The sequence below is a fragment of the Felis catus genome, chromosome D2 (genome assembly GCF_018350175.1).
Source record: "Felis catus isolate Fca126 chromosome D2, F.catus_Fca126_mat1.0, whole genome shotgun sequence".
Classification (NCBI taxonomy): Eukaryota; Metazoa; Chordata; class Mammalia; order Carnivora; family Felidae; genus Felis; species Felis catus.
The window spans coordinates 30,521,458-30,591,799 of record NC_058378.1 but is presented as its reverse complement, the minus strand read 5'-3'; the positions used below and the strand labels follow the sequence as shown (position 1 = coordinate 30,591,799).

The 70,342-nt window shown below is 52.3% G+C and overlaps 1 protein-coding gene and 2 long non-coding RNA genes across 4 annotated transcripts; 1 reads left to right on the top strand and 2 right to left on the bottom strand.

Moving 5' to 3' along the window:
- Nucleotides 1–15,394: 15,394 nt before the first annotated feature.
- On the bottom strand, nucleotides 15,395–16,703 carry LOC111556946. The gene is made up of 2 exons (XR_002736644.2): nucleotides 16,331–16,703; nucleotides 15,395–15,810 (listed from the first exon to the last, which is right to left on the bottom strand). It is a non-coding gene; the product is annotated as an uncharacterized LOC111556946 (long non-coding RNA).
- Nucleotides 16,704–17,458: 755 nt separating this feature from the next.
- On the bottom strand, nucleotides 17,459–67,546 carry TSPAN15 (tetraspanin 15). Of its 2 annotated transcripts, none has more exons than XM_045040071.1 (8): nucleotides 67,298–67,546; nucleotides 39,548–39,733; nucleotides 38,201–38,275; nucleotides 27,521–27,616; nucleotides 25,208–25,324; nucleotides 20,300–20,347; nucleotides 18,814–18,957; nucleotides 17,459–18,290 (listed from the first exon to the last, which is right to left on the bottom strand). In XM_045040071.1, the coding sequence occupies exons 1-8, from the start codon at nucleotides 67,391–67,393 to the stop codon at nucleotides 18,141–18,143; spliced, it is 912 nt and encodes a 303-aa protein (XP_044896006.1). In that variant the 5' UTR covers nucleotides 67,394–67,546; the 3' UTR covers nucleotides 17,459–18,140. The 2 variants fall into 2 exon arrangements, with proteins under 2 accessions (XP_044896006.1, XP_003994053.4); XM_003994004.6 differs by having other exon boundaries at nucleotides 18,814–18,930; nucleotides 67,298–67,545.
- Nucleotides 55,755–57,685, top strand: LOC123380794. The gene is made up of 2 exons (XR_006586979.1): nucleotides 55,755–55,968; nucleotides 57,271–57,685. It is a non-coding gene; the product is annotated as an uncharacterized LOC123380794 (long non-coding RNA).
- Nucleotides 67,547–70,342: the final 2,796 nt, after the last annotated feature.

Genomic DNA, 70,342 nt, shown 5'->3' with positions numbered 1-70,342 from the left:
TCTGGCTGGGCTAGAGGAACCAAATGCTAATGTCTTCCAGAAGGAGGGTCTGCTTTCCTTTCTCCCTAGTCCAAAGGGGAGGGAGACGGGGAGGACTTTCTCCGGGAAGACGTTCTCGCTGCCCTGGGACCAACATCATCCTCCACAACCCCAGGCTCCTCACACCCTCTGAGACCCCAGTGAGCACCGAAAGCGGTTCTATCTCGTATGTAGTAGCCCCGCTTTGCCCCTATTTCCAGCTCAGCAGTTGGGCAAAGGAAGGTTCGGGGCAGCCAGGCTGAAGCCACCACAGCCTAGCCACTGGGGAGAGAGGAGTTCTTTTTCAGTCCTTTTGACCCTCCTGGATTAGGCCCAGGAGAAGTCTGGGATTGTTGCAAACACTCGCTCACACCCGCCCCCAGAGAGCCTGGGGGTTTCTAGCTCCAAAGCCCTGGGCTGCCCTAGCTGAGGTGCTAACAACATCGGGATATTTGAATGCCGTTTCTTCTTAGAATTAACTTCTTTCTCTGTTTGCAGTTAGGATATAAACTTTTCCTTTTATGTGCTTTAAGTAACATTAAAGAGAAAGGATTAAAAGTTTAGGTGGACGCGGTGAAGGCAAAAAGTGTGCAGTGGGCCCGTGATAACTGCATTCGGGGAGCCCCCGGAGTGAGGGGCAGAGAATGGGGTTCAGAGAGGCTGGGGCTTCCCCGGAAGGAGCTGGGCGGGGGTGGGGGGGGGGGGTCTCTTGCACCACCCACACAGCTACAAAATGGAGGCCTAGCTGCGCAGTGACACCAGGGACCTGAAGCTTCCGAGGCAGATCCCCTGGCGGATCGGAATCACTTAAAAGCCCCCAGTTCCACTTTCCTGCCTGCTTGCCCCTATACCCCATGCCTCCTAGGGCTGAGGGCTTTGTTTCTTCCAGGCTTGGATGGGAGCCTCCCTACACACACACACACACACACACACACACACACCCTCTCCCCATCTTCCCCTCCCCTTCTCTCCCTAGGCTGTGAGGCCCCTCCGGGAGCCCCTTTGTAAGGTAATTGGATTTCTCCCCTTGTTAGTTTGCAATGAAAATGTCATCTATTCCAGGCCACCGCCGCCGCCGAGGAGGGGCCAAGCCACCATTCAGCTAGCCTGGCTGAGCTGTGAAGCTATTCAGGAACTCCCTGCCTCCCAGTCGGGCAGCTGGCTGCTTTCCTGACAATGCCCCCCTTCCCCTCCACCCCTACCAGTGTACCCAGCCCACCAGGGAGTGGCCTTGACAGGGCCAGGGCTTGGGACGCTAGTCTGAGGTTCCTAGGTCACCACCACCCACTTCCAGCAAGTAGGCGCTGGAGGAATTTGATTTTAAGAGTATTCCCCACCCTTAAGTGTGGGCACTTGGGAGGGGGCAAGAGAGAGGGAAGGGGCTAGGGGGAAAATTCCAGAAGTTCGACAGACCAGGCCAGAGCCGACCAATCCAAAGGCCACCGTGGAGCTACCTGACCTCAACTGGAAGTTCCTCGGACACAGCGCTCACTCCTCGCCCTCAGGGCTCCTAGTTGGAAACACAAGCAGGGGAAATGGCTCACACCCCATCCAGGCACCTGCCAGTCCTTCCCCCAGAGCTTGCGGACAAAGTGAAAAACCAAACGGAAATGAGATGCAAAGGCAGTCATATGAATCTGTAACCTGTTCCCCCAAAGGAAGAGAGATAAATCCCCCACCCTCACCGTCACTGTTAAGTGTGGAAACCGAGGTCCATACTGCCTGAGTAACGTGTGCTCAAAAGGGCACAGAAGACAAATGGCAGAGAGGGGTTCAAACCTGCATCTGTCCCATTTTTAAGCCTACTGTTTAAAAAGCAAACCCAATTTTGGATGGCATTGACCTTCCCTTCCCCATCCCAGGAGCCACACTGCCCCTTTCATCAGGTCATGCCGGGACTATTGTTGGGGGGAGGGGTGGCAACAATAGAGACCTGACCGGTCACCCTCCTGCTTCAAAAGCCATCAGTGGTTCCCATCACCCTCCAGTGCAAATTCCGAGGAGTGACCTAGCCCTGCGTCCTGCTCCAGCCTGTCCACTGTCGCCCCTGCCTTCCATCCTATGCCTCAACCACCCACAAACTCTGAATATGTTCTAGTATTTCTTTTTTTTAATTTTTTTTAATGTTTATCTATTTTTGAGAGAAAGACAGAGTGTGAAAATGGGGGAGGGGCAGAGAGACAGGGAGACACAGAATCCGAAGCAGGCTCCAGGCTCCGAGCTGTCAGCACAGAGCCTGACGCGGGTCTTGAACCCACAAACCATGAGATCATGACCTGAGCTGAAGTCGGATGCTCACCGACTGAGCCACCCAGACTCCCCTGTCCTGGTATTTCTCACTGTCTGCTGTGCTGGAGTGTTCCTTCTCTGCCCAGCCCACTCGTTCTCCTGAAAGATGCCTGCTCAGTGGTCTAGTGAAACTCTCCCAGACTCCCTTCTCTGTCCAAGCAGTGACCTTGGAAGTTATCTGCAGCTCTGACACTTGCTAACTGTGGCTCAGGCAGTTTATTTTCCCTTTCTCTATGTCTCAGTCTCCTCATCCGTAAAGTGGGGCTAACAATAGCTGTTACCTCAAAGGGATTGTTGGAGGATCCAATGAGTTGATGGTAGCTGGTCTCCCAAGATAGCTGCCGATGATCCATGTTCTAGGCAGTCTCCCCCAACATTGAACCTGGGCTGGCCTGGGACTAACAGAACATGGAAGGAGTGTTTCTGTGCCAGTTCTGAGCCTAGTCTTCAAGGTAACTAGCAGCCCCTGCTTTTTCCTTCTTGTAAGGTGTGGCTGTGAGCTGCCACAGAAGAGGTCTAGATGTCCTGATGGAGCAGAGGCCACCTGACCAGGTCATTGAGAAGAAGTCCTAAGACTTCATGGAGAAGGAGTGAGGACCAGCCATGCCAACATTCAAGAGCTGCACTCCAAACGACCTCAGGTCCAACTGTCACTTGATAGCACCTGCATGAGACACTCCAAGGAAGACCAGAAGGAGAACTGTCCAGCTGAGCCCGCTCATCCCATGGAACTGTGAAGGATCATTAAGCCACTAAATTCTCAGATGGTTTGTCACACAGCTGAAAAGAACCAAAGCAGAGTTAAGCAAGTAGTCTGCTGAGAACGGCATCTGGCCCACAGTAAGCACTGAATGTGTTGGTTCATTGCCACTTATCCTAGAATCCTCATGGCTGTCATCTACACCATGGGTGCTCTTGGGGACAGGTGCAAGAAGCCAAAAGAAGAGAAATGTGGAATCGGAAAATGTACCCTGGTGAAGGTGGTTCTCTTGATATGGGTTTGGCTGGAGAGTTGATGCCTTGATGCTAGATGCCAAACAGCTGGAGTTATCTTCTTCCAAAGTGGAAGCTGGTTTCAAGGTCATTCCCACCCTCACTGGCTACCACGATGCCCTGAGCTTCCCATAATTTCCCTTACTGAGCCCAGTCCACCATACTCACGTAAGCTCAAGACTTTCTCCTCTGGGGACCATATGCTGGGTATCTCTAGGCCTGTGGACCTGTGGGACATGTGCCATGCCAGACTCATGGGGAAAATAGAAGCCCTTACATCATACCAGATATTCTATTTTATCGGCTGGAGTAAGTTTAGAAAGCAATAGTTCCTTTCATTTATTATTTGGTTACTCCATGGTAGTATTCGTATAAGAAAATTGCTATAAATGCTTGATTGTTTCCATTGATTGATCAGGCTTTAAGACAGTGAATTGCTTTTCTGTCATCCTTCAAAAGAAACCAATTAATTGTGTGGGCTTTGTTGTTGTTGTTGTTGTTGTTGTTCAGTATCATTATGAACTCATGGGTCAAACATCCAATAGATCACAATCCATTATCATTATCAACTTCATTGAAACTCAGATTGTCCCATTTTGGCCAGTGGAGGCCTCTCTTAGCTGGCTCTTGGGTCCCTTTGACATAACCTCAGCAGCTTGATAAATTTCTCTCTATCTAATATAGCAAGATGTTCCAGACTCATCTGAGCCGCTTCCTGTCCCAAACTAGGAATCTTCTATTTCTCCAAAACCCTGGTTTCTTTTCATGGGAAGTAGGAAAGATAGTGTAATCTGGGCCCTAGGAATAGTCATTGCTGCTGGGTTAGCCATTGTTCCCAGATGTTTTCAGTGGACAGAGATAGAAAATGTAAATGAGAAATACATAAATACTTTAAGATCAAATACTGCAACCGTTTCATACTGGGTCTTCCAAATCCAAATCCAATATTACACAGCTGTTATTTTAGCCTCTACTGTATTATACCTGTGTCTCCTCTTTCCATATCAAGATTCCTAGTTCCCGAAGAATTAGAATATCCCATAAACATTTGCTTTACCACACTCTCATATGCAACAGTATCAGAATAGTGATATTTATGTTACCACCACCCATATGATTATTGAAAGTGGTTTAAAATATCTCTGCATATGCACTCATATTTCTCCTCCTGCCCCATAATCTGTGGTGGATGGTGGAGACACAGGATGGAAGGGACATGCAACTTCAAGTTCCAGTGGGAGGCAGCCACCCACCAATGAGGGGCATCTGTTGGGGTCTCCATGTGAGTAAAACATAGACTCCTATTGCATTCAGCCCCTGGGATTTAAGGAGGGAGGTTACAACAGGTAGTATTGCTTTTAATCTTGTAGTTAACAGTCAAATTATCTTTTTTTAAGTTTTACCTTTTTAAATTTATTTTTAGAGAGAGAGAGCACAAGCGAGGGAGGGGCGGAGAATGGGGGAGAGAGAATCCCAAGCAGGCTTCGTGCTGTCAGCGCAGAGCCCGACGCAAGGCTTAAACTCACCAATCAGGAGATCGTGACCTGAGCCAAAATCAGGAGTCCGATGCTCAACCGACGGAGCCACTCAGGTGCCCCTGGCTTCTTTCATTTAATGTGATGCTTTAAAGGTTTATCCATACTGTAGCCTGCGCCAGAATTTCATTATGTTTTATGGCCAAATAACATTCTATCGCATGGCTGTAATGCATTTTATTCATCCATTCATCCACTGATGGGCATTTGGGGTGTTTCCACCTGTTGGCCATTAGGAATAGCGCTGCCGTAAATATTCGTGTACAAGTTTTTGCGCAGACATATGTTTTCATTTCTCTTGGGTTCATGCGCGGAGTAGCATTGCTGGGTCATATGGTAACTCTGTGTTTAATCATGCGAGGGGAGCTGCCACACTATTTTCCAAAGTGGCCGAAGCATTTTACACCCCCACCAGGAGTGCGTACATGTTCCAGTTTCTCCATATCCTCGCCAACACTGAGCCACCCAGGTGTCCCTTGGCCATTTTTATTTAGATGATTTATCTTTTTATTATTGAGTTGTGCTAAGTCATAGATCTTCATGACCTTTTAATCTTGCGTATTGTTATTGTCTATTTAATTTGCGAGAGGGGATGAGTTGGGTGATTTATCTTCTAAAAAGCTATGCGTTTCTCTAGTTCTTTAAATTTATTGCCATACAGTTGTGGATCATACTCACTTGTAATTCTTTTCGTCTCTTTCATGTGTGTGGCTCTATCACCTTTCTTGCTCCTAATATGCATTTTAGCTTCTCCCCCAATCTGAGTCAGGCTTGTTAGAGGTTAGCTTTTTTATCTTTGTTAAAAGCTAAAGTTTTGTTTCATTAATTGTTTACTGTTTTTCTTCTTACTTATTTATTCCCTCTTGACTTTGTAGATATCCCCAATACTGCCTTTCTATTTTATTTCTTTTATGGTTATGTATCTTGTTTTAAGTCTTTTATTCTGAAAAACAAAAATGTGAAGGCTATGCCTTTTCTCTTGTGAAGAGTCTTGAATGTGTCTAGTAAGTTTTATATAATTTGTTAATAATTTAAATTTTGAGTTTTGATTTCGTCTTTGACACAGTGTTTGTTTTTTTTTTTTTTTTAATTTTTTTTTCAACGTTTATTTATTTTGGGGACAGAGAGAGACAGAGCATGAACAGGGGAGGGGCAGAGAGAGAGGGAGACACAGAATCGGAAGCAGGCTGCAGGCTCTGAGCCATCCGCCCAGAGCCTGACGCAGGGCTCGAACTCCCAGAACGCGAGATCGTGACCTGGCTGAAGTCGGACGCTTAACCGACTGCGCCACCCAGGCGCCCCGACACAGTGTTTGTTTTAAAAGTGATTGGGAGCATCTAGGTGGCTTGGTCAGTTGGGTCTCTGACTCCTGATTTCAGCTCAGGTCGTGATCCCAGGGTCGTGAGACTGAGCCCCACATCAGGGTCTGTGCTGAGCATAAAGCCTGTTTAAGATTCTCTCTCTCTCTCTCTCTCTCTCTCTCTCTTTCTCTCTCTCTCCCTCCCTCTCTCTCTCTCTCTCTCTCTCTCTCTCTCCCTCCCTCCCTCCCTTTCTTTCTCCCTCGCCTTCTCTCTGGGGGCGCCTGGGTGGTTCAGTCAGTTGAGCCTCTGACTTCAGCTCAGGTCATGGTCATGATCTCACAGTTGGTGAGTTTCAGCCCCGGATTGGGCTCGTTGCTGTCAGGCACAGCCCGCTTCGGATCCCCTGTGCCCCTCTCTCTACCCCCTCTACCCGCTCATGCTCTCTCAAAAATGAATAAACATTTAAAAAAATTACAATAATCTTTCCGTTTTTGAGACACCTGGCTGACTCAGTGGAGCATATGACTCTTGATCTCAGGGTTGCGAGTTCAAGCCCCACACTGGATGTGAAAATTACTTCTTAAAAATTCTTAAAAACATTTTTTAATAAAAATAATCTTTTCATCGTTTAATCATCATCCAAACGAATTTAGATCACATGAATTTGGCCTATAAAATCTCTACTTTCGGAAATTTATTGTGTATCTTTGTGACCAAGTAAGGAATACATTTTTGTTAGTGTTTCGTATAGTTTTACGCGAGACACAATAATGCGAGATGCATATATATGTACATATAAGGTGCATTTATATATGATCTTGGTGTTTTAATTATTCAGTCCCTCCACGTCCTTGCCTAGTTGTGTCTACTGAATTGTCCAATTCCAAAAGCTTTGTATTTGGATCACCAGCGTGACTGTGGGGCCTTGTCAGTTCCTTATTTTTCAGTTCTGTTTGTATCTCTAGAAGTTTTGGCTGTGCTTATTTAACTGCTGTGTGGTTCAGCACATAAAGGTTTCCAACTGTTTTACGTTCTTCATGAGAAAGGAATTTCTCTTTTAGAAGCGCGTGTTGAATTTGATCTGCTGACACGTGGGAACGGAATCTCCTAACACCGGACCGTCAAGTGAAGCCATCTTGAACCCTGATACATGAGCTTTGGTTCCTTCCTGTTGAGTGCCCTGTGGTATATATCCCACAGCAGGAAGACATCATCAGGTGTCCTCTCCCTGTCTCGTGGTGGACACCTAGGAGTTTTCCCATTGTCACTATTACAAACCGTGCTGCAAGGAATATCCTTGTAACCACTCCCAGAGCACCTATGTGAGTGTCTCCAGGGCTCTCCCGTGTGTTGTGAGCAGACCACTGGCCTTTGAGATTCTGGTGCCCGAAGCCAGCACCTGGGTGTCCTTACTCTTTACTCAGGAAACTCATAAATATTATCACTATTAATATTGAAGAAGAAACACTGAAGAAAATTGGGAAGAATTGTCATAAGGCTTACACATTTGTTTTAACTATTTATTTTCGAGAGAGAGAGAGAGAGCACCAGTGGGAGAAGGGCAGAGAGACGGGAGGAGAGGGGGGACAGAGAATCCCAAGCAGGCTCCGCACTGTCAGCATGGAGCCCGATGAGGGGCGCAAGCTCACAAACCGTGAGATGGTGACCTGAGCCGAAGTCCGGCGCTTAACTTCCTAAGCCACCCAGGTGCCCCAAGGCTTACACATTTTTAACTCTATTGGATTTTTTCTCTTTTCAATCAAGAGTTTACTTCTTTCATAACTTTACTGCCTATCTCCTTTTCCCAACTGTGTGTGCGCGCATGCATGTGTTACGTGTGTGTGTGTGCGTGTGTGCATCTGGTGGAAGGCAGGGAATGCCCGTCACACGGGTGAGCCTTCTGTGGCCCTCAGCTTGTCTGTTCTCAGTGAAGCTGCTGCCCTTAGCTTTTCCTTTGCATCCTGGAAATGTTTCTCCATTTGTATCTTTCAGGGGAAATTTACACTTTCCGTTCAACTCTCTATTGCCTCCGAGGGGCAATAGAGCCACTGTATTTTTTGTTCATCGCTGTCTCTTACCATGAAATTGCCCTTCTTTCATAGAAGCAATGTGTAGTAGGAACCTACTATGTGTTTGTGAGGTGCTACAGCGACGGTGATCACGAGATGCGGCCCTCACTCTCGTGTCCTCCTTCCCCCTTTGCTGCACTGTTCCCCACTGGCCCATACTTTTCTCCCGAGGACCCCTCCTCTCATGAAGAGTTCCTTCTCTGGCCCTTTGTCGGATGCACGGATTGCCACAGCGTCCGCATAGAACCCTCAGCTCCGATGGAATCTTCCTCACAGATCTAAGGTGGAAGACGTTGGGGTATGTGGTACTCGGCCAGGCCCTGGCCAATATTCTTCACATGCTGGCTCCCCTTCTGGGTGTGAGACCCTGTGCTAATCCTCCAGGCAACGGGGGCCATGGGCTGTTGGGTGGGATCTGTCTCCTGCTCCTACCGCCCCCCTCTCTGACTGGGCAGCTCTCCTCGTTGGAGTTCTGAGACCCACGTTTGCTGCCACAGGGTCCACATGGGCCTGAAGGGACCTCTCCTGCCTTGCTCCGGAGGCCCCCCGGCATCGCCCAGGTCAGCGTCAGGAGGACAGCCAAGCCAGTCATAGAACCCCATCCAGGACGCCCAGCCCCCACCCACCCCTCACCAACAGCATCTTAGTCTGAGCCCTTGCTAGAAGCTGCCGCAAGATCTGCCCCGACACAGGCTTGGTCTCTGAAGCTGATACAGATACTGTTCTTATTTGCGGCAAACCCAGGTTTTTCATGAGATATGGGGAAGGGGAGAGGCAGCCGTGACACGTTTACTTTAGAGACAGAGGAAGGGATACAGGAGCGGGGAGTGTCCGGGGACAGCGCGGCCATTGGCAGGGTGACCGGTGGTGTTAAAGAGCATGCTTACATCTGGCATGGCTGCTCCCCGAGCCACCAATGTGGAAACCCTTAGGATGTTCCCTCTGGAGAGGAGAGAGAAGCCCTAAGGGGGACATGGCTTTGACCAGGCTGACAGCCCTTGGCCCTTTGGGGCTCGCGGGTGGAATGCCATGCGCCCACTGAGTCCCAGGGGAGCTCCTGGCCATTTCCATCCCCTCAGTCAGCACCTCCTAGGGAGCACCCACCAGGACCAGGCACCATTAGCTTAGCACTGGGGGCGACAGAAGCGCATGAAGCCAAGTCAGACGAGGAGACTGAAAACACTCAGATCCGTAAATGAGGCAATACGCTCAGTGACCGCTATGTTCCGATCGTTGCTTGTTAGCATGGCCTGCTAGGTGCAAGGGGCAGGGGGTGGGGTGGGGTGGGGTGTTGAGCCCTCACAGGACCATGGCTCTACACAGTGGTCTCAGTCACCCCCCACCCCCACCCAGGGACCTGGCCAGCTGAGGGTGCTTGTCCTTTTTTCACAGACCAAGAAACTGCCCTCCAGAGCCCAGGTGCCCGCACTGTCTCATTCTGACAGGGAAGTCCCCGCCACCCTCCCCTGGCTCATTCCAGGCCCCTCCGTGGCCGTGGAAAGGTGGAGGCTTTGCAGTTGCTGGATGCCGTGGGTGCTAAGGCCTCGCCGCCCGAGCGGGGGAGGGGCTCTTCACCCGGGGTCCCGTTTGGGGTGGGGGAGGGGAGGCACCGGAACTAACTGGCGACCCTGTTCAGACGCAGGCCGCTCCAAGCCCAGGGTCTTCCCTTCATTCCTCTAACTGGCCTCTCCAAGCCCCAGCGTCCTCACCTGCAAAACGCGCATAATGGAGCACCTGCCTCATTGCTCAAGTGACAGCTAAACAGGATGGAGAAGAAAATACACTAAGCACGGTGGATAGCAATAGTGTTGGCATCTGGCCTCAGCTTCCTAGTCTATAAAGTCGGGTCGGAAAGTCTCGCCTACGCCAGCTTCATAGAATGGTCACTGGTTTAAGGACCATTTATTGAGCGCCTACATATGCAGGCATTTATGGTGTTTTGGGCTCCCTCACTCTGTGTCTCACTCCTAGGGGGTAGGGGGTGGGAGGCTCACTGCAACTGCAGCCCCAGCACGCCAGACGCGGGGGGGGGGGGGGTTGGGGGGGGAGGGGGCAGGCTCGGAGGGGAGGAGAGGGTGGAGGTTGCGTGCTGGACTCCAATCAGCGGTCCACAGCGCCACCTAGTGGCGACAGGCAGCCATGCGAGAAGACTTGTGCCTTCTGTCTTTCCGGGCTCTCAAAGACGACAACCAGGCTCCCTTCAAGGGCTCACAGGCTGTGGGGAGCCAGGACTCGGTGCCAGAGCCAGCGACCCCATAATATTTCTGGGCGCTTCCCAGGCTCCAGGAGGGTGGCAGGCAGAGCAGGGGCTTGGAAGGAGCCAGGCTCTGGGGTTGCTGGCAGGGCTTCTTGGCATACAACTTACCAACTAGTCTGGTCTTGGTTTCCTTCCTCTGCGAAATGCGTGATAGTAAAATACGTCCCTCCACACCCAGAATGGAAGCGAGGCCAGGAGGAGATGGGAAAGGGAAACGTGGAAGAGTTGGCTAGATCTTACTCCTGAGATGATGGGTAGTACCGTGTGAGCTAGGAATGAACTGGGTAAGTCCAGGGACCTACTGACTGAACCAGGGTCCAGGGGTGAGGTTGGAGCGGTCGATAGGCCTTCCAGGGCCAGGCTGGCACAATGTGTGGGAGCAGGGGCTGCTTGGGGCTGATTTCCCCACAGAGCGTATCTCCCCAGCTCATCCTTTCTTGCCCTTCATTCAACCAGTCTGAGCTGCTCCTGTGTGTCAGGCACTGGGCTGGGTGCTGGGAACACAGAGGGGACCAGACACCTCTACGCTGCATTCTGTCCAGGACTGCCTTACCTCCAGCCTGCCCTGGGCTCCTCTGAGGCCGAGGGTCTGAAATGCCTGTTTTTGAAACAGCCATAAAAAGCGGGGGGGCACCTGTCTGGCTCATTCAGTAGAGCGTGGCAACTCTTGATTTAGAGTTGTGAGTTTGAGCCCCACATTGGGTGGGGTTTTTTATTAAAAAAAATAAAATAAAAACTTTAGAAAAGGGGGGCGTGCCTCTGGGTGGCTCAGTCGGTTAAGCGTTCAACTTTTGATTTGGGGTCAGGTCAGGATCTCATGGTTGGGATCTCAAGGTGGGATTGAGCCCCACGTTGGGCTTCTCGCCGAGTGTGGAGCCTGCTTGAGATTCTCTCTCTCCTTCCTTCTCTCTCCTCCTCCCCCGCTCCTAAGAATGTCTCTCAATAAATAGATAAACATTTTTTAAAAAGACACAGAGAACAGATTGGTGGTTGGCCAAGGGGAAGGTGGGAGTGGGCAAAATGAGTGCAGAGGATCAAAAGGTATAAACTCCAGTTAAAACGAGTAAGTCCTAGGGACGTCCTGTAGAGCACAGTGACGACAGTTAACGGTACTGTATTGCATATTTGAAAGTTGCTAAGGGGCGCCTGGGTGGCGCAGTCGGTTGAGCGTCCGACTTCAGCCAGGTCACGATCTCGCGGTCCGTGAGTTCGAGCCCCGCGTCGGGCTCTGGGCTGATGGCTCAGAGCCTGGAGCCTGTTTCCGATTGTGTGTCTCCCTCTCTCTCTGCCCCTCCCCCGTTCATGCTCTGTCTCTCTCTGTCCCAAAAATAAATAAACGTTGAAAAAAAATTAAAAAAAAAAAGTTGCTAAGAGAGTAGATCTTAAAAGTTCTCATTACAAGAAAAAAAAACGTAACTACGTGTTGTGATGGATGTTAACTGGACTTACTGAGGTGATCATTTTGCGATACGTACAAATAGCGAATCGTCTTGTACCTCTGAAAATAATGTTGTGTGCTGCTATTTGTATACACGGAATAAATGTTATGTGCCAATTATATCTCATTTTCGAAAAAAGATAAGTAAGTGGTGATGGACGTGTTAATGAACTCAACGGTGGGGATCCTTTCACAGTGTGTATCGTCACATTGTACACTTCAAACACATAATTTTGTCAGTAAAGTTGGGAAGTGAAGTTATTAATAGAATGAAAAAATAAATATTAAGTGAATCTGAAAAGAAAGAGTGAATCAGAGGAGAGGAATCAGAGAGAGTATGGACACTCTTTCAAAATGGTTGCAGTGGAAAGAAGGCAAGATATCGGGTGGGGGGCAGGAGGCTATGGAGAAAGTAGGATCAAGAGAGGAACGCTTGTTTGTTTCCAGATAGGAAGAGCAAAGCTTGTTTGTATCCTCATGAGAATGACCCAGCTGGTTCTTTGAAGGGATCAATACAGTTGCTAACCCCCTGGCCAGACTCAGTAGCAAAAATAGAGAAAAGTCAAATTACCAATATCAGGAATAAGAAAAATGTGATCAGTACACATTCTGCAGCTATTAAAAGGATTATAAGAGAAAGTTCTGGGCAATTTTGTGCCCATAAATTTGACATCTTACATGAAATGGGCAAATGCCTTGCAGGATTAAGCTGCCAAGCTCTCAAGAAGAAAGAGCCTGATTAGCCTAATATTCAGTAAAGAAATTGGAATTATTGGGCAAAATCTTCCTACAAAGAAACCTCCAAGTCCAAGTAGCTCCACTGGTGAATCCTATCAAACTTTTAGGGAAGAAATTACAACTCCACACAAACTCTCCCAGAAAATTGAAAAGGAAGGAATACTTCCCAATGAATTCTATGAAGCCAGCGTTACTTTGACACCAAAACCAGACAAAGACATTACAAGAAAACTACAGCCCCAAATCCCTCCTGAACATTAGTGCAAAAATTCTAAACAAAATTCTAGCAAATCAAACCCAACAAATTATTGTTAAAAAAAAAAAAAAGTGAGGGGCACTTGGATGGCTCTGTCAGTTGAGTGTCCAACTCTTGATTTCAGCTCAGGTCATGGTCCCAGGGCTGTGAGGTGGAGCCCCATGTCAGGCATCATGTCAGGCTTGAGATTCTCCCTCTCTCTCCCCCTGTCCCTCTGCCCCTCTCCCCTGCTACACGCATGCTCTCTCTCTCTCAAAAATAAAAACAAAATGAGTGGAGCTTATTTGAGGAACGTGAGGTTGACTTAACACTTGAAAATCAATCAATGTAATTAGCCATGTTTAGAAATTTTAAAAGATGTAGAGAAAGCATTTAACAAAACCCAACATCCATTCTTGATAAAATTCTCAGTTAAGTAGAAACACAACAGAACTTCCTCAAACTGATAAAGGACATCAATGAAAAACGCACATCTAACATTATATTTAAGGATGAAAGACTGAATGCTTTCCACACGAGATCAGAAGTAAGCCAAGGACAAGGTGCCTGGGTGGCTCAGTCAGTTAGGGATCCAACTTCAGCTCAGGTCATGATCTTGCGGTTTGTGAGTTCGAGCCCCATATCGGGCTCTGTGCTGACAGCCCAGAGTCTGGAGCCTACTTTGGAATCTGTGTCTCCCTCTCTCTGTCTGCCCCTCCCCTGCTCATGCTCTGTCTCTCTCTTTCTCTCAATAATAAATAAATGTTAAATTTTTTTTTAAAAAAGAAGTAAGCCAAAGGCATCTATTCTCACACTTTCTGTTCAACATTGAATGAAACAGAATAGAAAATCCAGAATAAACTCACACGTATGTGAACAACTGATTTTCAGCAAAGGTGCAAAGGCAAGTTGGTGGAGAAAGAGCTGTCTCTCAACAAATGATGCAAGTGCAACTGGATATTCATTTACAAAATAACCGAATTTCGATCCCTACCTCACACCATACAAAAATTAACTCAAAATGGGCCATTGCCCTAAATGGAAAAGCCTTACATCATTATAAAGCTTCAAAAAGAAAATAAAAGAGAAACCCTTGCAGCCCAAGGGTTTCTTAAATGGGATACCAAAAACACAACGCACAAAAGAAAAAAAGTGATAAACCGGATTTCGAGTTAAAATCTTCTGCTTTGTGAAAAACACTGGTGAGAGAATGGAAAGACAAGCCATAGATGGGGAGAAAAGACTTGGAAATCCGATATGTGATAAAGGACTCATATCTAGACTATGGGAAGAATTCTCAAGCCTCAGTAAGAAAATGAGCAAGACAATTTTTTGAGAAAGATTTGAACAGATACTTCACAGAAATTAGTGCGTGGTGAACACAGCCATGAAAAGGTATCCAACGTGGTTAATTATGGAGGAAGTGCAAAGTAAAACCACGATGAGGTATCACCACACACCCACACCAAATCCTGGCAAGGACATGGAAGAACGTGGCGGACCCTACATGGCTGGTGGGGGTGTAGAATCATGCAACCACTTGGGAAAATACGCTGGCAGTTTCTTATAAAGCTGAACATACACTTACAGCTTTCCACCCCCGAGTATTTGCCCAGGAGAAATGCAAGTGTGTGTCCATATGAAGGCATGTACATGAATGTTCATAGCGGCTTTGTTTGTAATAACAACAACAGAAACCTGGAAGTAAGACGAGCGCCCGTCAGTAGGTGAATGGATAAGTAAGCTATGGTATATCCATTCAGAGGAATATCGCTGAGCAGTAAAAAGGAACGTGCTACTGATACATGCTACAAAATGAGCAAACCTCAAATTAATCATGTTGAATGAAAGCAGCCCAACAAAAAGAAGAGCACATGCTGTATAAACCCACGGGTATAAAATGTTAGAAAATACAAAGTCATGTATAGAAATGGACAGCAGATTCACGGTTGCCTGGAGATGGAGCAGGGGTGTGGCGGGGAGGCCGGTAAAGAAGGGATTCCCAAGGCAGGGCGCCTGGGTGGCTCAGTGGGTTAAGCGGCTGACTTCAGCTCAGGTCATGATCTCGCGGTTCACGGGTTTGAGCCCCGCGTTGGGCTCTGTGCTGATGGCTCAGAGCCTGGAGTCTGCTTCAGATTCTGTGTCTCTGTCTCTTCTCTGCCCCTCCCCTGTTCACACTCTGTCTCTCTCTCAAAAATACATTTAAAAAAAACATTAAGGAGGGATTCCCAAGGGGCAAGAGGAAATTTTTTCTTAGCATGATGGAAATGTTCATTATCCTGATTGTGGTGATGGTTTCCTTAGTGATGTTTGTCACTTTAAGTAGGTGTGAGCCCCCCACCCCCACCCCGGGTGGCTCAGTCTGTTAAGCGTCTGACTCTTGATTTCCACTCAGGTCCTGACCTCACAGCTCATGAAACTGAGCCCCATGTCGGGCTCTGCCCTGACAGCACGGAGCCTGCTTGGGACTCTCTCTCCCCCCTCTCTCTGCCCCTTCCTCTCCCTCTCAAAATAAACAAACTTAAAAAACATGTGGTTTATTTTACCTCAAGTACACCTCAATAAACTGTTAAAAAATAAGTTTGGCGCATATCGTATTTGGAATTTGTATTCCAAGTCAGTCTTCTGGGACACGTGATTGTTTTGTTTCTCTTGGAATTATAGAACAACAACAAAAAAGCCCAACATTAAAGCCTACACACCTCTCCCCGTTCCGCAGCTATTGCGGGCTGCGCTAACAAGGTCATTTTCTGTATGTGCCACGGTGAGGCAACAGGATTAGTCTTGAAGGTCATGCTTCCATTCTTGGGAGATGAGGGGCCGAGAGGATGTTGTCGCTTTGAGCACCAAAAGAGGGCAAGAGCAGAAGCATCCCAACCTCAGGACTGAAAAAGTCCCCTCCTTGTGTCCCGTTTTGCTTTCTAGAGACGTGAGAGGCTGCGGTTTGGAAGGAAAAGAAGAGTGAAGTGTCAGCTGGAGCTCAGCCCTCTGGGGCCACCCACCCCGCCCCCTGGTCCCCGTAGGCGGCAGTGTCCCGTGGAGGGGCGTCTTTGTGCCTGCGCGTGGTGGCAGAGAGAAGGAAGACAAGGTGACCAGAGGTTTTCAGGTTACAGGGTACTATGACTTTGGATAGACACACTCAGGGGGAGTCCCAAACTCGCTCAGTGCCTCTGCCGTCTTGCTGCCCCAAAGACAGCTGCCTCCCACTCAGCACAGAGAGAATCCTCAGAGAATAGCCAGAGCCAGGAGGCCACCAGCCAGATGCAGGGGGTGACCTGGCCTTGCACGCCTAGGTCAAGATGGGGACCGGGCGGAGGTTCCAGCAACAGCTGCTGTGACCACCCCTTGGGGACAGCTGCAGTATCGGCCATCCGTGCTTTGCACACCCAGGACCATGCAAGCGTCCACACCGCGGGGGAGATTATACCTGGCCTCACATCACGGCTGGGTCACTTACCAGCCCTGTGCTTTGGGCAAGTTACTTGACATGCCCCAGTCTCTCCATCAATAAAATGGAAACACAGTTGCAAGACTTAAAGGAGCTAGTAGCTGCCCAAGGTCTAGACGGGCTCCCGACACAGGGCATGCTTGCTGACGCGTTTGCTATTGTTGCGTTATTTTATCTTTTTACACACCCCTCTCCTGCCCTTTTCTACACCCATCGGAACTCAGGCCCGTGTACGTGGCCGACCAAACATCCGACCGCTTCACTTCTGGGTGTGGCGGGCAGTTCCCTAACACACTTAGACCGAGTTCTTCAGGTCTGGGGCTCTTGCTGTTTATATCTACCGCTCTAGCTACTAAGAACGGCACAGGAAACCTGGAACCCACGTCTTGGGGCAGGGAGGCCTGGGCGGGCTGATCCGTGCAGGTCCTGCCATCTCCAGCAGGGGGCGATCGGCACCAAGCTTTGCTGGGCATCCAGCGGGGGGGGGGGGGGGGGGGGGGGGGGGGGGGGGGGGGGGGGGGGGGGGGGGGGGGGGGGGGGGGGGGGGGGGGGGGGGCGGGGGGCGGGGGGGGGACCGGGAACCAATCGCTGCTTTCTGTTGGAGGGAGAGCGGCTCAGGTTCGAAAGCTGCAGGTGGATTTGAGGGCACAGCACCTCCCCAGACCCCTGGCTTTCCTAACTCCCATCTGTCCCCGCTTTCTGGAGGAGGAGCCTCTTGCCATAGGTGGCTTTGCCTCAGTTTCCCAGTGTGTAAAACAGGGGTGTAAAACAGCCTCCTCCGAGGTTTCCCGCAGGTGAATGAATCGCTAGCAGGAAGGGCAGGTCCGGGAGGCTCCGGGGCCAGCCCACAAACACAGCTGGGAAAAGCCAATTCCGTAAGAAGCAACACCAGAGAATGGGAGAGGCTGTCCCAAACCCGGAGCAGGCGGCCTCCAGCCAGCTGCTGATGCACCAGCTGCAGTGTCCCCAACTGTCCCAGATCTTGGCCCCATAGTGCCCTGCCCTTCCCCGCGCGCCCCACCCCCACCCCCCTCCCCCACGTCAATCCTTGCACCAAGGAGGGGCTTCTAAGCCCGGGTTGAGGACTTCCCCACCCCCTCCTGATCCAAACAGCATAAATGAAACACCAAAAAAAAAAAAAAAAAAAAATCAAATTTTATTGTTTGATTAATAAACTGGATTGGAGGGGCAAAAGTGGGGTGTGTGGGGACACACCCAGCTTTGATTAGTCAGAAACTCCTGTTAACTGTGTACAAAATGTTACAAAAATCACGTAAAAAAGAGGGTCAGCAAAGCAGCAGCCTTAGGGAGGGCTCAAGGTTCCTGGGAGGCTGAGAAATGGGCCCAGCCTGGCCTCCGGGGTGTGGCCGTGGGACTGGGGGCGCCTGGGGGCCACACGCCCTCTCCACCACCAGGCACCCATGCTCTCCTCCCTCCTCGCGTACAAATTGCTACGAAATCACCTTCAAATGGGCATAAACACCACAGGCCAAGGCACTGCCAGAAATGCCACGGGCCCTGAGCTGGGCGCTGGGTACCCCCTTGCCCGGTGGCCCAGGCCTGGAGAAGGGACGCTCTTGTTGTCCGCCCCTAGAGTGCGGGCAGGCACGGGACCCCAGGGCTGGGGAGGGGCTCCGCTCCCCAGAGAGGCAGCGGCCGTGGGAGGTCCGAACAGGCCACCAGAGCAAAACACAGCCGGGGCTTTGGACAGTGCCAAGTCTGCGGAGAGGACCCACGGTCCTGTCCGGCCACCATGGTGTGGCCTGAGTGGTGCTGTCGCGGCACGGTCCTGAGGGAGCTGCTGCCCCAGGCTGGGGCACTAGTTGGGGTAGCACATGCAGCATCCTGTGCCTGCCGCCTCCACGCTGGCCTTGGCACCAGGTCCCAAGAGCCCGTCGGTGACAGAGTGCTCCATGATGATGTCCTCTACCCGGGTGATGTACAGGACTGTCAGCAGCACCCCCAGGAACTGAAGAGAAAGGGCAGGGTGGGCGAGAGCATGCGGGGGATCTGTATGGCCCTCTCTGGCAGCCCCCAACCCGGACCCTCCTCTCCCCCTCCCAGGAAATCCCAGAGACCCTCTGTGTGCCCCATCAGCAGAGGCCCCTCCGCTCTGGGACCCCTGTCTCCACCCCGGCCATGCCACTCACTATCCAGGGGACCTCGGGCAAGTCACTCAACCTTGCCAAGCCTCAGTTTCCTCCTCTGTAAAGTGGGCATGATAACAGCATCTACCTCACAGAAGTGAAGGCAGTGTCGGCGAAGCACTTGGAAGAGCTTTATAAGCAGAGCTACTGCCATTCGCCCTCCCTTCCAGCCCTTTCCGCCCTCCAGGTGAGCCCAGACTGATGGTACAAGAGCGTTCTTCACCCCACCCCGTTGTACCTTTTCTGCTCTCTGTCACCACCAAGCCATGCTTTCTCCGAACCGACACCTTGCCCGCCACCCTACTTCCAGCTCCCCTCCCTGGGTTGGAGGGGGGACCAGCCCACCTGGGGGAGCAGGATGCCCAGCAGGAGGCCCGCCATGATGGTGTAGTTGTCCATGAACCAGATGATCACGGCGTTGGTGCAGCCTCGCACGTAGATGACATCCTGCACGCTGAGGCGCTGCACAGGGAGGAGCCTGGCTGACACCTGACCCGGCAGAGCCCCAGCCCCCACTCTGCTGCTCACTCGACGTCCTGGCAAGTCCCTCCACCTCGGTGAGCCTCAGTTTCTCACATGCACTACGAGCAGGTGGCTCTAACCGGCGGGTCTCAGTGGGCAGCAGTGTTCCTTAGAGAGCACCGAGGACATTCTGGTGGCACTTCTGGGTGTCACGGCAGCTGGGGTTGGGGGCCGAGGGACTACGGAGCTAAGGGCGATCCTATCCCTGTCTACCTGCCTCTCAGAAGTCCCCCAGGGGCATCTAGACGGCTGGAAACCCATCCATAATTATCTGAGCCAAAAGCCCAACTTCAGGTACTTATAAAAACCACAGTGTTTTCTGTGTGGTTTTACTGTGCACAAATACATAGTATACACACACACACACACACACACACACACACACACACACGTATGCTATATATAACTTTGCAGAAATACTACTGTGTAAATTACAGAATGATCATACGGTATTTTGTCTGGAATCTTATCAAGAATTGTTCGCCATATTGGAAAAATAATGCCTGTGGTATACACGTTCCCGCTCGCCCTGCCGGGGGTGTCAGCTGCCCCTGTGGTACAAACCCGTGACTGCTTTTTTTGCGTCTTCTGTTGTATCTAATGCCTGAGCATTTCCATGTGAAGTATGCTATAGGAGTGTAAGTTGTTCTATTTCTCCTTTTATCTCGGATCCATCCCTCGTTCTGAAATTGGGTGTGTCGGTAGATTATATTATCTGTGGATTTCACTTCGAGATAATAACAAGGGCATTCCCACCTGATTTTATAATACCTGGGCATCGGGTCTGATGGTTTGAGAACCTCTGCTAGTCTATGGCTCTCCAGCTGAAATGTGTGTCAAGCACCTGCTGGGCTCTGCCCCAGGAATGTGTGTTTCTGGCAAGTTCCCAAGGCTGCTGTCACTGCTGGCCCAGGGAACTCACTCCTCACAGGCACCTCAAGCCATCATGATTTTTAGCTCCCTCCCAACACCACCCCAGGGTCTCTCTTAGTCCCCGGAGTTGCAAGGCAGACCGGTGCTGAGCACGGCTGGGCACACGGGCGTGCGGGGGGCACTGGCAAAGGCACGCTGACCTCACACCGAAAACCCACAGTAGGTGCTCAGTAAACACAGGCAGGCAGCCCCTCCCAGCCTGGGGGGGTTCTTGGCTCCCTGAGTCCTTCTGTATCTGGGCACAGGTGGAAAATCCTGGCAGCACCTGACTCCTATTCACAGCCAGGAGCCCCACCCCCAGGAACCCTTCCAGTCACCCCGCGGAGGGTCCGGGAAGAGCAACCTTTCTCAAGGAAAGAGATCCCAAAGACATTACCTCCTTGTCAATAGTTCTGTAGCCGCACATGGTGTTGACAACTTCTGTCTGAAACAGAAATGTGTATTAGCTGACACATAATGCTTACTGTACAAGACGCTATCAGTCTCCCCTTTTACTGATGGAAGGACGGAGGCACAGAGTCCGTATGAATGGAGCTGAGATTCCCTCCCAGGCCATCTGGCTAGAGTCTGCATCCTCGCCTCCCCACCCCCCCACCCCGCGCCCGCCAAGAGATGCCCAGGAGGAGGGACAGGAAGGTTAGTTCTGCAGCATGTGGGGAAGAGGACGACTCCTCCACCAGGGGCAGCCCAGGAACCGGGAGAAAAGCGTGCTGTCCCAGGCTCCCTTGCCGCCCCAGGGCCACGGCTTTGTGACATGGCCATACTCGGTCTCAGAGATGAGGGCTGGGCTGTTCTTGCTCCGCGGACTCTTAGGAGGCAAAACCTCAGATGGCAGCCAGGACCCTGGCCAGCTGTGGTTTACCTGAGGACAAGGCTGAGGCCGCCGACCACACTTCCCTGCCCCTGCAGACCGCCAACCCACCAGCCAAGGCGCCACCCGGGTGTTCTTCCGGGAAGAGACTTGCTCTCAGGACAGGGAAAGCTGGGGTTGGCCCTGGACCCCCTCAAGCCCCTTCTCAGCGTCAGGACTGGCAGGGGCACATTCCAGCACTGTCTATGCCCCGTGCGGCCTCCTTCTCATTCTACAAAGTGACAGAAAGCTAGATGCCCCGGCCCCACCCTGTGACATCCAACTGAGAGCTGCTGTCGCTCAGGGCACTGCAGGTGGCACCAGTGAGAGCAGGAGAGTGGCCTGGGCAGCCTCTGGCATCATGCTACCTGGTCCGGGTCTTGCTCTGCTACTTATGAGCTCTGTGACCCGTCTTAGATGGCGCTCAATCAGTATTTGTTGGATGAATGAATGAATGAGATTCCTTGGTGTCTTCGATGAAGCAATGGTGATCAGTAAACCCACCTCATGGGTCTGTTTTGACCATAAGTGAGGTACACCCGTCAACGGCTTATCTCAGGGCCAGCCACGTGGAAGAACAAAGGGATGCTGGCTGGAGCGACTTTGGACATGATCCCAGCCCCTGGAAGGCAAGGAAGGCTGTCAACTCCCCTTCCAAAAGAGCAGGTTGGACCGCAGGCCTCATCTCAGATGTCAGGACCTGGTTTGTGGGCAAAATAACCTCCCTCAGTCTAGACTGTACCCCAGGCGCCCTCTGATCCCAAACTGGCCAGCATCCACTTAACACAGGTCAGCATTTGTGGCTCCTCCAGGGGGTGAACATGACCCCCATGGAGAGGGTCAGGCCTGGGAAGCAGGTGCATGATAGAATGACGGGAATGATAGAAAATGGTAGAAAACACCTTACTTGTTCATTCATTCACTGAACAAATATTAACTGAGCACCTATTATGTACCAATCACTGGTCTAGGTGTTGGGAATGTAGAAAAACAAAGGAAAGTCCTTGCCTTCATGGAACTTATACTCTAGAAAGGGGGACCCACAATGAACATAATAAGTAGGTCATCTGCATGGTATATGGAAGGCAACAAGATTAACCACTTTGCACGGTGCTCCCAGCCCTGGAGGCATCGCCCCTGCCCTCAGGGAGCAGACATGCACCTGGCAAGGCCTCCTTTGCACCCACAGCCCCGACCCCTCCTCTGGACACGCCTCCCCTGCCAGGAGAGCCCCCTCCCCCGAGGGGTGGGGGGTAAGAGGCTTCCATGGCTCTTTCCAAAGGTAAAGCCTGTCTAGGTTTGAGCACAGAACCAGTATTCTCCAGAGCCTCTGCTGAAGGTTCGCAGGCCCTGAGACCAGTACTTGGTGGCCTTTTCCATCTGGCACAGGGCCACAGACAGGAGGTCACGAAGGGGGCTTCTGAGCAGCCCGAAAATGAACGCAGCAAAGTTCACAAGGGTTCTTCCCAAGTGCCGCCTCTCAGTCTGGCACAGGGCTGATGAGCTGGGGTACCTGGGGTCTGAGAGGCCAGGGGGAAGGGGGAGAGAGGCCTTGGGGGGACAGGCCCCCTAAGGGTAGCCAAAACTGAGAGGGTGAAGAAGCAGCTTGCTTTCCTCCGCTGAACATAACAATGTATATTATGTTCACGTCTCCCCTTTTCCTTTGGCTGCCAGGAAGCTCTCAACCACCAAGCATAAGGCTCTGGCTTCTGATTATTTTGTGTATTTTTGTGTATTTTTGTATTTTGTGTATTTTTGTATTTTGTGTATTTCCTGTATTTGTGTATTTGTGTATTTTGTGTATTTTGTGTATTTTGTGTATTCTGTGTATTTCCTGTGTGTCCATTCAGACCCGTGGCTAAATGAAATAGGGTAAAATAGAAAGATCCATACACGACTTCACACGCAGATTCTAGGAAGGAAGGAAACACCCTCTTTTCTATCGCGAGAGGAAGATCACGTGGGAGACACAAGGTGAGCCCACCAGTGGTTCTGTAAGACAGGACAGAGATAGCCCAGCTGGGTGAGTGTCACCTCCCCACCTCACTGTTCCCGTCCAGATGCGGACTTGACACTTCGCTTCTCTGCAGGGTCCGTGTTGATATGCCCAGCCTGGACTTTTCCCCACACTCCAGACGCCTATATCCACCTGCCTCTTGGACATTCCTCCTGGAATGTCACCCAGCTCCCAAGCTCCGCCTGTCACACTGAACCCCTGATCCCCCAAACCTGCCTCGCTGCTGTCCTCCCCTCTCAGGCAACAGTAGCCCCGTCTTTCGTGTGGCTCAAACCAAAACCCGGGAGTCCTCCTTATTTCTCCCTTTCCCCCACCTCCCATGTCTGAACTGTCGGCAAGTCTTGTGCAATTACGTGCAAAGCAAAGCCAGAAGCTGACCAGGTTTTATCACCTCCGCTACCATCGCCTGACTCTGAGCCTCTGTCTTCTCCCACCTGGTGGGGTGGGTGCTTCCCGGAACCCCTGAAACACTGGGAGCACAATCGGCAGGAGCCTTAGCTGTCAGCCCTTGTGATGATTGTTACGTGTCGTTAATTTCATGTGTCAACTTGACCGGGCCCGGGGTGGGGTGCCCAGATATTTAGTCAAACATTATTCTGGGTGTTTCTCTGAGGGTGTTTTCCAGGGAGATTAATATTTAAATCAGTACATGGAATAAGGCAGATTGCTTTCCCTAATGTGGGTGGGCCTCATCCGATCAGTGGAAGGCCTGCACAGAACAAAAAGGCTGCCCTCCCCCAAGAAACCGAGAATTCCTCCTGCCCGACGAACTGCCCACCTGAACTGAGACACTGGCTCTTCCTGGCTCTTGAGCCTCCAGCCCTCGGACAGGAACTACCCCGTCAGCTCTCCCGCTTCTCAGGCTGTTGGACTCAGACTGGAGCTAAACCCTTGGCTCTCCTGGATACTCAGCTTGCTGACTCGTCCTGCAGACCTTGCTCTCGCCAACCAGCATCTCAGAGCCTGCTTCCCGGACAGCCTGACCTGTGACACACGGACCGCCCCTAATCAGACTCCCCATGTTCACCTCTGCCCTCCCAGCAGTCAGCGTGATCCTAGTAAACCTGAAGTCAGATCTGCCACTTAGCCACTCAAGCCCTCCATTTGACTCCTTGTCCCTCCAGGGAAAACCAAAGTCCTGACCGTGGTCTTCAGGGCACCCATGACCTCCCCAACTTGATCTGCTACTGTTGTCCCCCACGCTCACTCTGCTCCAGCCACAGTGGTTTCTGTGCTGTTTCTCAAATGCACCGGGGCAATTCCCACCCCAGGGCCTTTGCATGTGCACTTCTCTGCCAGGAAGTGCATCCTCCAGATACGCATGGCTTACTCCTTCACTTCCTTCAGGGTGTTATGAGAACTACCTTCGCAGTATCTAAAATCACAATCTTTCACGCCCCTGCTTTATTTTTCTCCTTAGCGTTTACCACCTTTGAGGGTACAATCTGGCCCATGCTTTGTTGGTCTAGGACGTCAGTACCGTGCAGGCAGAGTTCTCCATGTGTCTACAGACCCCCAGGACCTCGAATCACATCTGGCACGTAGCGGGTCCTCAACAAATATATGCTGAATGAATGAACACACGTAGGGCTTCCAGAGCTTGATGTGGACATTCAGGTGCCACTGCCCTATGTGACGAAGTTCAGGATCACCGCCCCCCCCCCCCACATACACACACAAACACAGGCTTCTCTGAAAATGCTGGGCTCTTCTCCAGTGCTCCCCCTTCCCAGAAAGCTACCCTAAAACGGCAGCTAAAATTTCCAAACAAACCTTCTCTCCTGGTCCAGGCTCTTTTTAGGGCCGATGCACTTGGCACTGACTCCCTGACTCAAGGGTGAGGCCCCCCCCCACCCCGCCCCCCCACGCCCACTGGCAGCTGCTTGGTTTACAGAATCCAGCAGTGGGCACAGAATGGTAGAGATGTTCGAAAAGACATTTTCCATGACTGTTCAGGCATGAGTAATTGCAAAGCTCCCCACCTCGTTCCAATCCAGAAACCCAGCAGTTGGGGGACACGTTAGTCAAACACAGGATTGAAGAAGCCCTTCGTTTATAAGTGGCGACTACACAGGACAGCCTCCCACGAAGGCAGGCCCCTGATGTTTGGGTGCCTCAATTTCTTCATCTGTACAGTGGGTAAAATAACAGGACCCACCCCAAGGTGTTGTGGAAAGGGCTGAATAATCCAAGAGAGCCTAGGACGGGCCTGCACGTGAGAAGTGTTCACTAGCTGCTCACGACCGCTGCTCTTAAAGACCAGCCTTCCACGCCCCCACCCCCAGAGGCACCCCTGTCAGTGGCCCTGGGGACTCGGGAAGCCGTGGCAACGACCACCACCTCCTGCCCCACCCCCACCCCCTTCCTGAAAGACGAGAGGCGCCTGGCCAGCCCGGGAGGCCAGGAGCAGCGGGTACCGTGTTTCTGACGCAGCAGGTGTAAGGCACCCCGCAGGCCAGGGGTCCGGGGGCGTCGCAGGCGTGGTACTGGTTTTTGCTCCAATCCCGGTAGTCTTCCCCGCCGCAGCACTTAAACTGAGAGAGAGGCGAGCAGAGGGGTGCCGTGTCACCGCCGAGGCCCCAGGCACGGACCAGGAAGGGGCCCTGCCGGGAGACCCTGTGGCTTTTGATGGGTCTCCTGGTAGGGGGAGCACCCGGGGCCATGGTCGGTAGGTCGTCCTGTGCTCTCCCGGGAGGCAGTGAGCACCCCATCGCCGGAGGGGCACGCAGGCCAAGGCTGGGCAGCCTCCCAGGGTGGGTATGGGGAGGGTACCAAACACTGGAGGGAAAGTTCTCTTCGACCCCCATCTTCACATCCCCAGTGCAACTGCTCAACCCTGAAGGTCCCAGAGACTAGGGCTCCATGGAAGCCCTAACAGCCCAGTGGCCTTATGCCACAGCCACCCCAGCTCGGCCTGGGGGTGTTCGTCAGCAAAGGGACACACACACGGCCTGCCATGTGGGCTTGGGACCGAGGGTGGGGACAGGGCGGGCCTCCTTTCCCCCTGGCTTAGCTTCTCCGGGCACCAGCCCCTGCACTGGCACAGATCCGAGGAGGCAGTGGCTCCCTGGAGGAGGAGGAGGAGGAGGAGTGAGTGGAGGAGGGGGAGCGGGGGAGGAGCGGCCGTACGTTGGGAGGTCAGGGAGGCCCCTCTGAAGACATGACATTTAATCTGAAACACGAACAGCAGGGAAGAGCCAGTCACCAGTGCATAGGCCCCACAGAATGAGCCAGTGGTATGTGGGCAGCGGGCACAGAGGCCTGTCAGGAGCAGGGGGAGTGAGAGGGGAGGGACGAAGGGGAGAGGCCGGCCTGGGCCGCACCAGGCAGAGCCTACTGAGCCAGAATGAGTAGGGAGCTGAGATCATATTCTGAGTGATGGGGAGTCGCTGCAGGGTTGACTAGGGGAGTGATGATGCCAGAGAGACACAAAGCAGACACCCTTCCGCAGCCCCCCAGGGAGCCCTTCCGGCAGTTTTTAGGACCTGGAAGTGCCTCCCCAGGGTGCAGTTAAAGGGCATTTGCTTTGCAGTCCAAGAGACCAGAGTTCAAATCCTCAGGCTACCCCTCCTAGCTGTGTGACTTTGGGCAAGCTGACCAGCCTCTCTGGGCCTCGGATCCTCATCCGCAAAGCAGGAAGAGCAATGCCAGCTTTGCACAGCTGAGCTGAGGGTGACAGAGCCAGGCCATACACGAAGCACTCAGCATGGGGCCTGGCACCGAGCATGAGTCACCCCCACCCCGCCCCACCCGGGGAGAAATGAAATCCCCAAGCCAGTTGAAGGCTGGTTCCAATAAAAACATCATGCTTCACCCGACGGTCAGAGCTGGCCGCCACACCCCTGGCAGAGAGGGGCCTCCCGGAGGCTGCACCTGTTGTGACCACAGTGAAGGCCTGAGCCAAGGGAGTGGCCACTGCGGGTGGCCCTGGGTGTGGTGAGATTTGGTTCTCACTGACGGCTAGCACGGGAACCAGGTCCCAAGGCCATGTCCCCAGAAGTGCAACGTCAAGGCACAATGACATCAGGACATCAAGAGCGAGGGGCCGTCCGTATTCCCCCCCTCATGCAGATGAGGAACCTGAGGCTCAGGACTAAATGAGACCGAGGTGTAGAAGCCACTGAGGGCTTATCATTGCATCGACAGACTTGGGTAGACGTTGTGGGGAGAAGGACAGTGTCCCAAAATGACAATCGTCGCGTTCACAGAAGTGCTATGGGGGAAAAGGGGACATCGTGTTCTGTTCCCCAATGCAGGAGGATGTGGGATCAGGGACGAGCTCTTTCCTCATCAGGGCTGTCCCTGACTTGACAGGGAGTGAGCTCCCCGTCACTGAACGGACCCTGAACTGGGTGGCTTGGAGGTCACTCCCACCTCAAGGAAGGATGGTCTTTGCCCATCAGAGAAGGGTACCCTGGGACCCTGCAAGGTGGCTTTTGGTTTTACCTGACCTTATTCTTTTTGGGGGGAGGGGAGGGTGGTAACTAAGGAGAGACAAGAAGAGTAAGGACATTCTGGGCCAGGCGCGTGGGCAGAGGACTGGTTGAGAAGGTCAGGCCCTATACTTGGTGGCTGTCTATGGCACACCATTGCCTCCCAACGTGGCCAGCTACTTGCTTTGGGGGCGGACAAGCCCCTGCTCCGTCACCCTCACCCTCTTGAGCAGGGTCCCGAGTCGGGGGGCCAAAGGGCATGGCAGCTGTGTCTCTGACCCACGGCGCCTGGCTCACCTCCTTCTGAACAAAGTCCATGATGTTTTTGAAGTCCAGATCGTCATAGTAGTTCTCGATTCCTCTTCGAATGTTGTCATTCAGAAAGTCGATGGTCTATTTAGATGGAGACAGTATGAAAGAAACAGACCTCCCCTCCCTGAGCCCAACCCAAGGTCTCCCAGGACTCGGGATTGGAACAGAGTGCCCACGTGCCCAAGGAGCTCCCACCCCGCCTGCACGAACGCCCCACCACATCCCTGCCCACACCCTCTCCATGCCCCCCGTGCCCATCTGATGCCTTAGTCCCTCTGCCATGTCTAAGCAGGAGTGATTCACACGCTTTCCCATACAGATCAGATAGGCCAGGACCCAAGAGATGGGGCCCTTCCCCAGGGAAGCAGCCACGCCAGGCTGGGACTGGTGGCCCTGGTGCCTGCCTGGTGCTCCTTCCACTGTCCAAAGACAGGCCTGAAGTGAGTCTTCCTTTTGTCCTCCAGACCTCCTCTCCACTCTCGGCTGCTACCCAAGCTCTTGCGTTATAGATAAGGAAACTGAGGCCTAAAGAGGGGCCTGACTCTGCCAGGGCACAGAGCAGGCAGGCGAGGGGCCTGGCCAGGACTGGAAATCAGCTCTCCTCACTTCCCCAGAGGTTCATCGCTGCGGGGCTCTGGCCTGAACAAAGGGCCCACCCCCTAGCTCGGACCGGGAGGGGTGCTGGCACATCGCCCTCTCCCGGTCACACTGGGCCTTCTGGATCAACAGCTCGGCTGTTGTGCTGAAATCCAGGAGCACAAAAGGCCCCACAGCGGGCAGGGGTGGGGGCAGGAGTGTGGGCAGCCCAACCCCAAGCTCAGAGCAACAATCAGGGCTTTCAGAGCGGGGAGGCCCGCATATCACCAGAGATTGTGCTGGCACAAAGGGGGCATTCTTGGCTCTGGAGCCAGACGATCCCCAGGGGAGGCGCCTGTGGGCGCCCCTGGGAAAACCTGGGTCCCAGGCCCGGTCCTGGGCTGCAGGCCCCACCACAGCCACTTCTCCTCTCTGAGCCTGAGTTACCCACTGGTGAACCAAACCTGCGGGCCCGTCTTCAAGGTAACTTCCAGTTCCGAGGACCAAAGACTAAGCTGAGAGATGCTGTCGAGGCTCAGAGTCAAGAACAGGCCCCCGCAGCCAGCCAGGCCGCGGACGCTGCATTTAATACCCGAGCCTCCAGTTCCTTACCTGCAAAATGGGGAGGACGGTCCTCTGCCTTGTAGAGCTGTGAGTGTAGACGGCCTCCAGAACAAAAGCCAGCGGCTAGCCTGGGACCCCACAAACCCCCTGCAGCCCAGGGAGGCCATCTGACCACAGTCACCTCACTGGTCACTGGCAGAGAGACGCTAGAACCAAGGTGGCGAACCCCCAGCCTGACAACACTAAGAAGCCAAAATAAGAACTCAAGGTTCAGTTTGGGGTCATCTCCCCACATCATCTCCAGTATCAGGAAGAGAGGAACAAAGGGTACATCAGCCACGTGCTTCCCGACACTCACTGCTCAAAGCCAAGACAATAAAGGAGACCGGCTCGGGGAAGCCTATCTCTGTGGCCAGAAGGAAAACCCTCTGCTGATGAAGGCCAGCTGCTCAGAAGCAGACCTAGGAGCCGACAACCTTGACGGTGGCCTGCGGGGGACGTGGGGCAAGTCCACTCACGGGCGCGCCAACGACCGTGCTCTCACCAGCCCTCAGCCCCTGCGCTGATCCCGGGGCAGGGGCCGGCTGGCCACACAACCCGCACAGAGCAGGGACCCGCCTGGCCTCAGGCCCACGCTTCTCAGAGGCCCCAGGCCATGAAACCTTTCCAACCTTGGGTGCCCGCCCCTCTGGGTGACGAAGGGACAGGCCAGCCAGCTGGGACACTGTTGAGGGCACCTAAGAAACAGGACACTAGGGTGGGGCCGGTCTGCCACCCAGGGTAGGGCAAGGGAATGAGCTCATGGCATTGAACGGCACGCTGCAGGGGGCCCCTGGGTGAGCGGAGATGCAGGGGTGATGCCAGGGTCAGGGCCTGTTTCAGTCAACTCTCGAGGCATTGCAGACACAGTCCCCCATGTCCCCCTGGACCTACCCCAGTCCAGTGGCCACCTCCTCGCCCCCCTACTGGGTCACATACTGTTGGGACTCCCCCGGGGCTAGAGCTGGGGGGCAGGGGATGAGGGCAGGAGGCCCGGGGCAGGGTCAGCCGAGGGGAGAAGCCTCTCCCTCCCTCTTTGGTGAGCGGCTCTGACCTTTTTCTCCAAACCATCTCAGTCTCTGGGCACTTTCCAAACATGCTGACTCCGAAAAAGGCCTCTGTGAAAATCAGGCCTCCCATCTGGTAAGCTGAGCCGGGCCCCTGCAGGGAAGGGAGGCCCCGCCAGAGGTCCTTGGAATGGGCAGGAGGAAGAGACGTCCCAGGCTGCGTGGACCGTCCCCAGTTCCTCAGGGACCTCTTCGGATCACACTTGCTCTTGTGTGCATGCGCTGCCTGTGGCACCGTGAATATGTGGCCTCAGGGGCCACATGGCCCGGGCTAAACTAAGCAAAGAGTAAGCAAACATCAAAGGCCACAAGATTTTCAGAGCACGGTGTTTAAACCACCAGAGGCAAGCTACAAAGAACTGTCCTTTCTAGTTCTTTCTTTTAAATCTAGTTTTAAAGTTATCCAAAGCCTCCACAGCAGCTTTCCCAGTAGAGGTGCTTTCTGCTTTTAAATGGAATTGGGGAGCCCGAAGAATCGGGGAGCCTGGGCCGCTCAGTTGGTTAAGCGACCGACTCTTGGTCTTAGCTCAAGTCATGATCTCGGCTCAAGTCATGATCTCATGGTTCGTGAGTTCCAGCCCTCCATCAGGCTCTGCACTGACAGCGTGGAGCCTGCTTGGGGTTCTGTCTCTCCTTCTTTCTGCCCCTCCCCTGCTTGTGCTTTCTCTCTCTCTCTCTCTCTCTCTCTCTCAAAATCAATAAATAAACTTTAAAAAACCGAATGAGGAATCAAGGGAGTGGGACCCGTGGCAGCCGCAACGCAGGGCTGGGAGGCTGGGAGGCTGGGAGCAGGCGGAGAAGGGAGGAGGGGCAGGACGTTGGCAGGAGCCTCCTGCCTGCCTCTGGGGATGGAGCTTCCGCTGCCTTCTCCTCAGCTCCCGAGACCCCAGGCTGCGGCCCCACTGCCACCAGTACCAGCCCGGTTCCCACAGTGTGGAAGGGGGTGCTTGGCCTAGGACTTCCTTCCCTTGCACCTGGGCTGGGCCGGCACCTCCGGGTTTCCCTCAGTGCCCCAGACTGTGGGGACTTGTCCTCTTGCCTCCAGTCCTGAGAGGGGGCCCAAATCTAACAAGCAAGACCAGAAGAGAACCCAGGAAGCAAGAAAAAAGGAGCAGAGAAAGCTACAAGGTTCTCCGGAACACGTGCTAGACCCTTCCTCAGACCTGGCCGGACGTCGCGGGTTTAATCCCGAGGGAGAGGAGGCCATGCTTCAGCTTCGCAGGTGTTTGGGGCTCCAGCTGTCCCTCCCACACTCCGTCCACAGCGGGGCACCCCGGCTGTGAGGGTCTGGCCTGATCTCAGCAGAACCTTCTCTACTTGGCTCCAGATGGGAAAGTTATATACGTTTGCGTGCTCAGCCAAGCGGGCCACCGTGCCTTCTCCTTTCTCCCTGCCCCTGAACTTCAAGGGCATGTCCAGAACCGGCTAGTGCCAGGGCCACGATAAAAAAAAAAAAACAGGCTGGGTGCTGTCCACCGTTCCCTGGCCCGGTGTTGGGTGTGACCACAGCACCCTCTGGTCAAGGCCAGGAAAGAGGCCACTCTTCACCCCTGCCTTGGTAGCAGAAGGCAGGTAGAGGCAAGGAAGCCTGTGACGGGCATACAGGTGCACCAGCTACAGCCCGGCACCCTCTGGGTGTCCCGCTCAGCTCTGCCTGACTGGGAACACATGGGCAGGAGCTGCCCTCCTCCCACACCCCTACACCCTCGGGAGAGGTCCTGGAGCAAGCTGCAGCACTAGGAGGTCAAGGTGAGATGCGAACCACTGTGGAGGTCACTCAGACTCTCCTCCCATTGGCTGGGGTCAGGACACTGCACTTCAGATGCCCGAGCCCTCGGGTCTCGGTGCCACTAGGCTCTGTACAAACAGAGAAGCCACTTCAGTCTGACCACCAGGTCATGCCTGACAGCAGAAACCCCACCCAGGGTCAGGGATGGAGACTTTCTTCCTTATATCCAGGAGCATGTTTATATATTGCTGCCTGGCTGGGGCCATGGCCCGTGCACCTTCCTGGGAACCCAGCGTGAGGTCGTTAGCCTAATTGGTCCTCATTTGTCACCAAGAGCGACTTAGACTTGACTGGTAGCCCGTGGGGCCAGACTTGTTAACAGTGTGTCTCAGAGAAATATGTCTTCTCCTCTTGGTGAGGAGAAATGGAATCGCGAACTCACCTCCTCCTGGAAGCGGACCTTCATGGCTCCTCACCTTTTTCTCCACCTTACACCGCCCCTTCCTACTACCATCAACAGCCAGGCTGTTTCCCTATCCTCACCATCGGCCAGTCTCATATTTTGCATTCGGGTTGGAAGGGACATTGTTTTTTTTAGGTGGTATTTTTCCCATGATTTTAAGAAAAAGAATATTTGGGAGCTAGGGCAAAAATACAAAGAAGAAATAAAAATCACCCTAGCCCTACCCCTCAGAGGATATAAAAGTTAATATGATAATATTGCTATCATCTTCCAGATTTTTCCAGGCCTAGTTTTTTCATGGTGGAGATCTGACCGCATTTATAATTTCCTATCTCATTTTTCAATGATTTTGAATTCTGCATCACAGGCATATGAGAACGTGGCCCACGATGAGCCTCCAGAGAGCTGAGAGCCCTGACGGTGAGGGTCCTTCCTGGGTTGCACACAGAGACCCTCCCCTGACAGGCCCCATGAAGGGACACACCATCCAATCCTCAGGGTTTGGGGATAATGAGATAATGAGAAACTCTCAGCCCTGACCTTGACCCACGGCGTCCTCAGCTGTGAGGTCTAGGGGGTGGAGGTCCTTCGGTGGAAGGAGTGGTGGGTGTCATCGCCCCTGCTGAGCGACAGGGCACTGGGAAGATGGCTGATCGGGCCGCCTTTGTGAGAGTGCTCTAGAAACCAGAACTGCTGCTCACTTAGGGTACCGTTTATGAAAACAGTCGATGCTGCTGACCACAACCTGGACCTGGCTCTAGCCAGGAAAACACTATTCCGTAACCTCTGGAAAGCCACAGGCTGGCTGGGAGCCCAGCGGCTGCACAGAAACACATCCCCACGGACGAATGGAATAAACCTCTCTCCCCTCAGGCTGCTGAGAAATGAACCAACACCCCGATCTTCCAGCTCTGAGCAGACAGTCTGAAAAGCAGAAAAGGGGAAAAGGGAGGAGCAGGTAGTGACACCAGATCGAAAAGATAACTGATGAGGCAAAGAAAAAGGGAAATAAAAGAATATTTTGGGACAAACGAAAATGGAAACACAACATACCAAGACTTTGGGGATGCAGCGGAAACAGTCACAAGAAGGAAGTTTATAGTGATAAACATCTACCTTAAGAAAAAAAGAGAACAATGTCAAATAAAAAATCTAACTTTACACCTCCAGGACGCAGAAGGAGAGGAGCGAACCAAGCCCCAAGTTAGTAGAGAGGGAAGGTAGTAACAAAGATCTGAGCAGAAATAAATGAAGTAGAGACTAGAAAGTCAATTAAAAAAAATATCTACAGGGGCGCCTGGGGGCTCAGTCAGTTAAGCATCTGACTTCGGCTCAGGTCATGATCTCACAGCTAGTGGGTTCAAACCTTGCATCGGGCTCCGTGCTGACAGCTCAGGGCCTGGAGCCTGCTCTGGATTCTGTATCTCCCTCTCTCTCTCTGCTCTCTCTCCCTTTCTCAAAAATAAAATAAACATTAAAAAAATTAATAAAAAGACAAAAAATGAAAAAATAAAATGAAAAGTTAAAAAAGAAATAGAAAATCTGGACAGACCAATCACGGGTCAGGAACTAGTAAACTAGTAAATGTCCAGGGCCAGACGCCTCACTGGTGAACTCTACCAAACACTTAAGGAATAATTAATACTAATCTTTCTCAAATTCTTCCAAGATATTGAAGAGGAGGAGACACTTTGAAGTCATTACGAGGCCAGCATTCCTCTGATACCAATGCCAAGCAAGGAGACTATAGGAAAAGACAAATATGGGCTAATACCTCTGATGAACATAGCTGCAAAAATCCTCAGAAAAACATCAGCAAACCAAATTCAACAGTACATTAAAAGGATCATACACCATGATCAAATGGGATTCATCCCTGGGAAGCAAGGACGGTTCAACATCTGCAAATCAATCCATGTGATAACCACATTAACAATGAAGGATAAAAGTCACATGATCATTTTAACAGATGCAGAAAAAGTATTTGACAAAATTTGACATCCTTTTCTGATTAAAAAAAACACTCAACAAATTAGGTATAGAAAGAATGTACCTCAACATGATGAACACCATACATAATAAGCCCACAGCTGACATCATACTCAATGGTGAAAAGTAAAAACTTCTCTAAGATCAGAAAGAGACAAATGTCCACTCTCACTACTTCTATTCAACATAGTCCTGGAAGTCCTAAGCCAGAGCAAAGAAATTAGGCAAGAAAAAGAAATAAAAGTCATCTAAATCAGAAACGAAGAAGTAAAATTTTCTGTTTGCACACGCCATGATCTTACATATACAAATCTTCAAGACTCCAGCAAAGATCTGTCAAAATTAATAAATGAATCCAGTAAAGTTGCAAGATACAAAAATCAGCATACAAAAATCATTTGCATTTCTATACACTAACAATGACCTATCCAAAAAAAAAAAAAAAGAAATTAACAAACCCATTTACAATAGCATCAAGTTGAATAAACTATTTAGGGAGAAATTTAACCAAGGAAGTGGAAGATCTGTATACTGAAAATCATAAAACACTGATGAAAGAAATTGAAGACAACACAAATAAATGGAAAGTTATCCCTTGTTCACGGATTGGGAGAATTAATATTACTAAACTATTCATACTACCCAAGGTGATCTACAGATTTAATGTAATACCTATCAAAATTCCAATGGCCTTTTTTCACAGAAATAGAAAAAATAATCTTAAAATTTGTATGGAACCATAACAGACCTCAAACAGCTAAAGCAACCTTGAGCACAAAAAGTAAGCTGGAGGCATCACACTTTCTGATTTCAAACTATATTACAAAGCTATAGGTATCAAAATAGTATGGTATTGGCAAAAAAAAAAAAAAAAAGACAAGACATACAGATCGACAAAACAGGATAGAGAGCCTAGAAATAAACTCAGTCATACCCACTAACTTTTGATAAAAGCACCAAGAATACACAAAGGGAAAAAGATAGTCTCTTAAATGGTGCTGAGAAAACTAGATATCCACATGCAAAAGAATGAATTTGACCATCAGCTTACATCATACACAAAAGTCAATTCAAAATGGATAAAAGACCTAAACATAAGACCCGAAATTACAAGACTCTTAAAAGAAAACATAGGGGGAAAAGTCCTGCACGTTGGTCATGACAATGATTTTTTGGATCCGACATCAAATGCACAAGCAACAAAGGCAAAAATAAAGAAGTGGGGCTACATTACACTAAAAGGTTTCAGGGCACCTGGGTGGTTCCATCGGCTAAAATCTGACTCTTGACTTCAGCTCAGGTCATAATCTCACGGCTTGTGGGTTCAAGCTCCACATCAGGCTCTGCACTGACAGCATGGAGCCTGCTTGGGATTCTCTCTGTCTCCCCCCCGCCCCCGTCCCTCCCCTGCTCACACTCTCTCTCTTTCAAAATCAATAAACATTTTTTTTAAGTTTCAACAAAAGAAATAATCAAAAAAAAATGCAACAACAACCAACAGAATGGGAGAAAATATTTGTAAACCGTATATCTGATAAGAAGTTAATATCCAAAATGTATAAGGAAACCTTACAACTAAATAGCAAACAACAATGACAACAATTATGATCTGATTAAAAATGGGCAGAGGAACTAAATAGATGTTTTCGTAAAGAAGACATCCAGATGGCCAACGGGTATATGAAGAGACGCTCAACATCACTCATCATCAGGGAAATGCGAACTGAAACCTCAGTGAGATACCACCTCATGCCTATTTGAATGGCTATTATCAAAAAGACAGGAGGTAACAAATATTGGAGGGGAGAAAAGGAAACCTTTGTACGCTGTAGGTGGGGATGTAAATTGGCACAACCATTATGGAAAACAGTATGAAAGTTCCTCCAAAAATTAAAAACAATGGTGCAATATATCCTTTGGCTATATATAGTACAGCATTGTTCACAATAGCCAAACTATGGAAACAACCTAAGTACCCATTGACGGATGATGGAGATATATATGTATGCATTTTTTAATTCATATATTTTTATTTTATTTTTTTACAGTTTATTTATTGATTTTTGAGAGAGAGACAGTGAACAAGCATGAGTCGGGGGAGGGCAGAGAGAGGAGACAGAGAATCCCAAGCAAGCTCCCGGCTGTCAGTGCAGAGCCTGACACGGGGCTTGATCTCACAAACTGTGAGGTCATGACCTGAGCTGAAATCAAGAGTCAGATGCTTAACCAACTGAGCCACCCAAGAGCCCCTATATGTTTTTATTTTTATATTGTATCGTACGTATATTCATCCATTGCATATACACACAATGAAATATTCTTTAGCCATAAGAAAAAAAGAAGGAAATCTTCCATTTGTAACAACACGGATGGACCTAGAGAGCATTATGCTGAGTGAAATAAGCCAGACAGAGAAAGACAAATACTGTATGGTATCACTTATACGTGGAATCTACAAAAAAGTTGGGCGGGGGGCGGCGGGGGTGGGTAGTGGAGCCTGGGTGGCTCAGTCGGTGAAGAGTCTGACTTCAGCTCAGGTCATGATCTTATGGTTCGTGAGTTCGAGCTCCGTGTTGGGCTCCGTGCTGGCAGTGCAAAGCCTGCTTAGGATTCTTGCTCTCTCCTCTCTCTCTTCCCCTTCCCTGCTCATGCTCTCTCTCTCTCTCTCTCTCTCTCTCTCAAAATAAGCAAATAAACAAACAAATAAATAAATAATTTTTTTAAGAAAGGGAAACCCATAGAACCAGGGAGCAGAAAAGGAGTTACCAAGGCCTAGGTAGGAGTGGTGGAAGAGGGAGACATTGGTCAGGGGTACGAACTCTGAGTGATATGACGAATAAGTTCTCGGGATCTAATGCATGTCGTGGCGACTATAGTTAACGACAGCATATTCTGTATGTGAGATCTGCTGAGAATAGGTCTTGAGTATTCTCACTAAAGAAAAAAAAAATTACCATCTGAGGTGATGGATGTGTTATTTAACTGGATTGTGGTAATCACTTCACATTGCACAGTTTGAATATATTACAATTTTACTTGTCTCCTATACCTCGGTGAAGCTGGGGTCGGGGAGGAACAAAGAACTGAGAAAGAAGACTGAGCCGACTCGATCTTGCTGTGTGCTCTCAGTTTTCCCAACCTCTCTGTGCCTCACTGACTCCACTGAGACAGGAATCTCCCCTCCCCTCTCCTGGAGTCCATAAAGTGGAAAGAAGGCCCCTGGATTCTGGGGGTCAAGCCTGTGTTTAAGGCCCATCCCTGCTCCCACCCGGGCCAGGATCCAGCTGCGCGCATGAGGAGCTTGGTAGGAGTCAAACACCGGGTCATTTGAGGGATCCGGGATAGTGATGCTGCCTTGGGCTCAACTTCTGAGAAGAGCGACAACCTGGCCGCAGTCCTGATGCAACTGCCCCGCAGCAATGCCCAGGAGCGCCAGGGCCCAAGCTGTCTGGGTGGGGAGGGTGGAGGCAGGGGGCGGACAGACAGGGCAGAGGTTGTGCAGACTAGCCCTGCTCCTCAAGTCCCACCTCCGACACCAAGGCCAGGATGAAGACAAAGGAATGGGCTATGGGAGAAATGACAGAGCCTTGAGTTGGAAATCAGCCCTGCACAGCCCCCAGCTTCTTGCAGGACCGTGGGCCAGTCCCTTCTCTTCTCCAGGCTTCAGGACAGAGGAGCTAATGTGTAGCAAGAGTCCAACCGGGGGGTCATTGCCACGCCAGGTTCTCACATGCCTTCTCTCATCAACTCCTCACCCCACATCCCAAGAGCTAGGAATGATAACGCCTTGAGATCCTGGGGATCTGAGAGGCTAAGTGACTTGCCCAAGGTCACACAGCCCGTGTAAAGTGGCCCCTAAACCATGGCCTACGAGGACCTAGGGGGTCTGTCTTGGTGGCCCTTGCGACGTTTCCTTCCATGCCTCCCCATCAGTTACCCGCTTCAGCCCAGTGGCCCGCACTCTGGTCCACAAACCTGCCAAGTTCGTTTCTGCTTCAGTGGTTCCCTCTGTCTGGACTTCTGTTCCCCCTGCGCCTTGCCTACCCCAGGCACTCACCTGTCACCTGTTCTGTTTTCTTGTTCTCTGGTTTACTTGTTCAGCGCCCGTCTCCCCAGCAGAATGGACGCTCCGCAAGGAATTATCTACCCTACTCTCTGCACACCCCTAGTTTACAGCCCAGGGCACGCACGGTGGGAGCTCAGCATACACATGGCTGATACATGCACCAGAGGCCCACCTGGTTCCGGAAGATCAAGGCCACCACGCCACCAATGAGCTCAATTATGAGGCAAATCCCAAGGATATACATAAACTGAAAAACAAAATTCAGAGATTCACTTAGAGGGACAAGAGAAGCATCCTTTGCCCCAAGGTCAAACGCGATAAGGAGAATCCTCTCTGTTGGAGCTCCTACTGGCTCCCGGGCCTTTTCCTCCTTCCTCCTGTGAGGGCACGGGATGTGGACAGATATTCCCCGGGAAAACCCATCTCTGGGGCCAGTCAGTGGTCAGGAAGTGTGACTCAGCTGTCCAGGCCAGATGGTTGTTGAGGTTTATCCCACGGTCCTCAGCAGAGTCCAGGCAGAAAAACACCCCTCCTACCGCCACCGCCACCAGGAGAGCTGACCCAGAGTGGGCAGGCCTGGCTAGATGGGCAGCCGCCACAGCACTTCCAGCTCTGCCGGCAGAGCCCCTCAGAAGTGGCTTCCCAGCCCCCCCCCCCCAGAGTGGGTGAGAGAATGTCTGAGGCTTGAAGGATATATCCCCCCACCCCTGCCCCATCACAAAGCAGGTATTGTCCAAACTGATGCCAGCAACCTCCAGCCTCAGGCAGCACCAACACACTGCTTATCAGGGCTTTTCGGACCTTCCCACGTGAGAGGTGACAGTGAGGTCAGACACACACGTGGGTACAGAGTGAATGGATCTGCCTACCCAGTACCCCCAGCTTTGGGGAGCCATCCCTCACTGTGCAGAAAGGGGGGCAGGTAAGGCTGGCGCCATGGCAGGCACTTACTTGGCCCGGGCAGGCCCATCAGAGTCCTGGGACTTCGGCCATAGGTTACCAGGAAACGCTCTCTGGGATCAAGGGCCATAAACCCTCTATTGGCCTGAGGTGCCTAGTGACAATTGCAAAGAGAGCCTGAGGACCCAGCCTGGCATCCAGCTGGGAGGTGGCGAAAGAGCAGGAGCCCAGGGGTGCCATCTAAAGCCCTGGTCTCAGTGTGGGCTTGCTGATTACGTGAGCCAAGGACTCACCACCAACATCTTTGGGGTTTGCTTGCTCTCGTTTGAGTATGGTTTCTCCCACTCGCAGCAGAGAGTCTAGACCAACACGGGGTTTAAGTAAGAAGAATATTCAAGTCAGCCTTTATATACAAAAGTGGAGGTGGCCTGGTCTCTCTTGGGCCAACGTAACAGAGAGGTTGGTCCAGGAAACCCTCTAGAGAGTGTGGTTTGAGGCAAGGACTGAAAAAAAAAAAAACCGGGCTGCCCAAAGGCCCAAGGGCAGTCTCCCCAGTTCTCTAGGGACTCCAAGGACCGCCCCCCACCCACCGGCTGAGGGGTGCGTGGGGCCAACTCACCGCTTGGAGAAGGCACAGGTTGTCACGGAGGGAAGCCAACACTCCAATGAAGGACACGATGAACATGATGACCCCCAGGAGGATGAGGATAATGGCTGGGGCCAGAAAGGCACTTTCAAGGGTTTTATATTTCTGCCGCTCAACTTCTGCGTAGATCCCCACCGACAGGATCAGGCCCCCGATCAGCTGCAGCAAGAAAGCGAGGAGTGAGAGCGAAGGACTGGCAGTCACTTGATTTTCCTACAAAGAGTTCGTCTGGGGGTTATGGTGCCCGTCACTGGGGGGCTCACCCCGGATGACCACAGATGAGGGAACGCGCTGTGGGCTGAACCGTATTCCCCCAAAGTTCATACGGGGCACTGCTAACCCCCAGGGCCTCAGAATGTGACTATATTTGGAGACAGAGCCTTGAAAGAGGTAATTAAGTTAAAATGGGGTTATACGGGTGGGTCTTAATCCAGGATGACTGTTGTCCTTGTAAAAAGAAGAGATGAGGGACAGACACACACAGAGGGAAGACCACGTGAGGCCACAGGGAGAAGGCAGCCACGTACAAACTAGGGAGACAGGCCTCAGAGGAAACCAACCCTGTGAAACCTTCACCTTGGACTTCTAGCCTCCAGAGATGTGAGGAAGTAGACTCCTGTGGTTGAAGCCACACGGTCTGTGGCGTTTTGTTACAGCAGCCGTAGCGCGCTGATACAGGCTCTGTTTGGAAATGCCGCGTTAGAGGCAAATACTGGTGAGTCGGGAGAAGGGCCACTGGTTGGGGGGTCAGAGGGCCTGGGTTTGAGTCCCAGCTCCGCCGTTGCTAACCGTGGGCCTTAGACAGGTATTTGAGCCTACGGTTCCGTGTTGCCATCTGAAAAGCGGCAGAATGACACTTGTTTCTGCCCTGCTCACGCCCCAAGTTTCCGCAAGGCTTTCGTGAGATAAGGAAAGTGGAAAAACAGAAACCTAAATGCTCGGGGCCGCTGTAAGGACTACTACCCGGGCAGGTCACCCCGAGGACGTTTCAGAGCTGCTCAGGGGGACGGGCACCGCACAAGCACCGTAAATATGGGCTGTATTTGCAGAAGGACCGTCAGGAAGGCCGAAGGTTGGAGCAGGAGGAGTTTTGAGAGGATTTTTAAGTCAAATTCCTTGTTATCAACTTTCCCAACAGTGGAAAGGCGACTCTTATAGTACTCCATCAGGAAAATTCAGGTGACAAAGTCCCCTTGGAGGTCTCCTCCTTTCTCTCAGCCCGAAAACTCGCATACTAAATTTTCAGGGATTTTTTTTTTTTTACTTATTTTGAAAGAGAGAGAGAGCACGAGCGGGGGAGGGACAGAGAGAGGGAGGGAGAGAGAATACCAAGCAGGCTCCACGTGGTCAGCACAGCACCCGATGCAGGGCTTGAACGCTGGAACCGTGAGATCGTGACCTGAGCCGAAACCGAGAGTCGGGCACTTAACCGACTGAGTCACCTGGGCACCCCTAAATTGTCAGGGAGTTTTATCAGCTGACACCACTCCCAACCCTCAGACAAGTCTGGGGCTCCCTCGCCCGGGATCCCGTAGCAGTGTCCTGACTGACCCCCTCCAGCCCATTCTCCACACCAGAGTGACCAGGCAAACCCTCATCAGAGCAGGCTGGTTCTCTGTAAGAATAAAAACATCAACCTCGATCACAGACGATAGGCCCACATGACCTGTCAGAGCTCACCACTCCCTCTCCTCCTCCTTCTCTCTGCTTTAGCAGCACTGGGTAAAACACGCTAGTGTGTAATCCCAGGGCCTTTGCCCAGGCTGTTCCCCCTCCCCAGAATGCTCTGCCTCCTGACATCCACATGGCTCACTCCCTCACCTCCCTCTTGTCTTTGCTCAATTGTCAGCTGCTTTGTGAGGCCTTTCCGGGCCATCTGATCTAGAAGGAGAAAATCCCTCCCCCTGAAAGTCCTGACACCATTCTCCCTTTTATTTTCCTCCTTTGCACTTACCAGTATGTAACAGGCAACTTTTTTCTGTTACCTTTTAATTGCTTGTCTTTCCCCGTAAGACTATAAGCTCCAGGTCAGGAGGGATTTTCCAACTCTTTTGGGCATCCCCAGCACCCAGAACAATCCTGACATTTAGGTACCACCAGTGTTTACAATCCACGTGCGTTGAATGGATGCGAACCGGACTGTCCAACCAACCCCCTTGGGTTTGAGGCCAACGCTGTCTCCCCAGTCTCCTGTCTGTCCAAGGACCCTGACATTCCATGCTACACACTGCTGGGGGCAAGGACACCTCATTAGCTATGCTGCACTTCCCCTCCAAGGAGAAGGTGGTGTGAGAGAGTAACCAGAGCTGAGGTGCAGCCAGCTAAGGTGCCCCGGAAAGGAAGTGAGGGATCATACAGACGGGATGTTGGCGAGATACGCCACGAACATAGCTACCCTAGAGTCACATCCAGAACACTGAGGAGGCCGCCCCTCCAGTTACTCACCGGTCTTAAATTGGCTCAATGTGCCTTCAAAATAGATCTCCGTGACTTCCTTCTAAGGAGCACTAAGACTGCATCCTGGGTAAAGGGAGGTGCCTCTTTTCCCCTCACTTTTGACAAGTACTGAGGATGCCAAAAGTCAAACAGACCAAGCTTATTTAGAACCCCCCCACCCATCACAGAGGATTGCCAGGAAGCCATCTCCCCCTGGGGGTCCACTGTATTTGAAAAGATAATCCGGGATTACTGAGACCCACTTCCCCCCAGCCTGAAAGGAAGAACTCTCCAGCACAGGAGGTGCTAACCCAGCTGACAGACTCAGCCAGGAGTCACTTATTAACAAGTTGACCATATCAGGAAAACCATGAGTGAAACGATGTCATCGAAAGTACCCACTTGAGTAAATGTTTACATTTATAAGGCAGAACACACACACACACACACACACACACACACACACACGGAAAAACTTCTATATGAAATAAAATCTACCTTTAACAGAGCAAGGTTATCTGGTCAGTTCACGCTCCAAAAGCCAGAACAAGGTAAAATGATTGTTCAAGGCCATCCTGAGCCCTGTGGGTCCTCTGGGAACAAGAACAATCATTTTATTTATTTATTTATTTTTTAATTTTTTTTTTTCAACATTTATTTATTTTTGGGACAGAGAGAGACACAGCATGAACGGGGGAGGGGCAGAGAGAGAGGGAGACACAGATACAGAAACAGGCTCCAGGCTCTGGGCCATCAGCCCAGAGCCTGATGTGGGGCTCGAACTCCCAGACTGCGAGATCGTGACCTGGCTGAAGTCGGACGCTTAACCGACTGCGCCACCCAGGCGCCCCAAGAACAATCATTTTAAAAAGCCCGGTCTCCCCCTTCTGAATTACTGGACTGCTAAGGAATCGCCCACTGAACCCTAACCCTGAATCAGACCCAGAGCCCGGAGATCCCTCCACCCCAAAGCTGAAGATTGTGCTTAAAGAAGACTGCACAGGATGGAAGTCTTCACAGCCCAGGCAGGGAGTGAATTAAATATGCAAGGACACAGTGTACTTGAGGGCTTCAGAGGTGGGGTTTTATCTTCTGTCTTGATGAAAAGTGAAATTCTTCTACTGTAGCTGACCCAACAAGATAACATCTAAGTATTTTCAGAATTGCTTCCACATACTTCTGCGAATTTTGTGTTTCCTGTTTTAAAGATTTTTTTAAGTTTATTTATTTATTTTGAGAGAGAGGGAGAGAGCACATGAGCAGGGGAGGGAGAGAGACAGAGAGAGAGAGAATCCCAAGCAGGCTCTGCGCAGAGCCCGATGCGGGGCTTGAACTCATGAACCGCAAGATCGTTTCCGGAACCGAAACCAAGTATCGGACACCTAACCAACTGAGCCACCCAGATATGCCACTGTTTCCTGTTTTAAAGGAAAACAGGCTCTTCTGGGCTGGGGGGACCCAGGCCCTGACATCTAGGCTGTCCCTCATTCCTGCCTAAGGCCATGCTTCTGGGTTAAGGTAGCCTGCTTTGGAAAACCATCTCCAAAACAGCAGAGCAGAACTGACCCCAGCCCTATCCATAAAGGCAGTCAGTGGCTTCTTCTATTTTTACAAGCTCCCTAGAGCCCCGGGACCCACTCCAGAACAGCCTTGCCGGCAGGAAACAAAACTTCCTTTGGTCTGAGCTCCCTCCTGTTGCAAAGCATCGCATTTTCCCTGCCGGTCAGCCTTACAACATTTCCAGACCACCAAAGCCCTAGGAAAAACTCCTGTGGCAAACTTAACCCAAGCCTCCTGGCTCCACGAGCACTGTGCACTGAGTCGTCACACGCATACTTCTCCTGGCCCACCCGCTTCTCCTGCCACCCCAGCCCCCCTAGCGGCCTGGCAGACGACCCCTGAGGAGGCTCCCAACTCAGCACAGGCCGCCCTGGTTTCCTCATTCAAGTGATCAAGGGGCAGTGGGCCTGGGGAGAGGCAGCCATACCCCCTTTCCAGGAACTTTAAGATTTCCAGTGATATTTACATATCCAATGACATCGGTTTATGTTTGCATTTGAGTATAAAACTAACTCTCATTGTAAGCATGCGATCCCATCCAGTCCTCTCTGCTAATTATAGCCTTTCCCCCAAGGCTGCTGGGGGACCATTCCAGCTCCAGCCAGAAGCAAATGGCCCATCTGTCATGCAGGACATCTTCAGCTACAGACAGCTGGGGGAGGGGGGGCAGGGGGTGACCACATGGCCATGCCCATGTGGGGCCCAAAGCCGGGGGATGCTGCTGGCAGCCACAGGCCAGGCCCAACGCCCCAGGCTTTGCAAGCCCTGTGGCATCATCAACAGGCTGTGCAGGAGCCCCGTGGTCCAGCATCAACTGGGCCTGAAGGTTCCCGCTGAGCCCTGCAGCTTGGAACCAGTTTCCTTCTCGGCAGGGAGAAACCCAGCTTCACACAGCTGCCGGGAAGCAGGAGGCCCTGTGACATTCCAGCCCCGGCGTCTCCTCCTTCAGGAAGCATCTGGTCACCAGTCTGCCAGCTCACTCCCAGCTGACGCATGTCTGCACTTACAGACCCGTTTCACCCCCAAAGGCACATACCAGGCACCTAGTATGTCCCAGGTCCTGAGGTCACAGGGGTCACAAGACCAGATAGGGGTCAGAGAGGGGTCAGAGAGGTGGGAATTGACCTCTACAGTCCACTGGATGGAATTCAGCGGGTCTTTGAACTGGGGTTGGAGAAAAGGTCATCCCTTTACTTTTGTTAACCTCTAGCTGAAATGTTTCTGGCACAAAAAAAGTTGACGATTCCCTGGTCCGTGGGAAGCGAGCTGCGATTCTTACCATGGAGAGGCACAGGGGGCTCTGGGAATTCCATAGAAAGTAATGGGGAGAAACAGAATGTCAGGAAATCAGGATGGGCTTCCTGGAGGAGTCAGTGAGTGTTTCCTGGAAGATCCCAAGAACGGCTCCATTCTGGAACTGTTTCATGAGGCCACTCAAGGCTCCAGAGTTCTCTGTTGGGCCCAAACAAAGCACTTTTCTGCGTTTCCGGCTTTGAAAGGATGTGAAGGGTAGCTAAACCCCAAGGCCCAAGAGAGATTTTAGATAAGATGGGGTGAGCAGGGCCCCTGCATCCGGCCAAGCAACCCTGAACCTCGCATGTGCCAGCCCTTCTGCCCCGGGTCAATCCTGCCTGGCCCTGGCCAGACAGCCCCCTCCTCCAGAGGCTTCGTACCAGCCTCTCTCCCGTACAGACAGACGGGGGTGCCGGAAGGAGCGGCAGAGGGGAGACAAGAGGTGGGAGCTGGCGTTCTGGGCCTCCGTTACCAGCTCAGTGCTCCTGGCCACGTCACGTCTCCTCTTTAAGCCTCATTTTCCACCGGTAAAATAGTGAAGCCCGCTGCCGCTTACAGAGTGGTTACGCTTACCAGCAGGCTGCATGCGCTATATACCAGGTCAAGAAGGCTGGTCTGAGATGTCCTTGCAAAATACACCGGCGCCCACAGCGGGACAGCGCTGCGTTCTAGGATGACGCTACTGTCCAAGATCGTAGCCACTTGTCACGCTCTCGAAGTGTGACTCGTGTGCCTGAGGAACAAATTTTTCGTTTTATTTCGTTGGGCTTAATTTGAAGTTGACCACGTGAAGCTCGTGGCCACCATAGTGGACAGCACAGCCCTAGAGTGTGCCCCTCACCACTCCCCCGCAGTGGTCCTTTCTGAAGTCACAGAGGCCAGCCTTATTTAAAAACCATGTGCCCTAACCGTCCAGCCACTAGCTAGAGAAGGTTCAATTAATATTCACTGACCTCACTCAGCAGAAAACAGTCTCTTGGCCCAGTTGCCCCAAGAAAGCTCAGCTCGTGCTGGCCCACTCCTCCTGCCCCTAAGGAAAGCAGGACAAGCAGGATCCAGAAGGTTCTGGCAGTGTCCCCAACCCAAGCTGACATAGGGCCCATTCTGTCTCCTCCGGAAGACTGCCAGCCCCACCCCAGGACCACTGAGCAGTATTCCCCGCCCTTGGGTGCTCGACCCGGTGTCCTGCCCTGGCCCCAGCCCTACCCACAGTCAGCCCGTGCTTGGGGAAACCAAACCAAAGCCAGCCCCTGGGGAAGCAGCAGTGGCTGTCCCCTCCTGCCGGCGAAGGATCCAGTCTCTGGTCTTCATCACCGGACTCTGCTGACAACTCTGCCTTGACCCTGGACAGGACTTCTTTAAAACAAAAAAACTAGACATCAAGTGCAGAGAACCTGGTTAATTGCAAGCCTTGGTCCATGACATTCTCTGACACAGCCCGCTTTTGCTTGTAATGTAATAAGCACCACTTATTATCCAGTTCTCCTGTCCCCGCTGATTTGGCACGACTCTGTGGTCACACATTAAGGTTCCACATATGCTTAGGTCTGTTTCCGGCTCCTTATCCGGTCCCTCGATCAACCTGGCGATCCGCAAACAAACCTCCTCATCCCAGCGACTCCTGATTGGTAACACATCTGGGCATCTCGTAGGCCAATTGCCTCCTTTATGTCTTCTTCCCAAGTGGCCAGATATCCTTGGACATTAATTCTTCCATACACGTTTGAGAATCACTTTGTCAAATTCCACAAAAAAAAAAAAAAAAAAAAAAAAAAAAAAAACCACAACCTGCTGAGGTTTGACTGGACCACATTGACTCCATAGATCTCTTTGGGGAGGATTGACATCTTTACTCTGTCAGGGCTTCTGGCCCATGGGCATGGTGTATTCCTTCTTTGTGTCTTCTTTATTATGACTTCTCTATAAACAGTGCTCTCCATCCTCCTCCAGGCAGAAATGGGGAAAGGCCTCTAGAAGGCTGGAGGGCCCGCCAGCTAGGTCCAGGGGTGGAAAACACAGAAAACAAACCTCTGGGAAGCAAGGTGGGCACATCAGTCTGTTTTGTGCCCCCTCCCGTCCCTAGCAGTCAGGTAGAGGCTCAATTTAGAAGACCCCTCCATGGACACAGAACGTTCCAGGCTACGAGGGAGCTAAGCTGGGAGGTCTGGCAGCCCCAGCTACTAGAGCCAGCCATGGCTGAGAGCGGAATTTCTAATTAAGAACGCCCACATGTACTGAGCACTGTGGGTAAGAGCCGACCCAGCTGGGCCTCTCCTTAGGAAAAGTTGGGGGGCAGACATGTGGGGAGTGGCAAAACAGATAACCAATAAGGATGTTCTGAGACAAGAGGCACAGCCATCAGGTCCTCCTGGGAAATCAGGAAAGGCCCATTGGGGGTTCCCACTACTGGACCCTCCACGAGGGCGGACCACCGGCCCAGTGCACCTGTCGGAGGGATGAATCTGAGAAATGACCTTGTTTCGGATGCCCAGAAACCCAAAGAAGAAACCCCGGGGATCCCATTCCAGAACAGAACGTTCCACGGCTTACGGATCAGAGTGATTTATGGTTAATCTGAAACCCGGGGAAAGAGCCAAGGCAAAAAAGGAGAGTCCAGGGCAGATGCCCTCCACCCAACACACTCCTCTCCCTAGTTTCCTTTTTCCCTCTCCAGACCTCTCTCTCCCCCCCATGCCTTCACTGTGTCAGAACCAAGAGAGCCAGAAGCCACATCCTCCCGGGGCTGTGTTCCCATGACATCTGAGTGATTATCTCAGCCCCAGGTGGGCCCCAGCCAGGCGGGCTCATTAGCAGAAGCCAATCTGAACAGAAGCCACTGAGCCCCGGAATGCACCCTGGACAGGTGGGCCTGGCAGTGGGGACAGGAAGCCCCCCAGCTCTGGCCTCTGCAAGCAGCACCCTGGGCTCAGGGCTGTGGCTGTTGGCGGGAGTGGGTCAGGTGACCCAGGCCGCCCCACCTCTCAGACCTTTTAAAAGGACACACAGGCTCACAGAGGTGATGAAGGGGCTTTGTCCCAGACAACAGGCCCCAGCAGCCTTTCAGAGCATACACATGTCTACCAGATACTGGGCCAGACATCCCCGATTCTTCCACTGGCCTGGGGCTTTTCCCAGAGACAGCATGGGAATCATCCCTCAGAACCCGAAGCGAAGGCAAGAGGAACTTCAGGGATGGGGCCGGGGAGTAGGCGGGGGTCTCCTGTGACCTCACTTCTCCCTGACTCTCCGGGCTGCTGGAAGGAGAAGCTCCAGTAAAGGAGGCAGCTGCCTGGAAAGGACTGGGCAGGGCAGGGCAGTGGTAGGGGAAGGAAGAGAAGAAGGGCTTCCCAGCATCAGCGCAGAGGGCACTGAGGCCCCACATCCAGGCTACCGCCTCCCAAGGGTCACCTGGCTGGGTTGGGCATATACAAATTCGGCGTTGTCTCTAGGCTAAGTGTTTCATGCTTCTTATTTTTAACGTGAGGTATAGTTTTATATCGAAGAAAAAAAAATGAATCAAATTGCTTTTTATATATAGGTGGCCCTCGGCTCGTTCTTTCCCCCTCTGCCCCTGAACTAGAGTTGGAAGGCGGAGGAGGCATTCAGAACACAAGTGTCAGTGCTGGGTGTGTGCGGGGCCTTCAGAACTGCCTCCCCGCCAAGGGCTCGTGACTCCAGAGACACGAGGAGAAAAGGGGAGAGCGTCACACACTGAAAGGAGCACTGGGGGTAAGGGGAGACTATAATCCCAGCTCTGCCGCTGACTCCCATGTGACTTTGGGCAAGCCCCTTCCTATCTCTGGGCCTCAGTTTCCCTGCTCCAAAAGGGAGGGCGTTGGCTACAAGCTCTAGAATCCCTTCACTGCTCTAGAAGTCCATGAAAACTCACAAGAGAATAGCCCCGCCTAGAATCCCGGCCACTAGCAGACAGAATGTGGCCCGAAGTCTCCTCTCCTGGGGTCCCCTGCTCTCCTACCTGGTCCAGGATGTCACATTCGGCATGAGAAAAAGCCCTGCAGGGGACAGAGGTCCCCCCACCCCAGCCTCCACCAAGGCCCGCACCCCAGGGCTGTCTCCTACAGCAGCAGTGGAAAGGAGATGAAGAGTTGTTTGGAAATAGTAAAGGTGTAAGGGGCTAATTAACACCCATCCTCCAAAACTCAGCTCAAAGCCCTCCTCCCCTGGGAAGCCTTTCTGGATCACCCCAGCAACAGGGATCTCTCCACTCCCGATCCCCTGTGAAACCAACAATGGGAAGCCCTCACTAGTCCTGATATTTACAGTATGAATGATGCTCATTGAACAAACAATTCCAGGTGTTTATTCCCTACTGCACACAGGCCACGATGGCAGGACCCCGCAGCACCCATGCCGTCTTTGACCTCGACAACTTCAGAGTCTTCACACGCTACGCGGAATCAGTTCCACAGGTTCGCAGGACGTGTGGTGGCTTAGCTCCCAGACCACACCCTCCCCACAGAAGCCACATGACAAGCGGGTAGGGCCCACACCGGCTCACAGTGGCCTGATGAGCCACAATGTCCCTGAAGCTCCTGACACCCAGCAGGTGTTCAATCAATGTTATTTCTCCTTCCACACTAAAGACATAGGACTGTTCTTTGGTTGCTGTGTTTTTTTTAAGTTTATTTATTTTGAGAGAGAGAGAGAGAGAGACAGTGTGTATGTGCCAGCTGGGGAGGGGCAGAAAGAGGGAGAGAGAGAGAATCCCAAGCAGGCTCCTGGCTGTTAAAGCCCAGTCCAAGGCAAGGGGAGGGGCTCAATCCCACCAACCGTGAGATCATAACCTGAGCTGAAATCGAGTCAGCCTCTTAACCGACTGAGCCACCCAGGCTCCCCAAAGATATAGTACTGGTCTAACACCAACGTTTCAAAACTCAAATCAGATGCCAGAAACCATTCCCCCTTTTAGAGACACTTTGGTTCACGGATAATTCGGGGAAAGGGGTGTCCCTATTCTGAATGCTGAAGGCAGCATTCACTGATTCAACATACATTTCTTAAGTACCTATTATGCACCAAGCCCTGGGAATAAAAAGAGAAGACGTAGTTCCTGCCCTTAAGACACCTGCTCACCAATAAATGTAGCAGAGTTAGGGAAATACAATGCGGGAGTCGAGTGTGCAGAGGGGCCAGGGAGGAGCAGATGCTAAATTACAGGCAAGACCGGTGAAATCTAGGAAGGCTTCCCGGAGAAGGTGACGTTAATGGACTGAGTCCACGGAAGGCATGTAATAGACAAGCAAAGATTTCTGAAGTGGATGAGGGGTTACAGATACCCATGAAGGTGCCATGGAAACACAGGTCGGCACAGCTGGAGTCAAGCACGGGTAGATGGAGGAACAGAGGAGGCCAGGCAAGCCCGCAGCCGCCAGGCCACCAAGGCCAGGCCTCTCGGATTAAACCCAAATGTCCATTCACTCAACATCTCTTCACTGAGAGGACTTGTAAGCCAGCGGTTCTCAACATTTTTCATCTCAGGACTCCTTTTCACTCTTTTGGAGTGGAGGCTCCCAGGGCTTTTATTTTTATGGACATCTATCAATCAGTTACTACCTAAGAAATTAAAACACATATTTTAAATATGTATTAACTCGTTTAGAAATACCAATAGATTTACGTATTAACATACATAGCATGCTTTTTATAAAAGATTTTCCAAAAACAACGGAGGGAGAAGAGGGGCACGGGCTTTACATTTTTGCAAACAACGGGGGCTGATGGGAAGACGGCTGCTCCCCACTCAGTCCGCCGCCACGTCACCACGCTGTGCCCTGAAACGCTCCGCGGAACACCCCCCAGGATGAGGGTGTGGGAGGCCAGCAACATCTCAGCGTCACTATAAAAATGGTTCTGACTTCGCGGACCCCTAGAAAGGGTCCCCGCAAGGATCGCTGGAGTCGCACACTCTGAGAGCAGCTATTTGGGGAACGAGAGGCGGTGGGGGACACAGCTATAGCAGCGACCCAAACACGAAAGTCCCCGCTCTTGGGGGCGGGGGTTCACATTCTAGCTGGGGAGAGACAAATAAGAAAAACGCAGTATGCCATGGTTATAAGTGCTATGGAGAAGAAAACGGGAAAGGCCAGGGAGGCTGGGGGCGGGGGGGGGGGGGGGGGGGGGGAGAGAGAGGGAGGGGGAGACTGCCAGTTTAAATAGCTTAGTCAGGGAAAGTGACATTTGAGCAAAGACTTGACATAGGTGGAGGGCTCTCTACCATCTACCATCCACGGGGATGTATGGATGAACGGTCAAGCAGCTACCAACACCTTGGAATGTGCTCCCGTGCTCACAGAAGAGCAGCCAGGGGGTGACAGAGGGGGAGGGTGTGGGAGAGGAGGTCAGAGGGCAGGGGTGGGGCAAAGCAGCTGCGGGGAGCCTTTGAAGCCCCTAAGAGGACTCTGACTTTTGCTCTGAGTAGGTGGGAGGCACACAGGTTTCTAGAGGAAGGTCTGACTGACTTTGATTTTTTTTGAATGATTATTTTTGAGATGGGGGGGAGCGAGGGGGAGGAGGGGCAGAGAGAGGTGGGGACAGAAGATCCAAAGCTGACCCTGTGCTGACAGGAGAGAGCCGGATGTGGGGCTCTGAGTCTGAGCCACGCAGGCACTCCCTGACTTTGATTTTTATTTTTTTTTTATTTTTTTTCAACGTTTATTTATTTTTGGGACAGAGAGAGACAAAGCATGAACGGGGGAGGGGCAGAGAGAGGGAGACACAGAATCGGAAACAGGCTCCAGGCTCTGAGCCATCAGCCCAGAGCCTGACGCGGGGCTCGAACTCATGGACCGCGAGATCGTGACCTGGCTGAAGTCGGACGCTTAACCGACTGCGCCACCCAGGCGCCCCTTCTGACTTTGATTTTTAAATGAGTTACTCTAACTGACTGCTGGGCTGGGAAGAGACAGGGTAGGTAGGGGTGGGGGTTGGGGGGCGTGGGGGGAGGGGTGGAGGTGCAGAGGGAGAACAGTCAGGAATCTCCTGCAGTCACCCCGATGCCAGGCGGCAGTGGCCGGGACCACGGTGGGCAGGGGGAGGTGGCGAGAAGCAGGCAGACTCAAGATAGATTTTGAAGTTGCAACAGGGAAATAGCTGAAGTAACTTAAGCAAGGAGTCACATGCTCAGATTTGCTTTCAGAAGTTCTCTCACCGAACAGAACATTCACATGGCCTGAAGAGCCACCTCACAGCCCATTTGCCATCGAGGGGGAAATGCGTGTTAGCAATAGACGGGGGCTGGAGGTCTAGCTTAGCACGGCTGGCGGTGCGGCGGCCAGACATCATATGCCTCTGAACGCAGCATCCCGGACCTTCTGCCACATCCCCTGTGCGGCGTTTATACGGGAAATGTGTGTGGCCTGAGCCCAACGACAAGGAACCTGTGAAACGAATCCAGAACGCTGGTGTTCTGCAGATCACCAGCCCGGAAGGCATCAAAAAGTCAAAAGCAGTGGGGTTGAACTAGATTGGGGGATTCCAGAGACACGCCACAGCCAAGATAATGTGTGAACCTTGAGTGCATCCTGGTCGAGTCAAATATCTGTCCCAAAGGACATTTGAGGAACAACTGGGACATTTGTGGATATGACCTGCAGATTAGATGAGGTTTTATTTTACAGTGATTTTTTTTTTTTTTTTTTTCAGATGGAGAGTGGCAGCGTGTGGGAGAATGCCTTTTTTGGAAAGCTGAACGCTGGAGTATCTAAGAGTGAGGTCACAAGGCTGCAGCTTCCTTTCAGCTGGGTTGGCAAAAAAGCATTGCACGGGGAGAGAGAGAGAGAGAGAGAGAGAGAGATGAGGGAGAGAGAGAAATGTTAAGACAAGATGTTAACAATTGGTAACCAAAGGCATGCAGGTGTTCTTGAAACTCTTTCAACTTTTCTGTGGGTTTAAAAAAATTGGGGCGGAGGGGGGGGGGCGGCCCTGGGTGGCTCAGTCGGTTGAGCATCCGCCTTCGTCCAGGTCAAGGTCTCGCAGTTTTTGAGTTCCAGCCCTGCGTTCTGAGAGCTCAGAGCCTGGAGTCTGCTTCAGATTCTGTGTCTCCCTCTCTCTGCCCCTCCCCGGCTCATGCTCACTCTCTCTCTCTCGCGCTCTCGCTCTCTCTAAAAAATAAATAAGTAAACTTCAAAATAAATAAATGTTTAAGTTCATTTCCCCTTTCACAACTCGATCGTAGGACTACTGATTTGAGGCTTCTCTAGCAACCAGGGTTCTCCAGCTTGCAAAGGAGAAAGGGCCTCTCCTGACCCCACCCAACCACGCCCCAGGCATCAGAACCAGGGAACAAAAGAGTGCGCCCCACATGCCCCTGGGCACGCGGACTTCCTGAAAACCTGCTGTACGCACTGGTTGTTTGCGGAGTGCCCCGTGATGTAGTAACAGCCAGGGCATGTCGGGTCTGCCCAAGGGGAATGTGGACAGCCAGCTCCGGGGGTTTGCAGCAACTTGGAGCCCCTCCCCCAGTGCCTGGCGCAGGGCCCAGCATGTGCAGCTGGTGATTAAGGGTGAACGCTCAGGGAGTCCCCAGCACGGCTTCCAACAGGAAGAGGGCTCACGCAGGCCCCCTCCACCCCTGCATTCCACATCACTACCCAGGCCCAGCAAGCCTTGCCCTAGCTGCTTTGTGAATTTCCCTAAACAAGCAGAGAGCAAGGCCCCGGTAGGTCTTGGTGGAGGGGGCAGGCAAGTAACTCACGACCGTCCTGCCGGGATTCCAGAACCTACAACCTTCAGGGATTCAGAGGTACTTACCCTCATGTTTCAGGTGCACCGGGAAACTTTTTTTTTTTTTTTTTTTTGCCAAAATGAGATTTGACGCAACGCACGAACTGTGGTGCTGTTGCCTGATTATTTTTAATGCAGTTCTTTGTACCGTTCTTTCACCATCTCTAACGTTTTAATCTTTTCACTATAAACCATTGAGAAAGCGGGCAAGAGCCTTCTCTGGCCTGGAATGAATGCCCTAACCAAATGTATCAGTAACTGCTAACCAGAGCTAAATATAGGCTATAACAGGAACCTACCTATTATCCCTCCAAGAAAGCCGACTAGAAAACAGGCCCCCGTGGGCTCCGGGACAAGCTCCTGCCTATGTAGGAAGAGAGGCCTGGAGGAAGGGAGAAGGGGGTCACTCTTCACCTTCAGTTCCTCCTCCCCTGCTTGAAAAAAATTAGGACCAGAGAACACACACAATGAACCATCACGACGCAATCCTGGCGCTCCAACTGCCAGCTGAGGGAGGAGGTGAAGGTCGCTCACCACTCGACGGACGAGGCTGGCCTGGGGCCACCTGGCAAAGAGCGCAGCCAGCCGGAGGCCCTCGGCCACTCAGGAGCTGTGTGACCTTGGACAGGCCACTTCCCTCTCTGAGCGCTAAACAGGAATGCTAACACCAAAGGGTACTCAGAGGACCCCAGGAGAAAGAGAAACTCCTTTGTAAACTGTAAGGTGCTATAACACATCACGAGAACCCCCATTTTTTCTTTAAAAGTCAGCAGATACAAAGACCGTGTTAAGTGCCTTCACCTGACCAGGAGGTACCTACTCTTCCTTTCAAACAACTGCCGTTTCTTATTAAAATAAACACGATCCTGACCTCATCTACCGACGTGCATGAAATCGTAGACTTGAGATACAAAGTATTTTCTTACACACATATTACACTTCAAAATGTTCCCCCAGGGACCACCTAAAAACCTCTTGTGAACCACCAGGAATAAGCAGATGGACGCTGTTCTGGCCGAACCGCCTTATTCTGCAGATGGGAATCTGAGGCCCACAGAGAGGTTATCACTCCCATGAGGTCGCACAGCATATTAGCCGCTGGACGGCAGCTGTGACCCGGGTCTCCAGACTCCCAAGCCAGTGCTCTCGCCACCACAAGCTGGCCTCTCTCGTCAGGAAAGAGTTCTCACGCCCTGGCCTACCCTCTCCCGATGGAAAAGTTAAAACCACAGGGATGGACACTGAAGGATAGTGATGCCAGCTCCATTTCTGCCTTCCTGCACTTCCATAACCAATCATGACCTGAGCCTAAATCAAGAGTGGGACACTCAACCGAGCCACCCAGGAGCCCCGATTGCTAGCTTTAAAAAGACAAAACAGTAGGATCCAGAAGAGATGACCGGATTAGACAGCGGGCAGCATGGGGGGACTTCCCGACTGCAAAAAGGAAAGTTCAGTTCTAAGAGAGGCCAGCACCAGAGGAGACCACAGTGGAGACAGAAGACAGAAACAGGCCCTACTCCTACACAGGGACTGTAGGTCGCTGAACAACCCCTGTCTTCATCTTCTTTCTGCCCTGATCATGAGTCCCCCACTCTTGGGATGGAAAGAGTCAAGTGGCCACCGCCACCCCTATGGGAGCCCAACTGTTTGTCCACCGCTAAGTGACCCGACAGAGCCTCCTGGGAGCCGCTGGCCGGCCCCGCCCCCATCACAGGCTGTCTGCAGCTGCCCTGAGCTCTCTGCTAGGACTCCGTGAGTGACAGCCTCTCAAGGGACACGGACAGTGCTCGCTCATCTCTCCCCCCAGCCCAGCGCAGGGCCAGCCAAACAGTGAGCCTGGGCCAGAGGCTGGGCAGAACCAAAGTCAGAGGCCTGAGTTCCAGGCGGCTGCCTGAATCCTCTCTGGCCCTGCAGGGACCAGCCTTCCCTGATGCACACAAGGCCACACATCAGGCCTCTGTCCCGGGCACAGCAGCAGTCCCGTTTACGGTATGGACACCGGTACCCCAGATGGAAAGGGTAATACCGAGTGAAATCACCGACTGGTGCCCATCGTCCCCTCTGAATGCTCAACGGAGGTTGTCCCATTGGCCTCAGAGTTTTAGCACCAGAAGCCGTTGCTGTGTGGTCTGGTGTATTTCCTCCCCTTTGAAAAGAGCAGGTCGCACCAGATGTCCTCTCTGGCCTGGGCCCCGAGGGGGGAAACAGAGAAGACTAAGGTGTCATTTTTCCACCTAGAGGGTCAGCCCTTGACAGAGATGGAGCTGACCTCCGGCAGACACAGCCAGAAGTGATGTGTGGTTTCCTGTCCCACTGGATGGCCTGGACTGTAGAGGAGCTTCGGGGATAACCTTGAGGAGGTAGGAAAGGGGCCTGAAGGACCAGGAGGGGGCCGGGCAGAGGGGAGTGCAGAAGGGAGCCTGCAGGAGGGAGGGCGGGACCCTGCAGAGGGTGACTACTGGGCCTGGACGTGGAGGTCGGACACCCCTCTGCAAAGGCTCGGCCTGGAGGCAGCACGTTGGGGGAAGAGCGCTTCTCGATGGATGGGAGAGGAGAGAGTCTGGCTGCATGACCACGGACACGTCACCCTCGACTCTCTGTGCTTCAGATTCCTTGTCGGTGGGAAGCAGACACCGTTATACCTCCCACAGGGGCCTGGTAGGTGGGGCGGTGCCTGCTGGGCTCCAAGTGGAGCGTCTCGTGCACCAGGCATCAGCACAGGTGCCCGGAGCAGGCGTCCCTGGGCAGGACCCCTGCGCTCACGGGGTGTGGCCCAGAGGGAGGGGTGCCATCGTGCGCCCTGCCTCACCAACACTGTTTCACCTCTTTGGATCCTCAGAACAACCGCTGTGAGCCTGGCAGACAGGGGCACTTGTCCCGTTCTAGAGCTGAGGAGACTCAGGCCCCCATGAGGGGAAGTGACCGGCACAACCTACCATTTGCAAATCGCCCCCCTTCCCCACCAGACTATTTCACTGTGGAAAAGTGCCTGCTGTGTCTTCTTTCGTTTTTCCCAAAGGGGACTTTCTCATCAAGGCAGGCATTTGCATCTTGGCCTGCAGGAAATAAACATTTGCTTGCAGGGTAGAAGGGAAACCGCTTTGGCCTGGTCAGGACTCCGGGGGCTCAGAGCCCTCCTCCTTCCTGCTGGGAGAGCCGGAACCACCTACTCTCCCCACTGCTGGAAGCCCCTCCCAGGATGCCATGTGTGGCCTTGGACAAGTCACATCGGCTTTCTGTGCTCCTTCCTGTCCCTTACCAAGGGATGGGCTGTGCTGGTTGCAGCACAGTGGGGCCACGGAGGTGCTTGGGGTCCCGCAGTCAGTTCCTGCGCGCCCACAGTGAGCTGGGTGCTGTGCTGGGTGCAGTGTGCTTGGCAGAGGGCAGAGGCCAGCCCCCAGGCCCTCCCACTGCAGACGGGGGCCAAGTCCCCTGCTCGAGTGGAGTCGGGTGCTGGCTTCTGGGGCTGGTGCCAAATTCTGAGCCTGGGTCACTTCCTGAGGTCCAAAGGACCTTGTCGATCAGTGGGCCTCATTGACTGTGTCTGGAGGCTTCTGATCCTGGAGGATTTTACAAGTACACACCAGGCCCCATCTTCAGAGTTGATGCAGTGCGTAGTACGGGGGGGGACCCAGGCACCTATCCTTTTTAAACCTACCCAGGTGATTTGAGCATGCAGGTCGGCGTGGAAGATGCCGCTCTGATGGTGCCCGCGAGGGAATTCTGATGAAACCAGCCAGGTTTCCAAGCCAACACTCTCTCCGTGTGAATCCAGAGTGAAGCGCTGAGCCTTCCCCAGCCTCCTGGACCATCTGGACAGCGTCTGGGAAGTTAGCGCACCACGCGGGAGAGGCTTGCTGCTTCAAATGGTGAAGGGAGAGCTAGGGGATGTGGGAGATCATCTGGGAGGCCAGGCTTCTCGGGGGGACTGGGATGTGCCCAGGGAGCGGGGGGTGGTCGCTGAGCTCTAGAATTTTGTTTTCCTTTTGGTTATCTTTACAACGTTCTTTTATCTGTTCTAAAGGTAACCCTTCTCTGTAGTTAACTTTGTAACTTAAAGAAGTTTCTATAGAACCAGACTTGAGGGGTCTTTCTGAGTCGGGAATTCACACTTGGGGAGTCGAGCTATGATTTTTTCCCCCCTTAAATTATGTCCTCAGCTTGAGAACTACTGACACCCGGGCATCATGTTGGAACACTGGTTGTGATCTCACTGACCTGCAGCTCTGTCCCCGGGAGGAGAGATGTGGCAGGGGGTGGCCTAGCCCCATTTTCCAGATGGGGAAACAGTTCCAGACAGGCGAGATGTACTTGTTTGGGGTCATGGTGATTTTAGTTAGTGAGAGGATGGGGACTCCATTTCTGACTCTGACCACTGAGCTCTGCTGTGGATTGAATGCCCCCTCCCCAAACAAGATAGGTTCATGTTTGTGAACGTAACCTTATTTGGAAAAGGGGCCCTGGCAGGTATAATTAGGTTCTGAATCTTGAGATGAAACCATCCTGATCACCTGGGTGTGCCTTAAGTCGAATGACAAGCGTCCTTACAAGAAAAGGCAGAGGGAACTTCGAGACAGAAGAACGACACAGGCACAGAGGGAAAGACCCCGTAAAAGTGGAGGCAGAGGCAGGCAAGCCACCAGAAGCCTGTAGAGGCGGGCAAGGATTTCCCCCACAGCCTCTGGAGGTAGACGAGCCTTGTGACACGCTGGATTTAGACTTCAGACCTCCAGGATGGCGACAGCACATATTTCTGTTGCCGTAAGCCACCCAGTTGTTACGGCAGTCCCGGGGAACTTGTGATTTGTGGAAACAAAACACAAGCCCCTTCTTTCGGCTGCACCAGGCGGTCTCACTAGGGAGAGGCCCAACGGAGCAGACAAAACCTCTTTCCCTTCTAGTGGGCTGTGCTGAAGCCTGAGAAGACCCGGATGGGGTTTGGGGGAGGAGCAAGGCCGGCTTGGGGTGAGGCCTTTGGCCCTGCCCCTCCCTCCGCCCCGCCCCCTCCCTCCGCCCCGCCCCCTCCAGGTCCCTGCCTGCCCCACAGGCCAATGGCTGGGCTCTACATCTGCTTTCTTAGGGGATCCCGGTCTTCAAGGAAAGCCCTGATGGAAGGAGGGGAAAACAGGGGAAAGGAATGTGAGTTAGCTCTCAGGAAGGACTTCCTGGTTGTAAAAGCAGTTTAATCGAAATTGCTTGCCAAGCGGGGCTGTAAAACATTTAGGATTCTCTTACAGACTTTCAGAACAGGAGTGTCACCTGTTACTTGGCAGTTAGAAGGTGACTTGGACTGCCATTTGGGCCAAACTTCCAAGGACCATGGAGGGCATCTGATGCAACCCCTGCCTTTCAAAGGGGGAGGAAATACACCAGACCACACAGCAACGGCTTCTGGTGCTAAAACTCTGCGGCCAATGGGACAACCTCCGTTGAGCGTTCAGAGGGGACGATGGGCACCAGTCGGCGATTTCACTCGGTATTACCCTTTCCATCTGGGGTACCGGTGTCCACACCGTAAACGGGACTGCTGCTGTGCCCGGGGACAGAGGCCTGATGTGTGGCCTTGTGTGCAGCAGGGAAGGCTGGTCCCTGCAGGGCCAGAGAGGACTCAGGCAGCCGCCTGGAACTCAGGCCTCTGACTTTGGTTCTGCCCAGCCTCTGGCCCAGGCTCACTGTTTGGCTGGCCCTGCGCTGGGCTGGGGGGAGAGATGAGCCAGCACTGTCCGTGTCCCTTGAGAGGCTGTCACTCACGGAGTCCTAGCAGAGAGCTCAGGGCAGCTGCAGACAGCCTGTGATGGGGGCGGGGCTGGCCAGCGGCTCCCAGGAGGCTCTGGCGGGTCACTTAGCGGTGGACAAACAGTTGGGCTCCCATAGGGGTGGCGGTGGCCACTTGACTCTTTCCATCCCAAGAGTGGGGGACTCATGATCAGGGCAGAAAGAAGATGAAGACAGGAGTTGTTGAGGGACTTTATTAAATCCTAGCTGGGTCGTGTGGTTTATATAGGCTGTGAACCTGAGTTCTATCTGCCACCTGCCTGACATTCCCGGGCTGAGGAACGCCCTGCGCCTGGGCTCCTGGAAGTGCTTCTCCCAGCCCCACTTGTCCAGCTCTCAGCCTTGCGGGACACTTCTATGACTGCCTGCCTGGACCCACGTGCCCATCAGGCGGCACACGGCTTCTGCCGATAGGTACACCACTACAGCCCAAGAACTAAGGGGTGGGAAGGACCGGGTTCCTGTAAAAGGCCATCTGCACTCCCAAGGGGTCAGACTTCTCCACCTAAGAGTATGGCCACGTCCATCTGCTCTAAGCAGACAGAGCATCACCAGCAGGAAGTGGCCTCCTCTAATAAGACAGACTCCGGAAGTTCTCACATCTTCTATCCCAGCCCCCCTGAGCTCTGCAAGGCCCCAGCGGACACCAGGCCCTACAGTGTGCATGGTGCCTTGGCATCTCTCCTCTTGCAGAAGCCTCCCCAAGGCCTCTCGGGTATCCACAGATGAGAAGTCTAGAGGCTCAGAGAGTCAGTCCTCTCTAGCTGGGGTCACACAGCAGAACGAGCACTTGATCTGTCTCCAACTGGCCCTGCCATTGGGTCCTGACAATGAAACCTCCCTTTCAGTCACTCAGACCCCATACTCCTTAGAGAACCAGGAGCCACCCTCTCCACTCACAACATGGCCCTTCTTAAGCTTCCCCATCTGCCTCAGCCATACTTGCCCACCTCAGGGCCTGTGTACACACTACTCCCTCTGTCGGCGATGTCCTCTATAGGCCTTTTCTATGGCTGGCTCCATCTCATTCCTTGGGCGTCAGCTGAAATGTCAGCTTCTCACAAAGGCCTTCCTTGACCATACCATCCCAAGTAGGAACTCCCATCTCCCCCACTTGCTCCCTAATTTCCTTTTTAGTACCAGTCACAAGCTACACTTATTTACTGGTTTGTCTGTCTTCCAAGGCCTGGACTAAGTCTGTCTTGTTCATAGCTGTTTTCCAGTAAACATCACAGTGCCTGGCATCGACACTAGGCATCAAGTAACTATTTGTTGACCGAATAAGCAAAGAACCTTCTTCACCCTGGAGAGAATGGCAGGTCAGGACCAGACTCTCCCACCTTCCACTAAAATGGAGGTTCAAACCCACTCACAGCCACAGGTTCTCTCTGGAAAAGGTTAATCTTCTCAATCTTGTGTGTCCTGGGCTAACCCAGAAGACATCTTTCCCCTGTCTGTGGAGCCAGTTGGGTACAGAAATTTCATTATCAGTCTCTTATCTGGTTTACTCTGAGCCCCACCCCAGGTTGGCATTGTGAGTCACCTGGAGAGAAGAGGCGCCAGGCAGGGGCACGAAGGAGGGCGGGTGGTTACTCCTGCTTCTCAGCTTCTCAGGAACAAACAACCAAAGATGGCGAGGTCCCAATCGAGTCCCACAATTTAAAACAATGCCTCTCCTACAGCGAGAGAAGGGCTGGTGCACCGAAGCCTAAGCTAAGAGCAAAGGAACTTTCTCGAGGCCTTAGTTTGCTCATCGGCAAAAGGAGTGCACTGGAAGGCTCTCCAAATCCCTTCCGGGTCTGCCTTCTTGATTCTCTGGGTTTTTAAGGCCCCTCGGCCAGGCTGGGGGAAGGGACCCCAGTCCCATTGCTTCCAGGTCTTCTCTGACAGCCTCTTAGGCATGGTGGCTGCTTCTCCAGGGTGAAGTCACTTTCTGCTTGAATTTCACTATTTTCTCTTTGAAATGCTTGCCTAGAACAAGAGGAAAATGGACCTGCCTGAGGATTCAAGCACAATGATAAGTAATAATTCAGGAAATAAAGTAGGTACACATGCGTACGAGGAGATGGCCAAATGAGTGTTTGCCAGCACGTAACAGTGGTTCTCTCCCAGTGACAGAACAAAGGCGACTTTTACTGTCTTCGGTGCACTTACCTGAATTGCCTGAAAGGTTTTTAACTATATGCACATATTATTTTCACAAAAACAATAAGGCTCTTTTCCAAAGTTGGAAATTCCTGCTGGAAACTAAATCTCCTTCCTTTTTCGTCTGGCTTCATCTAGTGCATAACTGGGAGGCCAGGTACACGGCTCCTTCCAGAAATGCTACCCTCCACCCACACCCCGAGCCCCGACAGCAGGGGGAGACCACGGGTGTGGGGGGAAGGGGGGCGGCCGGTGAAGGTCATGGTGACCCAGTGAAGAAACTTCAATCAGGCAACTCCGGTCCTGTTCTTGGTCTGTCACGAACTTGCTATGGGGTCTAAAGCAACCTACTTCCTCTCTCCATGCCCCTTTTTTCCTCAGTAAAGTGAAAAGCTCACTCTAGAGGTGCCTTTAAGGACCCTTCTATGCTCAGTCTTTGGCTTTTGGGTACCTAAGAAAACAGAGATGGGAAAAGATTGGCTAATCCTTAAGTAGTTGACGTCATGTTTATCACGTGCCAGGCATTGTTCTAAGCTCTTCCTACATACTCATCCATTTCATGGTCCCAGCAACTCTCTACTATCACCCATTTTACAGATAAAGCAATTGAGGCACATAGAAATTAGTGCCCAAGTCACTCAAATTATAAATGCTAGAATTGGGATTTGAATCCATGCAGCCTGATATAGAGTCCACACTCCTAAACATTAAACTATAGGAAATACCAGGGCGCCTGGGTGGCTCAGCCAGCTGAGCATCCGACTTCGGCTCAGGTCATGATCTCGTGGTTTGTGAGCTCAAGCCCCGCATCGGGCTCTGTGCTGACAGCTTGGAGCCTGCTTCGGATTCTGTGTCTCCCTCTCTCTCTCTGCCCCTCCCCTGCCCATGCTCTGTCTCTCTCTCTCTCTCTATCTCTCTCTCTCTTCCCCTCCCCCGCTCATGCTCTGTCTCTGTCTCTGTCTCTCTCTTTCTCTGTCAAAAATAAATAAACATTAAAAAACAGGAAAAAAAAAAAACTATAGGAAATATAAAGAATCACAAGCCAAGCTATGATAACGGCATCCATCCTTGGAGAAGGCAAAGAATTAATACTGCCCGTGGCACTTCTTACCTCCCCCACTTAGCCATGCCCACTTCCTTCCCACTCACCCCCCAAGTCCTTTTCTTCCTGGCTAGTCAACATTCCCCAGCCCTGACACCCTTTTGTACCCGACTGGAAATTCTACCGCATTGTCAAGGCAACAGGCTCATGCTTTCTGGATGGCCCGTGTCTCCGTGATCAGCCCAGCCCACTCTGCAGATTCAAAGCCTCAGCAATTCTGACCACCGCTGGCTACACACCCAGCTCAGCCCCTGATCCAGGTGCCCCCACCTCAGGTCCTTACAAGACACAAGTTCGGACCTGACCACCTTAATGCAACAACCTTTCCCCGAGCACTTCCTGTGTCCCCAGCCCCAAGACCAGCATACGGAAAAGGATATGAATGAGCTGCGCCCCTGACCTCTACGAGCCCACAGTCCAACAGGGAAAAACAGTCGTGTAAATGGATCTCTAGGATACCCTGTGGTCAACGCTAAAATTAGAGATGTGTCCCCAGTGGGTTGAGGGCACATGTGTCAGAATGATTCACACTGCATGGTCGGAAGAGGAGGCTCCAAAGTGCCTCTGGGTGAGCTCATTCCTCACGGAGACGTGCTCAGAGACCTACCGGAAGGAGCACTGAACTGGGGATATGGAGATGTGGGGACTCACACCAGCTTTGCGGAGGGACCCTGAAACACGCCCTGGGCCCCGAGGTCCCCATCTGAAAACAAAGGGGACCCCAGGTGTGGGACAGGAGCTCCTGTAAGTGATCAAGGTCATATTCACCTTGACTCATAGGCTGAGAAACGTCTTCATGGCTCACTGCCCTTCCCATCCTGCCCGCCGCATCCAGGAGCAAATCTGTCTTGGTGTCGGTTTGTCTTTCCGCCTCTCAAACACTTGCCAGCCTGCCTTTGGAGCACAGAACTCAGGTCCACAGCCTACATCACCCGAAATATCCAGCCAGGATTTAATAACGTTTTGTTTTCCCTGCACTATTTACCATTACAGCTACATGCTATTTTTGATGATGCACTTTGGTTTCCCATTGGCAGTGATGACATACATAAAGCCTCCTTTGGAAAAAATTTTAACATTAAAAAGTGAGTCAGTTTAAAGTAATATCGTAGATAACACCATAATTGGTATGAACTCTATGTAGGGCAATTTAACAAACATCAAAATTTTAAACACACATACAAAAACAGGCAAAGCGGTTCTAGGCTATTTGATATTCTGACTGTGATTGCCGCCGGAGGGAAGGGGTGGTGACGGGGGTGGGAGCAAGTGGGGGGCTTCTGGCTTCTGCTTCCCGTTCTAGCGGTTGACCTGGGGGCTGATGATGCATGTGTGTTCACTTAGCAAAAATCCATCAGGCTGTGTCCACTTATCATCGGTGCATTTCTGTACGTCGATTGTACGTTCACATATGCCTCAGGCCAGTTCTCCTTCTAGAAACTACCCTGCAGGTAGACACACACGGGTGCAAAATGACACATTCAAAGCTGCTCATTGCACTGCTGTTTGCAGTAACCAAAGATTGGAAACACCCCGAGTTCCCCAGCTGAGGACTGATTGAATGAGTTTGGGCACAGCCTACGGTGAATTCTATCTCGTCATCAGACCGAATGAGGCAACCACTCCCGGATTCGCTCCCGGATTCGCATAGACTTCAATTTAAGTGAGAAGGGAAGGGCAAAACTGTGTATAATGTGCTACCTTGTTTGGGGAAAAAAAAGAATATATGATACATGCACATGTTCATGCCTAGGGCATCCCATGGCTAGAGTATTATCTTAGAAGAAAGTGACAGGAAACTGACCAGGGCAGAACAGGGGAGAGGGGCGGGAGAGAGGCTTATCACCAATGACTGCTCTTTGATAGTATAAAATTTTGCACAGTGCCCTCGCATTTCCTATCTGATGATAAGTTCTAAAGCAAAAAGTCTTACAGAAGGTGCCTGCCTCTGGTGAAACTTATGGTCCCTTCCAGACCTAAAGACTGAGTTGAAAGTGTTACTACTTTGAGCTTATAAAACAAGTAACCCCTGACCCCACCCACATCCCAAGGGATGGTACCAGAGCTAATGGGCCTTCCTAAATGGGTCTCCGATTAACAGCAAGGCCAGTCTAGGACAAATTACTCACTCACACTGGCCTCCGCCCTGCAGAGAAGATCTGGCACCTGGAGCTGCCCTGGCACAGCCGGCAGGTGGCTGACCTCTTGGCATGGGTGGGGGAGGTTTTTAAGCAGAAACACTTCCAGGAATGGGAAGTCAAGGATTTAGTGAGGCAACCTCAGTTGACTAGAGAGGAAAGATTCTGAGTTCTGAGTCCCAGCTGGCCCCAAGAGAAGCAAAGCAAGGGCCATTGAGTGGTCTTCTCTCGAGGCTACAGGGACAGAGACAGAACAAGGCCTTGAAAATTCGAGTTCTGGAGCGCCTGGGTGGCTCAGTTGATTAAGCATCTGACTTTGGTCCAGGTCATGAGCTTGCAGTTTGTTGAGTTCCAGCCCCGCGTTGGGCTCTGTGCTGACAGCTCAGAGCCTGGAGCCTGCTTGGGATTCTGTGTCTCCCTCTCTCTCTGCCCCTCCCCTGCTTGCACTCTCTCTCTGTCTCTCTCTCAAAAAATAAACATTAAAAAAAATTTTTTTAAGACAATTCGAGTTCAATTGTACCTGTGTAACTCTCTTTTGTACAGCACTAGTCACACCCACATGTCACTATCTCCCCATACCACGAGTCCTAAAAACAATCCAATGAGGTGTGGAGCAGGGTATCAATTGCCCATTTTATAGATAGGAACATGGAGGTGCAAAGGAGGTTAAGAGTAAGAGACAGGTCAATGATTACATCTGGAGGGTGGCAGTGAAGCCAGAAACACAGTCCCCACCTTCTGGCTTCTGATCTTCCCACCTCCCCCCCACCATCAACCTTAGCCTTCTCTCAACTGTGACCTTCAGAGAGTAGAGCTCCTGTGGCCTGACAAGCAAGGAGCAGGCAAAGAATCCAAGAATCAGAACCGAGGGGCCTATGAGACCATCTGGCCCCGCAGTTTATAACCCTGACTGCAAATCAGAATTACCTGGGGAGCTTAAATAGTTTAAATAAATATCTGTGCCATGGCCCAGGTATCCGTAGAGTTTTTAAAAACCTCTGGTTGGTGCTGATGCACCTTTGGGAGAGAATGACCCCCACCCCAATCCCACATACAACCTCCTGCCTCCCTGGAGCTTCCACCTTCCTCTGCTCCATCCTCTGGCCCCCAAATGTACGGCTCATCTCTCTTCCACATTACCTAGAACCAGGGAACCGGATTGGGAATTGGGCTGAGCCTCGTCCTCCAGACAGGCAGGCAAGTATTGAAGAGCTGAGACCCCAAACGAGGAAGTGACTTGCCTAAGATCTCCCAGTGAGTCAATAACAGAACAAGACTAGAATCTGGATCTCTTGACCACCAGGCATCATCATATCCATTGAGGGGTCAAGTGGAAAGCCAGACCTGTTTGCTATCAGGCAGATCTAGCTGTTCCTGCTAGCAGAATAGATCCAGCGAGGGGCCCCAAGAGGAGAATGGGGTGTGCATATATTTCAGGAGGGATGGGAGTGAGCGATCTCCCCTGCAGTCCCTGTAGCATAGTGTAGGGGGGTGGGGGGCAGGAGACTATCCTAGAAAGGCAAGGTTCAAGCTGGCCTCTAGAAAGAGGTCCTCGTTTCTAGGTGAGGGTCCAGCCTAGTCTGAAATCTTCATGAAGAAATCAGTCTCTGGGGACAACTTACCAGGAGGGCCCAGCTTCCCAGGCCACAAGAGTAATAATGGCTCACACTTGAGCTTTTCACTGGTCCCTGGGCTCAGCACTATAACTTGGCCTATTTCATTTAATCTCCACGCCCATCCTAAAAGTTAAATATAATTACTGTGTCTGTTTGCAGATGAAGAAACTATGGCCTAGGGAGTTTAAGTAACTTCCCCAAGATCACTCAGCCAGAAAGTGACAGTGGCAGGGTTTGAAGCCTGATTCATGTCCGACCACTAACACCCTGCCTCCCAGCAATACACAAGAGGAGGTAAAACTCAGTGGCTGCGGGAAGTTACCCAGCATCCAGGAGCTGCTGGAGACCTCCCCAGACGTGGTCTGGTGGAATCCTCCTAACCACTCCTCACCAAGGACAAGTCACGCCCATTCTACTTCCACCGAAAAAGGAAACCGAGGCACAGTGGGGAAGCATCTCGCTCTGGGGCATCTGCAAGAAGCTAGGGCGGACAGGACCGGGAGTCCAGGTTTCCCGCCCAATCCGGACCACAAGCTGATCGGGAGGCAAAGTCTAACACTGGCGGGGCGGGTGGGCGCGGCCAACCAGCTAACCGAGGCCTAGCGCACCCCATACGCAACAGACGCGGAAAACCAACGCTCTGGGCAGGTGCACACAGGTGAGCCAGGTAGCGCTCCTTCGCTGTAGTCAACTGTCTCTATCGCTCTGGTCCCACCGGCTGCTGAAATTCAGGCTGAGCCGGGTGCCAGAATTTCCTGGTTCCCAGTGAAAGTGAGACGAGAAACTAGGCGTGCCCTCCCCGCGCCCTCCCTGGAGCAGCCAAGTCTGGACCCAACCCCGATTCGGCGTGGGAGCGATCCAGGGAGTGTCGGCAACCCCTCCTCCATCTCAGGACCCCTGTGGGGTCACTCACCCAGAACACCGTGGAGTAGATGACCAGCGAGAACTTGAGCCAGAGGTAGGAGAGGCGCGCGCAGTAGCGCACCTGCTCCGAGTCCCCGCGGGGCATCCTGGATACTGTCCGCGGGGCTGCGGGGCTCCGGGGCTCCCGAGTTAGGTCCCTCGCGGTGAGCAGCCCCACCTGCGGCTGCCAGCCGGGCCGCGCGCCCCGCCACCGGCGCTCGCTCCGGGACTGACATCTGCTAGCCGCAATCACAGCCCCGGCTGGGACCAGCCGGCCCAGCGGCCAATGGGCGCGAGGCCCCGGCCCCGCCCTCTGGAAGGGGGCGGGCAGGGGGCGGGGCTGAGGCCGGGGCCCACCGGAGGCAAAGGGAGCGGAGGGGACGAGGGTTAGGCCAACCGGGTCCTGCGCAACTCGGGTGAAGCCTGTGCGAAGTGAGCGGAGGGGGCCGTAGGAGAGCGTGCACGGTTGGACGCTGGGGAGAGACCAGGCGTACCTAATTCGGGCTACAAAGAAATGAGTGCTTCCCACTGTTGTCAGGAGAGAAGACTGCACGAGAGGGCAGGAACTAACCGGGAAGGTGTTAAAAGTGTGCAAATGAATGTGCAAAACGTGAATGGAATAAGGCAGTGGAGGCGCTCAGCCTGAGTGGGAAGGAGGACAGAAATTAGTTGGGAAGGTGCAGCAAACCAGGGTGGGACTGAGGAGTCCTCTTGCAGCTGGGGCCACGAGTTCACCTTTGTCACAGATCCCCGACCAGCCTTTTTCCAACAAGCCTCCGGGAATCACCTTCTCTGAGGCCGGTGGAGTTCCCAACCTTGCCCCGAGGGCCCCCCTCCTCTGGGAAGCGCTCCCCCATCCATCCTCAGGCCAGGTCCGAGACCCCTAGCGCACGCTTGGCCCCGATCTGACCCAGCCTCTTCCCTCCCTGCATTTCCTCTGCCTGGGGTCAGAATCTGTCTCCCATGGCCCCATCTTGTCTCATCGCTGTTTCATTGCCAAGCTCAGCCTGGGGCTCGGGAGTCAGACAACCGTTTGTGGCATTCGGTAGTTAAATGCGTGGCCCAGAGGTCACGAGCTCAAGGCAGTGCTGGATGGGGTCCCTGGTGGTGACTGAAGGAATGGCACCCTAATCCAGGTCCCTTTTTTACACCCCACCCAGAGAGAGACACCAAGCCAGAGCCAGCCCCAGCCCCAGCCCCCCAGGCTCTGCCCTAGAAGGAAGAAAGTAAGATTGGGGTGCAGAAGTGTTGGGGAGCAGGAAGGTCCTGTCCCCTTCAAGGTCCTGCTAGCCAGACTAAGAATCAAACTGACATGACACAGATGAACATGTGAAAATCACATTCGTATAGAGAACCCACATAGACATGAACATTCCAAAGACGGGCAAAATGAGATATAGGTGTCGTTCTGAACTAAGGGGAAGGGGGCAGGGGTCTGGGACTTCAAAGAGAAGAAATGCAATTCACAGGAAGATGAAAAAGAGTAAATGTTTGATAAATGTTTTCAGGGCGCCTCAGGGACAAAGAGGACTTGGATCAAACAGGCCTTGCTAGGTTCCTCCCTGTCTGCCATACCTAGTTTATGTCATAGTGTAGTTACCTGTGTCTTCCTGGAGCCGATTCTCCATCCACATTCTTTTTAGGCAGTTGAGGGGGAGGTAAAGAGCTTTTCCTGAACCTGCTGGGCTGCAATGCTTTTCAATTCGAAATGATTTTCATGCCAAAGTGGCCTATCTTGGGGCAGCCAGCCCTTGGCCCCTACAGGTGGAAGGCAATGCCTTGCCCAGAGAAGTAAAAGGAATTCAGTTTCCTGGTACAATGGGAGCGAGTCAGTCAAGGGTGTTTGTGATGGGTAGGGACCTGGAACCGGGAAGGAATAGCCAGGGGCTACAAAGACGTCTTTTAAAAAGTTGTCCTTTAAGGAAGAGGAAACTAACTCTTTACCCTTCTTTGGGGGAACCAGCCTCCCCCACCCAGCCCTGGAGAGCTAGCCTTATACCCTCTCTTTCAGGTCCTGGTCTCATCCCCTACCCCCCTGAGGGATTGTCTGCCTCTCTCTCCCAGAGGGTTAGCCTCCCCACTGGGGTGTTCTTTCCGGTTGCCCCTGGCCTCTGTTCTGGCATCTAGCTAGCTGCACTTTGTCTCCTATTTTAAGTCTTCCTTCGGGGCATGCATGTCTGCAGCCCCTCTGGGCTCTCCCTGAGCCCCTGTGAGTAGCGCCCTCAGTGATGAGACTATGACAACACCACCCAGGGAGCCTGGAGCTCTTTGGGACTAACACACCCTTTCCTGGGCTCCTAAGCTCTTTCGTTGTCCTTCCCCACCCCTAACCTGCCCCAAGTACTGTGGGCTGCCCGCAGCCACATTTGCGAACACTGCGACCCCCGAAGAAGTGACCCCTTATTTTTTAACTGTTCCATCCTTTTGCCAGGAGCTCTGGGCTGGGGGGTCAGCAGGCCTAGGGCTCATCCTGGTTTTGCCGTGAACTTTTTGCAAAACTGTTAGAATGTGGGGCGTAGATTGTGTAACGTACAAGTGTGAGTGTGGCCCTGGCTGCAGTTTACAACCCCCTGGTGAAGTTTAAATGTATGCTTATATCCAGGCCTCACCCTGGTTCAGTTAAGTCAGAATCTCCACCAACAGCAACCCGGGAATCGGTACTATCTTAAAAGTCCCAAGTGATTTCTAAAGTGCAGCCGGGATGGAGAATTGCCGGCCTAGCGGTAATCATGCGGGCGAGGTGGTCATTTCATCAGATAGGCCACACTCCAGAGGTCACTTGGCTTTCCAGGGAGGTGCTGGTAAAGGTCTAATAAGTGTCTATTGCTGGGGGGTGGATGGGAGGACTCCTAATGCCGGTTTCCAGAGCGTAAATACTTCCACCCGCGGACCTGGGCTGTTAAGAAGAGACGAGATCACGCAAATAGCTCCTAACACCTCTGTAGCTGTCCGCCCCTCGGTGCACTCCTAAAGCTTTACGGATTAGCGCAGAGAACCCCTTCCATAATGACAGAATGCATCCGTGAAATTCACGGCTCATCAGTTAACATGACAG

Coding starts and splice junctions, on each gene's coding strand:
- TSPAN15 (XM_045040071.1), bottom strand. CDS start 67,393: ATGCCCCGCGGGGACTCGGAGCAGGTGCGCTACTGCGCGCGCCTCTCC. Junction 39,734..67,297: donor TCTACTCCACGGTGTTCTGG/GTGAGTGACCCC, acceptor TTCTTGCTGCAG/CTGATCGGGGGCCTGATCCT. Junction 38,276..39,547: donor ACCTGTGCCTTCTCCAAGCG/GTGAGTTGGCCC, acceptor TTTGTTTTTCAG/TTTATGTATATCCTTGGGAT.